Below are 72,089 nucleotides of genomic sequence, written 5' to 3' on the forward strand. Positions count from 1 at the left end.
TCTGGGGGTGCCTTCTACATGCTAGCACACAGGCAGCATTGGGGGGCTGCATGAGGGCAGGGAGAAGAACCTGGCTGGTACCTGTGAGAATCAGAGGCAAGGCCGGAGGATTGGCTGTTTCATGGACCCTTCTATTGTCACCCCCACAGAACATTTGAAGATGTTCCTCACGACTGCCATAGTGGCCACGGAATAGCTCTACAGCAGGTCCACAGGCTGGGAGGACAATCCTGCTTTCATTACTGCCCTGGGTATCAGAACAGTATATAAACCAGTGCTCAGGATGTGCACTGCTGCCCAAGATTTGAGCCTAAAGGCAAGGATAGAAAATCTGGATCTAAATTTTCTACGTAGCTGCAACACAATGTCTAGATTTTCACCCATAAGATTTGTGCATATGCATGTTAGATAGACAACTTCCTAGCTGGGACACAGGAAATGCATGAGCTATTTTGAAAATATGGCCCTATATTTCATCACAGGTGCAGTTCCAGGCTTCCATGTGAAATGGCTTTGGGAAAAGATTGCCCATTCACTTATTACAAATTCTGCCAGGATAACTTTTTGCTGAAGATCTGAGTCCTGAGACAATTTGATAGGCATTTCTGTGACACAAAGAATACTCTCATAAAAACACAAGATGTGCTATTGGTGCAGAATATCCAAACTTTTCAGAATGTGACCATGTAAATGCTGGAGAAAGAAGAGGATGAATCCTGCCTTCCCTCCAGAGTTACAAGTCAGGAAAGTAAGACAAAAATTATATATTTATAAAGCACCATTGGTGTGTCTGTTGCTGTGCAAGCAAACAAAAACAACGTGTTCATTGCTCCCTAGCAATGTGCTGTCTCCTTTAGACACAGTTGAAACAATTCAGAAACATAGAAAGAGATTCTTGGCAACCATAAACTGCTCCTGTACCAGGAGAACTCACCTGTAGTCCTCTGTGCAGCAATTACTTCTCCTCTGTATGCCACTGGAATACTGCATGGAGGTCTGCATCTCCTGTAAACAACACAGGCATTTTGGGATGAAGTGCTTTGGAAAGATCTGTGCTGAGAGTGGAAGAAATGTGTTTTCAGGAGGCATTTAAATATAACATAGCACTCTTCACCATGGAAGGTGAGGAGAAGCAGGGAAGTAATTCAAAAGGAGTGATGAGTCAATGTTAGGAGAGGAAGAGTATCTTGGTAACTGTGTCTTGGATATGTTGAAAATGCAGGAGGGATGGGATGAGAGTAGCCCAGAGGTGTCAGTTATTGTAGTCTAGGTGAGGGATGATGCAGAATTGGGCAAGGGTTTTAGTGACCAGGATGGGGAGCGAAATGAGTGATTGTACAAGCACACATTTGAATATATTTTCATTGCTCTTTATTATTTTGTTAATTTTCATTTTCCTTGTTTGAAAATTTGTCCATTTTCCCTCCAGTTGTAGCTGTTCAGGTTCATTGTTCCAGTGCTGATTCTTTCCTCTGTGGAAGGATAAATTTTAACTGGTTGACTGAAGTCACAGATATGAGCTCACTTTTCCAGTTGGAGCCTAAACTAAACACTTCTGAATACATGATGTTCATGGGAGTTTGGGTCTAAACTGGTTTTCCAGCCCTTTAGGCACAAACATTTGTTCCTCTTAGAACGTCCTTCTAGTTGAATGATTTTAATATCCTATTACTGGAGTCTGGAGCTGACTTTTATGTATCAGTGCTTTTTTTGTGTATCAAATACTACTGCTGTAGACAGTGTGACATGTAGTCTAGTGCAACTTATCAAATATAGGTTGGCTGACAGTCAATTTCCAACGCATAGTGTTTGTCTCACGAGCTGTGACTAAGGCCTATATAGTTTTGATTTCTAGATCTACTGACTGACCCTGTACAGCTGCTGTTTACAGAACTGTCATATTCAGGCACAGGTTGTTAATACAAACCTTCTCACCCAGTAAAGATTATCTTACATGTGATTAGTCAGAGGAAATAAAACATATTGGAAAATACTCCTGTATACTGCAAAACTGTTATCATGTAAACAAAATGATGGAACATGTATATAGTATACACACATATAGATATATTAATATGTGTATTCATATAAGAGAACCTTATAATATACAAACAATCCACATTAGGTGTCACTAATTAAGCAACATAAGATCACACAAACTCAAGCAGTAATCTCTCACTTTAGAAGCACTATTTTATGCAGAAAAACACATTTACCTCAGAATTTTGAATTACATGTGAGAAATAAATCTAGCGTATGATTTTTTTTAAAAGATCCTTTAAATGCTACTCTCTTTACTGAATCTTTTTTATGCAAATCATTTTTAATAGAAGGGTACAGTAAGTACCCTGAACCAACAATTATAGATGACATCATTCTCTTTCATTATCTGGGATAATGAGCAATTTTCATTCCCTGGAAACAAGCAGATTTTACAGGAAGGCTTCAATAAACAGAAAAGTGCATAACAGACACTGAGATTGTATTATGTTTCTCTTAGTTTCAGGGTCTTTTTTTCTGGATGATAAAGTAATAATGTAGACTGCAGATTATTTTGAATAGAAAATGAGACATCTTATAGGTAAGATCTTTAATTGGATTTTGAAAATTACTTTTCAAAAGTGAGACTGTCTTTAGTGTGCTTCTGTTCAGATGTTCTAGCTCACAGAAATGTGGTTGTGTACTAATTCATTTGTACTTTAACAAAAGTATTGTCAAGTAAAACTAGACATTCACAGCAACTCCCCTGATTATGAAATGAAGCACAAAGCCTTATTAAACAGCAAAATTTAACAAAACAAAGCAAAATCAAGAAATTATTAAAATTAGAAACTTAGTTAGAAAACACTTGACAAACATCAGGTAGCAAACAATTTACTGGAGAATGACTCACAGTAGCAGTCACAGTGCAATCTGCTGAAAAGAAGAGAAAAATAACACTAGGTGAAGTAATATTATAGTTGGAACCAAACTGAGAAAGTTAGGAAAAATCTAGGAAAAGCAAGGTAACAGTTGATGCTCCATTCCCGCTGTTACTAGAAGTCATTTTTAAAAAAAGACCAAAAAATGAGTTTGAGTGACCATAGTATATTGTGTTCTTTATTTGCTGCCTCACATGTTTGGCTGTGCTATTCCTGGTGATGTGCTTAATGGATCAGGCCCTGATTCAGCAAGGTATTTGACATGTCTAACTTAAGCACGTGAGCAGGCCCACTGACTTCAAGGGGACTCCTGATGCAGTCAGTTAGGAACATGCATCTGTGTTGAACTGGAGCTTCTTTTATTGCAGTGGATTGTGTTTTCCCAGATCCAGTTTTGCTCTGCAGCCACAACATGGTGCGCAAAGGTATGAGGGGCCTGGCCATGCCTCAGGGCACCTCACCTCTGAGGTATGGACTCAGAATGAGTCAGTCTCCATTCTTGTATTTCAGGAGTGCAGCCATACAAATTATAGCTGCCTGCCACATGGGTATGCTAGGGCAGGGCTTGGAAGGGGCTTTCAGCTGTCTTCCTATGCTAGCGTCCTATGCTAGTGTGCCTATATTGTCCAGGTATAATTTGGACCTTAAATGAGAGTCTGTTTTACAAACGGATCACAAAGTGTTTTACAGCATTAATTAATAGCAGAAGTGGAATAGAATTAAGAGGCATTGTGTATGCAAGGGTAAAAAATTCAGCTGAGGTTTGGAAATAGAGGGAAAGTCAATGAGGCACACAGAGAAACAATGGGCTGCTCCAGATACAGGATCGGTAAGGGGGAAGACTCTTGCACCGACAGCAGTAACACTGCACGAAGAACATGAATGCCAGCACTTAAAAATCTCAAATAAGATGTTACCTGGTTCATGTGCTGAATCATGTGTTTGCACGCACATACACACACACAAAAACACACCTATAAAAACCCCATTTACACACCATTTACACATGTGAAAGGTGTACACATACCTTTGCAGGACATTTGAGGCTTCTCTTCAAACATATAATAAAATCTAAAGTACATTGTAACATACAGGGAAGAATATAGAAGGATCAGTATAAAGGAACACATGGTATCAAAGTGACAGGATTTTGTGAGTTGATTTCTCAGTACGTGGTTACTTATATTTGAGCTATAGTGACACTACAGATCTTCCCCCCCAAAAGTGGTTTTATCCCAATTCTCAAACAGTAATGGACCCTCACGATGAAGCATTAATGCAATACACCAAAAAATGGAAAAAACCTAGTTTATTCAAAATTAAGTCCTCACTGCCACTTAGCTGGAGAACAAAATGGTGCATTCACAACATATTTACCTCACCAACATAATGAGCCTCCTCTTTCCCAAGGTATCAGGCTAGGACAAGTATTCATTCAAGTGAGACTCTTGTATAATGTATAAAATGTTCAGCTCTTCCAGAGAGATGTTAAATGCTTAAATGGACTTTTTTTCCCCACTTTGTAAAATTAGTGGATAATTTAGGGTTTGTGGCACAACTCTAGCACAGGGAGATTAGGCTGTGTATAGACAAAGGAATGAAATTCAAAACAGGAAATCGGCTTATTTGCTGCCATGGTATTTACTAGCAGTTTGTACAGCGCATACTGCTAGTAAATACCATGTACTTAGCACATGTAAGTACAAAGTGGATATTATGAGCCCAGCATTCTGACAGATTCTTTGCAAAGGGGATGTTTGCAATTTCAAACCATTCAGAAGCTCATGAGGTTCAGCTGTTGCAGATGGCAGGATCTGTTCCTCCCACTGCAGTCAGGGAGCTGTCCTCTCCAAAACTAACATCTAAACAGGGCAGAGATGGAAATTTCATGATCAAAAGAAGTACTAATCACTTTATCCATTCTGTTTGGAGAAGATTCTCGCATTTTTAAAGGGGCCTTCAACTAGATATAGCAATAAAATGCAGCAATCAAAACAACGTAAACTTTATTCTCTGCAAACAGAGTAAAGGAAAATCATGACAGGCAGCTGGGATTATGCAATGTGCACAACCTCATCACTGGTCCAAAAAGCCCCAAAAAATCAGGATGTGGATTTGAAACATTTTATAAAACACATTCACTGCCATAACCACATGGCAAGCAGAATTTCACAGCTTTTGTAACTTTTTACAGCCTGTCTTGATTTATACAAAGTGTTATCTCCCCTGCACAAAACTGTAACCCAAGGGAAACTGCTGTCTGCTGCGGCATAAACTGACCTAATTCTTTAAAATGTTCCAAATGGTTGGAGATTAAAATTAAGGACTCTGTAGATGTTAACATCTTCTGTGGCTGCTGAGCTCCAGAAGCTCCATGTGACTCCCAGAACCAAAATGGCTGCTGCCTATTGCCACAGGGTACTACCTTCTCTTGGTATCTGTGACACTTCCCAGGGATGTCCAGGATTGTGAGGCACCTTGCTAGCCCCTACCCTTAGCACCCCAACACCTCCAACATCTGGCAACACAAGCACCGCCTTCCAGGCCTCCCGAGGCCTCACTTTCTTTACAGGAAAGGTTAATGATCAGCACACTCCAGCACCCCATGCATTTTCTGAAGTGCCCAGCAGCCCTTGATCTACAGGACACTTCCAAAGGGCCAGGGACAATCAGGGGGAAGGAAAAGGAAAGACTACCTCACGTATTACCCAGCAGTGATATGAGGTATGCCAGTGATCAGGAGCAGAAGCCCCCAGCTGTCCCTCTGCTGCAGTGTGAAAAGACTGACACAGTGAAGGCTTAAAAAAATCCAGAGTACAGTTAACCTTGGGACGAGCCAGTCACCCCTGGGGCCCACAGCCCCAGGTGAAGTTAGGCGAAAGGCCATTTGCAGGTGTCCCCCACAAACAACTCTCTTACTTTATTTAGTCTCAGGGTAGAATAATGAAGTACAGCTGGGGAAACAATGGATTTTTTTGGTTTGCTGGCAATTCAGAAACATCGAGGGGTTGTGGGGGGGAGGATTGTTTCCAGACAAATCAAAAATGTATTTTAAAAGAATATTTCAACAAATAAAAAAAAATCAGATAAATTCATTTTGGGCCAAATGAAATGACAAATGAAAATTTTAATTTTAGATGTTGCCCATATATACCCTTTATTTTTGTTTTACCATATTTATTTTTTTAAATAAAATTAAAGGAAGTATTTGAAGTATTTTAGTTTTTTTCAGCTGAAACAATTTGGCAGAAACAAAGCGAATTTGCAAAACATTTGTGTTGCCAAATCTGAAAAAAAATATTGCCAAAAATATGTTTTGACCAATAAGTTTCATGCAGGTACATAAGGAAGTCGGTTCCCAGCACCAGCATGGCAGTTCTACCTTGCCCATGCCTTATCATGGGAACAGTTTTTGAGTTCATCTCTACTGCAACTGCCACTCTGCCCAACTAGCCTGGCTTCCACTCCCCCAGACTAGATCTCTTAGGGGGAATCACTGGGGGAGGGAGGAGTGCATCCTTTAGCCCCACAAGGCATTTCTCCTTCCTCAAATTGGCTCTGTTTAGGGAGGAGGGGTGGGGGAAAGGGACGACACATCCTTTGGCCATCAAAGTGGCTCCCACTCCTTGCTGACTGGCTTCAGATGGTACCCACACTAACCCAGACCAAAGACATCCTCTAACTCAGTGGTGGGCAACCTGTGGCCCACGGGCAGCCAATCAGGGTAATCTGATTGTGGGCCGCAAGACATTTTTCTGGTGACTGTCCGCAGACATCTCCCCCCACCCCTCCTCCACAGCTCCCAGTGGCCACAGTTCACTGTTCCCGGACAATGGGAGCTGCAGGAAGTGGCGGGCCGCAGGGAGATATACCAATCTCCTAGAACTGGAAGGGACCTTGAAAGGTCATCGAGTCCAGCCCCCTGCCTTCACTAGCAGGACCAATTTTTGTCCCAGATCCCTAAGTGGCCCCCTCAAGGATTGAACTCACAACCCTGGGTTTAGCAGGCCAATGCTCAAACCACTGAGCTATCCCACATGCTGGCTGTCACTTCCCGCCGCTCCTATTGGCTGGGAACGGCAAATCACAGCCAATGAGAGCTGCAGGGGACCATGCCTGCGGATGGTCAACGTCAGCAAAATGTCTTGTGGCCCGCAATCAGATTACCTTGATGGGCCGCATGCAGCCCACGAGCCACAGGTTGCCCACCACTGCCCTAACTCCTGTGGCAGTTCCCATTTCCCAGACTGGCTGCTGCTATAATAATTAATATCAGATAATTTTCAAATGCAGTTTTAAAGCATTAGGGATAAAATCCCCAGTTATCCTGCTCAGGGGCAGCTCTATGTTTTTTGCCACCCCAAGCACGGCAGTCAGGCAACATTTGGCAGCAGTTCTGCTGGTGATCTGCCAGTCCCGCACCTTCAGCATACCCGCCGCCGAATTGCCGCCAAAGCCGCGGGACCAGCAGACCTCCCACAGAAATACCGCCGAAGTTCTCCCTGACTGCTGCCCTCACGACGACCTTGCTGCGCTGGTGCCTGGAACTGCCCCTGATCCTGCTATTTTAACTCTCAGTGCCTCAGAAGCTCTGGCAATGAGTGAGAAGAGCAGCATTGGGCACGTGAAAGAAGCCTCCTATCTCCTTCCTGCCACAGCTGCAGTCAGAAGAGGCATTGGAGCTGAAAGAGGAGGTGATGATGGCAGGGACTTCCAGCTCTGGAACAGCTTCTTTCCATTGGTCTGTAATAGCCTAATTGGCTACACTTACAAATTTGCAGCGCTGCAGCAGGGTGTGAAAACACACCCTCTCCAGCGCTGCAAATTGCGGCGCTGCAAAGCGCCAGTGTGGTCAAAGCCCCAGCGCTGGGAGCACGGCTCCCAGCGCTGTACGTTATTCCCCACAGGGAGGTGGAGTACGGACAGCGCTGGGAGAGCTCTCTCCCAGCGCTGGCGCTTTGACTACACTTAGCGCTTCAAAGCGCTGCCGCGGCAGCGCTTTGAAGTGTAAGTGTAGCCAAAGCCTATGTCTAGGGCATTTGGCACAATGTGTCTACTTGCTCCTGCTGTTGATGATGGATGGGAGGGTGGTGTCAGGTCTGCAGGAGGAGGGGAAATTTAAGGGATTTTTGTTGACTGCTGAGACATTTACTGCCAATTATCTCTTTTTCTTTTTTTTTGTTCCTACAATTTTTGCATACATCACAGTAAATTAAATACACAGTAGAGCTATTTATATTGTAAGCTCTTTGGGGTGGGGACTCTCGGCTACTCTGTTTGCACAGTGCCTAGGCACCACCCTAATAATCACCATGATATTTGCATTCAGTTACTGTTATTCGCCTCCTGTGAATTTCGTTTGCTGCTTCTCTGGTATTGCACAATAAGCCAATATTTTCCCTTTATAGATCCATCCACTGCATAGGTAGCGTCTGCAGCTATGATATTTTCAGCTTGGCCTTAACTGTCTCAGTTCTAAAAACAGACGCCTTTAGATGTAATCAGGTTCTCTCTGGTTAGCAGGCCAGATACAGGTGTCTGTGTTTTGTTTGTTTAGTTTGGGGGGGCTGTAAGGTGGGGTGACCAAGAAGCGAAGCTGTAAAATGGAGGATGGTGTCACCTGTCAATTCCAGGTGGATTTCCTTGTGCTTAGTCTACTAGAACGGCACATTTCCTGCTTGATATGCACAAACAAAAATATAACAAAACAAAACTGAACTGAAGACTTTGATAGCTGTGCTCAGGGGGAGGAATGGGGAGACAGCTTCCTTCAGTGATATAAAACATCATAAACAAAGTTCGAAAGCTCCTGCAGTAAAATGTTGCTGATATATAGTGATATATAATGATACCCATAAAATTAGTCATGTGTTATTGCACAAAGTGGTGTTCCTTATGAGCAGCCAATTTAGCAAGCTTGATCAAGACCATTAAATATGAAAATAAGGAAAAAACATTTAACATTGTTGAAAAGTAATTAAAAATATATTTCACCATATGCTCCTCTGCCATTATTTCACTTCAGCAAAACAAATGCCTGGAGCATTTATTATCCCCCATCATTTTTTAAAGAGGCCTAATGTTCTCACTTGGCACAGAAGACATGCAGATAAAATGAATCAGACCTGAAATGAATTTGTCTGCAACACATTTGTCTGAATTCAAACAGCTTTCTGTAGTCAATAGATGCAGAAGTATTTCAAAAGGCATATTGCTGAAAATAACCGGTTTTGTAGCTGCTTCTCTACATCTATTTTTTGTCAAAGGGTTGTATGGCCTTACTGGGGTTCTCCTGCAGCCAGTGTTACTAACTTTGTATTTTTAATATGGTCCCAAAGCAGCTTTGGTTTTTAAAAAGAAGATAAATAAAATAAAACATCAAAAAGCTTTCAGAGCCTAACTGAATTCCTAAAACTAGCTTAATCATTGGTGCAATTACACTGATTTCTGTGCGGTTACGCCAAGGATGAATTTTACTGTTGGGTTTTTTAAGACAGATTAAATGTGATTTTTAAAATGTAGAAAGGGCAGGCAAGGAAAGAATCATTCTTTCATAAATGATAGGCCAAAGAGAAAAAGCGCACGGTATCATGCTGGTTGGGTTTTGTTTTGCTTTGTTTTGTTTTTTTAAATACTCCAATCAATTAATGGGGGGGAGCAATGTAATTGTTTGGAAGAACAATAGCTTAATATAACAGTAGCCTAGTGGAAATGTCCCCAGTGTAGCCAAGTATCAACAACACCCATCATTCATGGAAATCATATATAAACACAGCTGGAGAAGGATATTCCTGCTGTGCAGTTGATGACACTGTGGTGTATGCATTGTTGTCATTCAAGTGTGATACAGTTTCCTTTGTCTGTTTTATGTTTAACACTAATTCCTTTGGAACGTGTAATTTGACCCAGCAGACACTGATGACAAAGCTCTGATTCTGAAGCCAGCTCAATGGCACTGACATGGCAGTTCAAATTGTGATACAGATGACCTGAGACTGAAAGCAAACTTAGAACATTCTTGCTTGGCCACTGCAGACTAGGAATAGGCTGGAAATGATGAAAGATCCTCTTCTGCAGTACCCCGCTTCCTTCTGGTCAATACATAGCACAGCAAGGGTGTTACCGGCATAGAGAAACGGAAGTCAGAGTACGAAAAGGGACAGCAGATCATCTATGAAGGCAGAAATCACTGAAGAAGAAAAGTGGGTGGCAATCACAGCAAAGGATTCAGACTCAAGGGTTCTAGGAACCAAGGGCTGGGTGTTAACATCTTGTGTATTCTGAGCAGTTTACATTTCTACGGGCTTTCCTTTACTGCACTGTTAGCACAAGTTATAACCTGAGAGTTCCCCTTAACTGGATTCCCATCCCGCCACACTCAAATCTCTAGCTAGAGTTACGTGATGCTATAAATTTGAGCTAGCTGGCCTGTTGGAAGGGTTGGAATTGAAACATGGGTGCTGCTGATGCATCAGCTAGTAATGCAATGGGGATACAGCTGCAGGCTATAGCACAAACTCAACTGCTAATCCAATCACTCTGTAGATTGAGTGTTTTTTTCACAGTCCAGCTGCTCTCATTCAACCCAAGTGGACAAACTCCAGCTAATTGTTACAGTAAACACAGGTTCTATGTAAACACGTGGGAGCTGGCTGAATGGGTTAAAAAAGTCAGCCTCAGATTTGGAGGGCAGACAAGCTCATACTCTCTTCTCGTACAATGAGAGTGCTGGAGGCTCCAGACCTTCTATCAGTTCATGTTTCTGTTTGTGTCATGCACATTCAATCCACTGGTCAGGACATTTTATGCATTCCTCTCTGTGCCCCGTCTTAGTACTGCCAACTCCAAGAATTCAAAAGTCATGAGTCAGGCCTGACAATCATGAGATTGACTTACAAACATTGAGATTTTTTGGAAAAATAATTCATGGGGGGAAGAAGTGGGGTGGCTTTTTTTACTTGTGGGTTTTGGGCCCCTTTAGGGAATGCTTAGGTCACATTTTCATGCATTTCTTGGCAACCATGAGGTCAAGAAACTTATTTTTCAATGAAAGCTGAGATTCTTATGCAATGTCTTCATTCCAGGAGCTGGAGCTTTTGGAAACAATCCAAATATCACAAGATTGATTACTAAATCATGAGAACTGGCAACATTATGGACAGAGGATTTGTGTTTGTTACAGTGACTCAAGCTTTCGGATCTGAAACTCTTTAATTTAGTCCTGGTGTGTCAGCCAGGAGGACCACCACCATATGAAGTGGGGACTCTGTAGTTAGTGGCTATAAAAGACTTTCACCCTCTGTCAATCAGGCACAGAGGAGTATGTATAATGCAAACTGTCCAGTGCATCTCACTTTAAAAAAAAAGTTTGAACACAAGGATTCCTTGCTCCTTTGAGAAACAAAATCCAAAATGTCAGAATTTGGATAAGTCTCATAACTTTTCTTTGCCTCTGTTTACCCATCTATGAAATGGATAAAATCCGTACAGGATTTTAAGAAGCTTAATTGATGTTTGTATATTACTTTGAAGTCCTCAGATAAAGGTGCTACATTACTACAAACTATAAATTTATTACAGTTGAAGAGCCACAAGTTACCAGTTCAGATATACAAGATACGCGTGTCTTCTATGATTATGTTATATCACAAAGACCCTCTGACCCTAAATGATTCTGTCTGCTTATAGCACTAGGAAAGCGAGGGCAGAAAGCTGCCCCACTCCCTATGGGTATTCCTTATTTTTATTTTTCATCAACACTGATACTGTTTGGCAAGTCCACTCCCAAAATCAGCAGCACAGGATCATCACATGAATGCCTTGCAGGGTAAGATTTATTGTAGGTACAAGCTGAAATAAGCCCTTCTGCTTCTTTGTCTGCTTTATGATGCACTATAAAGCAGCACCATAAAATTCCTTACACCCTTTCCACTGCTGCCATGCACATTATAGATACAAAAGCAAAACATGTTTTAATTACTCAGAATGGTTGAATTTCACCCATTCTGTCCAGGAGAACAATGCACCAAGGTTCCATTTGGAGAACTTAAGTCGTGCATAAGACTTGCACTTACTGATGATCCCAGAAGAGCAAACACATAAATAATCTGGAAATAGGATTATCCATAGATTTAGAAGTAATAAATCCAGTTGCCTTGCTTGATTCATCAATAAATTGGAAAGGAGTAGTGTTTGATAATAAAACAAATTAAGTTATTCTTTGGAAGTAATCCACTTAAAATAATTGTGTGTTTTAGCATCAACCAAAAGTTATCATGGAAAAAGAAACTTTGTTTCTTTCTATTGTTTCTTGCAATAGATTAATTCTCTTTTTTCTAAGCATCTAAGATCCAGCAGATGCCATGTTCTCTGCATCATTGCCCCCAAACATTAGAGACCAGAACCCATTGGTTTCAACACTCTGTCCCCCACATAGATGGATCTTTTGAAAACTCTGCCAGTACACAATCACAAGGTTTCCTGAGCTCAGTTAAGTCCATGTTGATGGGGTCCTTGGTTGTTACTTTTAAAAATGTTCTGAGAAATGGTTTTTGTTAACAGGATTTTGCATAGTCATTTAACAGAAATTCTTCCATTCTTCAGAAAGAGTCAAGGTTCTGGAGCACCGATACCAAATAAAATTGCTCCCAATATACAAAGTTGGAACACATTAACAATTTAACACATTTCAGGAGTACATTTAACAAAAGCCTTTGAGAATAAGAAGGAATCTGCTGCAAGTAATGCATTTTGGCCATAATGTGCTCTTTCCATTCTAGTGAGTCCAAAGATGATATTTACAAATTTATGGGGTGAAGGTTTGAAAACCCCTAAAAATGACTTTTTTATTCTTTTCTAAATCGTCTCTCTGCAAAAAAAGCAGATTCTGCAGTCTTTGAACCTTGAAAACAACAAGCTAAGAGGCTATATAATACTCAGAGTTCAACATGCAAGAGAATCATTTTCCTTTTGATTTTGAAAAGGTGATCATCAATCAGACCAAGAACAGCGAAGTCCCTTTTTCCCATCAAAGATCTGTTTCATCTCCTGCAGAGTGAGAGCCAATACTTGGATTACAGAGATTATCTGGCTGAGACCAAAAATTGCAGTATTCACTCTGCTCAAACAACTTTCTGGAATGGCTGCAAGTTTTCCATAAGTCTACACTGAGAGCCTCATATTCTAATGTGCTTCATTGCAAAGAAGTGTGAGTTATAGTAGCATAGAGTTTAAGCTAAGTCTCTGACTTACTGGTGCTAGTTAACTTATTCAGTAACAAGTTGCTAGAGTGTGTCTAATGCAATTTTTTGGAGTACTGCAATAATCCAGCAAGCCAATCATTTCTGTTGGAAGCTGCTATTAGCCCCTTAAATGGTTAGACTGTTCCACTTTTCTGCACTACGCATCTATAAGCATGAGATACAGAACATTTTAGAGTTCACTTACCTTCACATTTCAATCACAGCAATCAAAATCTGTATTTTCTTCTCTGTGCTCGTCAAGGAAAAAGATCAGAGGGGCCACATTTTGAGTTGGCTAAGGCCCATTTGCATGCACAATTGTGCACCTACAATTGGATGCACAGTAACCATAATTAGATATCAGCCCATAAACCATCTAAATCACATTGCTATAATTGCATGCACAACTGTGGTAATCTTATGTGCAAATGTAGGTGGATAAATTGGGCCTCTTTCTACTGAAAATTTAATCCTATTTTTCTTATCAGAAGTAATTCACCTACATTTTTAATAGCTCATGACAAATATTTTCAACATACTCCAGTGAAATATTTTTGTTTGGAACAAATTCTAATACAGTTAATTGTCCATGTTTGTAAATTATCTAAAAATCTTTAATTATCTATTTAAATTACAGTATTTGAACATTAAGGATCATTTAGAAAAATTTTGTCAATGATACACCATACCTAAAAAGCACTACACCACTTATTCAGATCAATAATACACATTGAAACAATAATTAACCTAAAACCAACTTCTGAAGTGCAGTTTTGTCCAACAAGTTTCACAATGATACTCAGTCTTGAGTTAAACTGCTGTAGTTGATCTTGTAAGTAACCTGAATTCTATTGAGATCAGTTTTGATAGCAGTAATTAGTGACTTACCAGACTGAAGACCAGAGTTAAAGGATAGCTTCTGCTTATGCCTGAAAGGTTAGTTGGAAGGGGGAAACAGCGGTTGTTAGAATAAATGGAGAAGAAACAACAGATCTGGAGACAAAGTAAGTCAAATGTCTTCTAGGAGAGTTTGAAATCATCAATACAGCACTTGAGGGCTAATTTCTGGGGCAGGGGTCATGATCAGAATTCCTCAGCAATTCTAAATAAATTGTTCAGTGGACACTGGGCTGCAAGGTACGCTATAAACAATCTATTCTTGCCTTGAGGATTCTAGAAATCCAGACTTTTTTCAGTTACACTGTCATGTTGTTTGTTGTTTTCAGTGTATTTGGTTATATAAAGTTATCTATTGAGAAGGTAACTTGCATGGCAAAACAAGTGTGCCTCTGACTTACATGCACCCTAATAAAGTGTGTCCCAGATGTCAGTTCTGTTTTCCCTCTGAAATTTTGAAAGGTGTTAAAAATCATCCACCATTAGCACATTATAAAGAGCTGACATTTTTAATTCATCTAGTTTTCTGGGGATTCAGTAGTTCAGGGATTGGCAATGGGAAACTATGAAAGTGGGCAATCAGGACCTGGCATCCATGATGTCAGAAGACATGCTATGCCAGAGTTCCATGTGATGGTGGTGGCATCATTATGGGAAAAAACTGCTGTCCTTCTCCTGCCTTTTCTTTGTTAACCTTGGCACAATTTAAGCTCACCCGGCCTCTTCCTTCTCTAAGGGGGCAGTAGCTTTCATCTCCCAGGATCTTCATGTGCAGTCAACCGGTCACCTGTAACTCCACGTTACAGCCAGATCCAAATTATGGATGTGAGCATGCAAGATGTTGAGCACCTTCAACTGCAGCTTGAAGGTTCTCAGCATTTCTCAGAATTGAGCTCTTTAGGTGAAGTTAAAATATTGTTTATAAGAATACAGAGAGAAGTAACCCACACAAACACAGAAGGCATATCAACTTACTTTCAGCCAGTTACTGTATGCTATTATGAGTGGTGTGATTATTTGCAAAGGTTAAACTGGGCTGCAGGCTTCATCTTTAAACATCTCTCTGTGATTGTACCTAATTACCTGAGGTAACACCTCACTCTTACTGGAAATGACCTCCCGTGACTACTGTGGAACTCTCTTCGAGAAGAGATCAGAATGATTATTAACCTCAGTGCCTTCAGAACAAAATGTAAAACACCTGCTTCTTCTACCTGGCCTTCCCTCAATAACTCAGACAGATTTTTTTTTCTTAAGGCCCTTCAGGCTGAAGAAGGTAGAGAGAAACAAATCTTCTTAAATAAATCTGTAGCATGATCAGATAGCACAGTGACAGCTGCCACTGTAATAGCCTGGTCTCATAGATATTACATGGTACAGTAAAAGTTGTGTTATCCAGCACCTTACCAACCGGAAAGCTCTATAAACCAGCATTTCTGATCTTCAGTAGGTTTGCCAGGTGTCTGGTTTTTTACCGGATTGCCCGGTCAACAAGGGACCTGGCAGCTTCGGTCAGCACCACTGACTGGACCATTAAAAGTCCAGCTGACGTGGGGCTGGCAGGCTCCCTATCTGGCTTCACGTGGCTCCAATATGTCCCTGCTGCTCCTAGAAGGAGGAACGGCCACGGGGGCTCCATGCGCTGCCCCTGCCCCCCCCCCTCCCCACCCCACTGTGCTGGCCCTGCTCCGCAGCTCCCATTGGCCAGGAAGTGGGGCCAATGGGAGCTGTAGGGGTGGTGCCTGCAGGCGGCAGCAGCACGCAGAGCCGCCTCCACCTAAGAGCAGCAGGAACACATTGACATTTGCGGGGAGCCACCCGAAGTGAGTGTCACCCGAATCCAGCACCCCAAAACCCCTCCTGCGCCCAAACTCCCTCCCAGACCCCACACCCTGCACCCCCTCCTGAGCCCCAACCCCCAGCCCTGAGCTCCGCCTGCACCCAAACTCCTCACTCTTACTTAACTGGAATTTTTGACTTACTGGCACGCCCCCATTTCCTCAGCATGCCAGATAACAAAGCTTTCACTGTAGTATGCAGGCTCTTGTTTACTCTGGCCTATAACAGTATTGCCAACCACAAAATGTCAAAAATCCTGAGTCAGGCTCACCAAAAATCATGAGATTATGTCAACATTTGGTGTGGGGTTTTTTAATTCCCCGTGTTGAGCCTTTAGGGTGCATTTTGAAGCTTTCTTCATAGCCATGAGGGCTAGAAACTCACTTTTTCTTTAAGAATGAAGGCTGAAATCATCGCGTATCCACTTGACTCCATGAGCTGGGGCTTTAAGAAAAACAATAAGTATCATGAGACTCGTGACAAAATCATGAGAGTTGGCAACACTGCAATAAAGTCTATGCACGAGATTGTCACCTGCTGTAAAATGGCACAACTCCATTTACATTCAATCTGGCTCAAAGTCTGTTCTTTCCCAGCCCACCCAGCTCCAGACCTGAATACAGAAAGCACATTCTTTGTTGTTACCAGAGGCAGTCATCCTTAGACTCTTGGTTGAAGTTGTATCAAAATGCTAACTGCATGTTTGCCAATACACAATCTTTTAATTTCCTCCTACTTACCATGATTGCATTAGAGGCATTTCAAGGACTTCTTTTTCAAAGGGCATTCCCACTCTGCAGGATCTAGGTAAACTTCCCTTCTTAGGAAGAGACTTTTTAAATGTAAATTGGCTGACTTCTACTCAGATGAGAGGTGTCTGAGTCCCAGACCAGCTGCCCTCTCTGCCTGAGCACACCTTCAGTTTCTATGGAACATTTTAAGGAATATTTTCAGCGATAGCATATTGATTAGAAAATAAAGGAGAAAATTAATGTATTGCATAGACATAGTTAATGAGACAAAGCCTTTCCCCTATTTCATATTGTAGGTGAAATGTGTCAGTGATTTCAGTCAGTCCAATTCCTAAGGTGTCCACAGAAATCACCACCACAAATGGCAGTAACCTGAAACTCCGATAGCAGCTTCAGCAGATAGGTCAAGAACTGATTGAATGGAACAAAGTCTGAACTACCCTGCACACATGCTGCCCCTTACTGGCTAAGGAGAAGACAGTCAGTCTCTGGGGCTGTCAGTTTGTCATCTTTGTAGAGCACTAAAATACACACACAAAAAGCAGAGTGCTTTCATCTCTATATAGTGTCAATTAAAGTATCATCAGACATTAACTAATCATGCACAGCCTTTCTGCTAGCCTACGCTAGACAACGGTACCGAAAAGGAGAAGATAAGGAGCATATTTTTAAAAGCTTTTAAATGACAGTGCTTTATATCTTAATAATATCATTAAAAATGCTTAAAACCTTTTAAAGACCAGTCCATGCCTGTGGGAATATTTTGCCCTGCAATTAAAGGTGAAGGTGCTGTTCTTTAAGAGGCTTTGAAATTTCATGAAGAAATCTCTTCCTTTCCTTGTATCTAATCATGTTTTCATTTCCACTCTTTGGGGCATAGATAGCCCTCAGTCCATGCAGTTTCCAGTACCAACCTACCCATAGTTTGTGAGTGTACAAGGAGCATCACCTATCATTTATTAGAACATTGACAGAGAATCAGAATGATTTATTGTGAAATTTTAGCTTCATTTCAGAAGTGGACGGAAAGATTTGGGGGGGGTTATTTGTTTATTTTGTTTTTCTGATCCCTTCGGGATTATGCATTGGGCTAATGCTTCTGTTGAAAATACAGCACCAAAATAGTTAAGAAAGGAGGAGTCCTGCTTATTATTAAACAAAGAAACTCTTGCTAACAGTGTGGGGAACTTCAAAAGGTTCACATATTCCATTCACATTTAGTTCATCCTTAGCCATACTTTTAGCTTCTGAACCGCTTTACATTGGAAATCTTAGGAGTTCTGTCTCATGAAATTTCTGGTGTTGTTCCTGAAATACTAAGGTCTTGTCTACACGTGGAGTTGTTCTCCACGGGCAGAAAAGCCCAAAGAAGAAAATTAGCAGAATGAGCACTAGCAATGCAAGCAACCTCTTTTGGTCCCACAAAACTACATGAATATGGCTACTCATGGCCTGGCCCCCGACGCTTCTTCAGGCAGTGAGACCAATATGAAGATAAATTACCTCTAAATCCCCTATTCCACACCTTACTGCCCTGCTCCTATTTGGCACCTCAAAAAAATCTTTAATTAGGTCCTGACAGTGAGAACAGCCTATATCATGGTATGTTATTAATTCCAATTCAACCCAAAAGCAGGAAATGCAGAAATATGCAAAACTCTCCCTAAATTTTGGAGACTACACCATGGAAGAAAACAGATATGGAGCTATGGCCTTTAATTAAAGAACGTTAAAAACAGAAAAGTTAAGCAGATGCCATAAATAGGTGCATCTTGCCCTGCTGGTCACTAGATTCACGTTCTGACACTCAGGAGGGAGCAAATTCCAAAGATGAATACCTTCAAAATTGGAATAAAAAATAAAACCAGACTAGGAACCCACAACTGGACTCACCCCTGCATTTCTCCAGATTTTGGCAGGATGTAATGCCACTGAAAATGATTGAGTCACACTGCTGCAAAACTATCAGTGAAGCAGTGGTGAATCAGGCCACACATTTTTCAATCAGATTTGCCATCTGTATTTAGTGCTCTGAATCCTATCCTGTTTTAAAACAACTAGGGATGCATCTGTAAAAAGAAATATATCATAATTAGTTTAGCAACAGTGAAAAGCAAGTATCTTAAAAAATAAAATAGAGGTTCCAAGTCGTCAAACCTGACACTTCCAGTCAAATTAATCAATCCCAGGACCCAGTGGTCTCCATCAACTGGCACACTTTTGCAAACCTAAACTGGTTACCATTCCTCTTCCACTGAGGTCAAGTTGGTTTTCATTGTATAAAATGAAGGGAGTTTCAATTTCTTGCCTGTGCCATTGGGTCACCCACAGGAGTGAGTTTCCCAGTGCCCCATTGGTCATTCAACTCCCTATCCTGAAAAAAAACCAAAAACAAACAGACTTTGCATACCTAATGGAAATTATTTTGCAGTTAGGTCCAAATGTTCCAATATTAGAGAATGTCTTGTGCATGCAAAAAAGTGAGTGCACTTATACTCTAATTTGTGTGCCTATTTCTTTATCAGTCTCTGCTATTTGAAAATATAGCCTATGTACATACATATATCTTCATTTATATTTTTAAAATAATGCTCAGGATCTAGGGATTTCCAGGTAACACACTTTGATAGGATTGTCATATGAATGATGATCTCTCAAAGATGCACTAAAAATGTTAGCAGGGCTTTCTAAATAAGACAGCTCAAATCAGTTGATAAGTTAAACTTTGGTCAGGGTACTCCCCCACAACCATGTACTGAATGGTCTTGTGTACATTATGAGTATAAAATGAAAAAGGCCTTCTTTGGACAAAGGCATCTGGAGATAAAATCTTCCTCAATCTCTCCCATGAGTACTCTGCTTAATTGCTGATGTCTAGATGGCTTTGATTTCACTGCATTGAAATGTCCTGTCTATTGTTGTTGTAATGGGGCTTTGCTGCAGATCAAAGATATGGTGGACTCTGGCAATCCCGGAGAGGCCCAGAAACAAAAGAAGAACCTACCAGTTCAAACATATGTCTGCTGTGGGATGATGACTGTGCTGCAGCAGGAGACAGATTTCTCTCTATCAAAGGAGAAGACAAATGACTTTCTGACACCCTGTCTGTTGATGGGAATGACACATCACTACATTACACATCCCATTTCCTCATACACCACACTCACAATCACAGCTCATTATCAGTGACCCACAGTTAATGCTCTCTATGGTCTGCCTATAAGAAAGGCTGGATAGTCTGCTTCAACCTTTCTTTTCCTACGGAAAACTTTTTTGACAGTATCCATATATTTTGTCAAGGTAGGTATTTTCTCAATGCTGAAAGACCTTGCCTGTAACAGGAAAAAATTCTACCCTGTAATAGAAATCTCTTCCCTGGACAAGGAGTAAATCTATTACCTCTAACTTTTTCTCATCTTTGCTATTTTTCTCACTTTGAGGGCCAGAAGAAGAAATATAGGCAGAGCTTGTGGGTGATTGGCTGTGAAGAAAACACAAAGTGCTACCCTAATGAGGAAGATGGACTGAATTAGTCTGTACCCAGCATAGTGGAGAATGCGACGAAGGAGCAAAAGTCTGTCTCCATGTTGGCTGCCAGACACAATGATTTTAAAATTGAATTTTAGGTTTATTTTAAAAAACCCTAGAGAAACATATTGCATTTCATTTAGCACAATTCTTCAAAGTCCTAGAGGCACTAGGAGCAATAAATAGGGAATTCTGTGCTATAGGATAGGATCATTTCAGAATAGCTTGGAATATATTTGACCATGCTTTGCAAATGAGGATCCATTTTCAAAAGCTGTGCATCCAACACTCAGTATTTCTTCCTGGGCATTATCTGCCCTCAACTTGTCAACGCAAAGGCAGTGCTGCAGTTCGCACTCCTCTGAATGCTATTAATGGTGTTCCTGTTTAATTACAGTTGGTGCCTCTGACATACTTCTGAGCAAGTCTTGCTTCACAAACTACTGAGCTGGAGTGGCTAGAGCACAGCTGCAGAGTGCATTGACTGACCTTTAAAATGAACAGGATATTTTTAAAAATAGGAATATGGGGAAGGGAAGAGGATAGAAATTGGGAGGAGGAGAAAAGGGAGGGGAGACTGACAGGTAGTTTATATTACAACAGATAACTTCCCCAATCGGCGGGAGGGTGTTGTACTTTCTTCGTAAGCATTCTACTTTCAGAAAGTGCTTGGTGGGAAAGTGCAGTATATGTGGAGGAAGGACTAGAGCCTGAATGTTACCTTGTCTTGGCTCTCTCGTTTCTTATGCTTGAACACAGAACAAGTGCGAACAGGAAAAGGAAAGAACAGTGGAGAAATGGGGAGTAGGTGAGGAGAGACTAAAGAAAAAAATATTAAAAACCCAGCAATAACCCCATGAAGCCATCAGAAAGTTTCACATCTGCCTTAGTGTTCAGACCCCTGATAGCTTTCCCCACCCCTATTTGGGTCCCTTTATACCAGGGTGACCAGATGTCCCAATTTTATTGGGACAGTCCCAAATTTGGGGTCTTTTTTCTTATATAGGCTCCTATTACCTCCCACCCCCATCCCGATTTTTCACATTTGCTGTCTGGTCGCCCTATTTTATATTCTAAAGCATCCCCTGTATGGATGCTTCAATTGATGAGCTAGATTCTTCCCTCAGTCACAAACTTCCAACCACATTCGTTCAGAAACTAAATGGTAAGGATAGGTTTGGGTTCTAATTTGAACAATCCTCCCTCATCCCCCCCTTGATATTCAAATAGATCCAGATTTGTGGTTCCAGCTTTGCTCCTTTCTAGTTACTACTTCACTGCAATGGATGGGAGGGAGATTCTCACCATTCTATTTAGGTAACAGATCTGAGGAACTGTCCCAGATGAAGGTGTCTGTAAAGGAGGTTTTGGAACAAATAGGTAAATTAAATAGTAATAAGTCACCAGGACAAGATCGTGTTCACCCAAGAGTTCTGAAGGAACTAAAATGTGAAATTGCAGGACTATTGACTGTGGTAAGTAATCTCCGCTTAAATCAGTCTGTGTACCCACATGACTGGACGATCGCTAATGTAACACTGATTTTTAAAAAAGGCTTCAGAGGCAATCCTGACAGTTACAGGCCAGTAAACCTAACTTCAGAATCAGGCAAACTAGTTGAAACTATAGTAAAGAACAGAATTATCAGACACATAGATAAATACAATATGTTAGGGAAGAGTTTATAAAGGGAAATCATGCCTCACCAATCTATTAGAATTCTTTGAGGGGGTCAACAAGCATGTTGACAAAAGTGAGCCAGTGGATATAATGTACTTGGACTTTCAGGAAGCCTTGGACAAAGTCCTTCACCAAAGGATCTTAAGCAAAGTAAGCTGCCATGGGATAAGAGGGATGGACCTCTCATGGATCAATAACTGGTTTTAAAGACAGGAAACAAAGGGTAGGAATAAATGGTCAGTTTTCAGAATGGAGAGAGGTAAATAGTGATGTCCCTCAGGGGTCTGTACTGGGACCAGTGCTGTTCAACATTATCATAAATGACCTGGAAAAAGGGGGAAACAGTGACATGGCAAAATCTGCAGATGATACAAAATTATTCAAGGTAGTTAAGTCCAAAGCAGACTGCGAAGAGTAACAAAGAGATTTCACAAAACTGGGTGACTGGGCAACAAAATGGAAGATTAAGTTCAATGTTAATAAATGCAAAGTAATGCACATTGGAAAACATAATCCCAACTATACATACAAAATGATGGGGGTCTAAATTAGCTGTTACCACTCAAAAAAGAGACCTTGGAGTCATTATGGCTAGTTCTCTGAAAACATCTTCTCAATGTGCAGCAGCAGTCAAAAAAGCTAACAGATATCATGAATGGTATGGAGAAAGTGAATAAGGAAGTGTTATTTACCCCTTTACATAACACAAGAACCAGAAGACACCTAATAAAATTAATAGACCTCATATTTAAAACAAGCAGAAGGAAGTCCTTCTTCACACAATGCATAGTCAACCTGTGGAATTCATTGCCAGGAGATGTTGTGAAGGCCAAAAGTATAAACTGGGTTCAAAAAAGAATTAGATAAATTAATGGAGGAGAGGTCCATCAATGTCTGTTAGCCAAGATGGTCAGGGATGCAACCCCATGCTCTCAGTGTCCCTAATCCTTTGACTGTCAGATGCTGGGACTGGACGACCGGGGATGGATCACTGGATAAATGCCCTGTGTATTCATTCCCTCTGAAGCATCTGGCACCATCCACTGTTAGAAGACAGGATACTGGGCTGATGGACCATTGGGCTGACACAATATGGCCATTCTTATGTTCTTACAACACTCAGTGGGCTAAAGTCAGTGGTGATGCAAATAGGGGAGTAATTTTATACCAGGTGTAAACTGGCTAGAAAATAGATGCAGAATGGCAAAATAATATAGTTTTCTCCTATTTGGCTATTGAGGGTGTTGAAAGTGAGTGTTCATTACACTAATTTAGTATTCTGAGGGATCAAATTCAGCTGCTGGGGTAAGTGGAGCAACTCCCATTGGTTCTAGTGGGAGTTACACCTGTTTACAGCAGGGTTGTGTTTTTCCCCCAATTGTGTTGGAGATAGATGTGGCTTGGGAGGAAAATATAGGGGATCTGCTTTATTTTACTTTACTGTTAGTGTCCTTTACTGCTTCTAGTTTCTTGGGACCTGATCCTGTTTCCATTTAAGTCAATTGCAGTTTTGCCATTGACCTTGCTAAGAGTAGGTTTGGTCTTTGATGTGTAAGGTATATTTATTTTCCTCAACTACTGATACCGCTAATTAATATTCCACTATTATGCACTTACACCAATTGTTTGAGCAAATCATACAAGGCATGAACCTTGGGAAGGAAGAATGGCCTCATAGTTAAGTTACTGGACTGGGACTTGGTAGATCTGAATCTGTTCCAGCTTTGCCATAGACTTTCTGTTTGACCTGTGGCAAGTCATTTTAGGTTTGAATGACATCTTGCAATCCCAGCTCAAATAAGGAACTGGGCATAGCTGCACTGGCCCAGGAATGGAGCAGGGACTCTGAGGGTCACATTTTGCACCCTGTGTCCCCCTTGTTTCATGCGGGAAGTAACCCACACCAAGCCTTTTCCTTTCTGCACTGGCTCAGATTTCCCACCCACTCCACACCCAGAGGAACATCAGGTGTGTAGTTGGCTGGAAGCATCTGCCCTTCACCCTACCCTCAAGGGATTTGGTGATGCAGGTACTCTGCACCGAGAGATAAGGGGACTTCTTCTATCCCCCTTACTTCCTTGCCTTAGCACACTGCTGGGCTCATGAATGAGCCCCAATTCCTTTATCCCTCAGTCATCACCTATAAAATAGGGACAATAACATCAGAGGGGTGTTGTGAGGATCAATTTGAGGTGCTTAGATACAATGATAATGAGCCCCACAAAAAATGATTATGTATGTTATTATTTTATTACAGCGCTAAATTTGGCTCTCAAATTTCTACAGTAGTTGCCCTTACTATGTTTGGCTGAGTCTTTGCTCAGATTTTGATCTTTACCAGCTGTCAGATCTTTAAGAGTTTTAACTTTTTCATACTAGTTGTTTTACTTATTTGCTCGAAGGAAACATTTCCTAGTTCAATGGAAAATGTGATATAGTTTTGTTAGAATCACCAAGAGTAGCATGGTGAGGAGAATGATATAAATGTCTCTGGACATTCAAATGTCGGCCTGGACATTTCTGTGCTAGCTGTGCAACTTGTTGATGCTGCTGGGCTTTCTGCATCTGACTCAGATGTATGTATTTTAAAGGTACTTTTTCATCACTGCTTTTGTATTGTCGGTCAAAGGCACTCACTGACACATTCCCTTTCATTCCAGATGAAAATGTGCCTGGAGCATTTGATGCACCAATAGAATTTCTTCTCTCTCTCTCTCTTTTTTTTCCCCTTGACTTATTATTTTTCTGAGAAAAATAGACAACTTGATAAACTGGGTTACGTGAGGACAACTTGGATGCCAATATCTAGAGAAAGAAATAAGACTACTGTACGAGAAAGAGAACTGAGTCGTTGTCTAATGCCAAGCAGTGCCACCTTGAAAGCACAGAGGATCCACCTCAATATTTGCTCTGCATATTTCTCTCCTTCCATGCTCTCTTTTCTACATGCTATTTGCATTTTCTCCCAACTTTTTTGCTCTCTTTCCAAATGTCATCTTCATTTTTTCTCCACAATGCCACCCCAGGCCCATTGCTTCTCACCTTTGAAAAGGGGGGCATTGTGCTGGTAGCACATAACCAAGGACATCCTGGGCACATATCTCCAGCATGCAACACCATCTCCGAACTAAAATGTCTCCTGTATCTCGCTGGCTCTAGAAGCATTGAGGAGGTAACATTCTTGGTCTTCCAGGGAGACAGAGTTAATAGGTATCATCAGTCAGTCTTGCGCCTACTTTAAAGCATCTTAAGGCGTCATAATAATATCTGCTCTGGACCCATCCAGCAAGCCACTTAAATAACTTTAAGAATAAGGAACACAGACTGACCAGAATGAACTGAAGTGTGACTAGCTAATATTCAAAACCACTGTCTCAAGGTTCTTGGTATTATAATGAGCTCCCCCAATTAGCTGAGTTGCAGGTGGATGTGGTTTGAGAGAGAGCTGCTGCCCAGGGAAATGAGGATTGAAACAAGGTGCTCTGTTGTTGGGTACTGCTGCCTGTCACAGTTCGAGGGGAGGCAGGCGCTGCTGGGTGAGAAGTTAGGCTGCACTGTTGGATTTTTAGACAATATGGGGTCGCCTCTACCCTTTGGATATCCCTTATGCTAGTCTTCTGGCTCATAAGCCAGCACTGGTCATAAGCAGAGGCAGCAAGGGGAACCACAAAGGAGCCATGTTAACATTTAGAATGTAGGGTTTGAGCCAGGGCTCAGAGTAGTCACGCTTTATTCAAATTAGAAAAATCTGGAACTGGTATGAGTTCAGAGGCCTGGATCCCATGGCAGTGAGCACGATGCTCAATAGTGCAAAAATTTATTTCCCGAAACTGGGATTTTGGATAGTCCCATGGAGTAAAGAACATGAGTTTGGTTTATATCTCTAACCCAGATTAATGATTTGCGATACTGGCTGAGTGCAGTTTTTCCCGAATCCAATATATTTCAAATCTGATTTTCTTTTTGGATAAAATGGGTTTTAAATCCCCCGGTGTCTTCTTAATATCAGAGTATATATTGCCTCCACTGGAATCAGATAATTGTTTAGTCATATTTAGCCCCTAGAGTTTTCTAATCTTGTTTGGATAGCATACTGAGTTTGTTAATAGGAAACTGCATTTTTATAACTGGGCCTGCCCTGGATTTTTTGAAAGCCTTAAGATTTCTAGGGAGAGAAGAACTAGACTCTGCTCCAGCTGCAACCACAGAACCATTGGAGGCAATCCTTATTCTGAAGACAAAGCACTGTAAGTGGAGTCTTTCTGCAAGGGCGCTGGAACAATTTATACAGTGAGGGTGCTGAGAGACATTGAACCAAACTGTAAACCCTGTGTATAATGGAAAGCACTTCAAGCTAGGGGATGCGGCAGCAACCCCAGGTCCAGCACCTATGTCTTTCTGTGTTATCTTTGTGGCTCACTAACTGATACAATAATTCCATCTAACTTAATTGATCGAGATCCATAACATCCTTTGGGTGTAAAGGGACTATATGACTTTTATTCTGTATTTTTATATTAGGGTTACCCCATCTGTTTTTAGCAAGAAGTTATATTTTAAACTTACATTGGGCCATGCTGCAGGCTGAGCAGGGTTGAAAGCTGCCCAACAACAGCTGAGGACACCCAAAGTGTAGGCTCTATACTACTTTCTTCTCTTCCCCAAGAATAAGAGGTGCGTCAGGAGTAGGAGGAAGTAGGAGCAGGGCATACTATACTCTGGTGATCCCTGCCCAGTATAATTGCCCCACATGGCCATTAAAAACTGGGGTAGTAGTTCAAAGTAGGCCTGCCCCTAGATCCTTGCCGCTTGGGTACTGTTTCTGCCATTGGATCCTTGAGAAGAAGCATCATAAATATGAAGAGAGACTTAAAATGAAACCATTGATAGTAGAATTATTTTTTTCTTGTTTGATAACTGCAAGAAGCATCATGTTTTATGGCTATAATAAGAATTATTAGTCAAATGAGTGGGATTCAAGATATGTCACTGTCAAAAGTCATGTTACTCATTCCTCCAAAAAGGCAGCGAGGCCTGTAGTCCACAGGTATTAAAGACCCAGCTCCAGTCTCTAGTTAAAATTAATGGGCTGGATTCACCAGCATGCTCCGGCTGCTTTGCATTGTCCCACCAATGCAAAAAAGCCATAAACCCGGTTTAACTGACCAGTTAAACCAGGTTTATGGTTGTCTTGCCTCACTGGAGCAACACAAAGCAGCCAGGGTGTACCAGTAAATCTAGCCCCATGTCTCTCCTTTTCACTTCTAAGAGTCAAGATAGTTTTGTATCAAAATAACAGCTCATATTTCAATATATAATTGAAAATTCCTTATTTAAATCTGCAAAGTATAGAAATAGAAAGTAAGAGATTTAAGTGATGTATTTAACATACTGTGCTAGTATTAATAATAATGTATAAAGCCTGTAAAGATAAGTCTAAGTATAACAATAAAATATGCAAACTAGTACTGAAGTACTGCTAGAAAGGCATTAAATACAGTGGCGGTACTATCCTTAAGTTTCCAAGGAGTGTAGGGTTTCAGCCCTATCATTCATCTTATCACAACATGTCCTAATAATGAAAAGGATATATTACATGCTGAGTAAATGACAGAAGGCCATTGCCTCAACCGTTTTCTATACTCCATGTATATAAGTGGAAGCATCAAAATTATTGGATCTGAGACTTTCATATTCCAAAATGTGAGGGACTGGTTGCTATCAAGGGAAATACTGAACAACTTTCCAAAAACAAGATGTGTAAGTATCTGCAGCCCAAGGACTGTAATAACTTACATGCTAAGTAATACAGATGTTCAAAACAACTTACTCTGATATTCAATAAGCAGCACATACTTTCTATAGCAAACCCTGCATCACAGGATCCCTGTATCAGGGGGTAGCCGTGTTAGTCTGTATCCACAAAAACAACAAGGAGTCTGGTGGCACCTTAAAGACTAACAGATTTATTTGGGCATAAGCTTTCGTGGGTAAAAAACCTCACTTCTTCAGATGCACCTGAAGTGAGGTGTTTTACCTACAAAAGCTTATGCCCAAATAAATCTGTTAGTCTTTAGGATCCCTGTGTCACTTTACCATACAAAACACATACATCAAAATTTCAGGAAATGTTCTGAGGTAAAAGTATGCGCTCTGGACAATGATATGTTTTCCTAGGTTTTAATGAACATAAGAACATAAGAACGGCCATACCGGGTCAGACCAAAGGTCCATTTAGCCCAGTATCTGTCTACCGACAGTGGCCAATGCCAGGTGCCCCAGAGGGAGTGAACCTAACAGGCAATGATCAAGTGATCTCTCTCCTGCCATCCATCTCCATCCTCTGATGAACAGAGGCTAAGGACACCATTCTTACCCATCCTAGCTAATAGCCATTTATGGTCTTAGCCACCATGAATTTATCCAGTTCCCTCTTAAACATTGTTATAGTCCTAGCCTTCACAACCTCCTCAGGCAAGGAGTTCCACTGTGCGCTGCGTGAAGAAGAACTTCCTTTTATTTGTTTTAAACCTGCTGCCTATTAATTTCATTTGGTTGACTGTGCGCTGCGTGAAGAAGAACTTCCTTTTATTTGTTTTAAACCTGCTGCCTATTAATTTCATTTGGTGACCCCTAGTTCTTGTATTATGGGAATAAGTAAATAACTTTTCCTTATCCACTTTCTCAACATCAGTCATGATTTTATATACCTCTATCATATCCCTCTTTAGTCTCCTCTTTGCCAAGCTGAAGAGTCCTAGCCTCTTTAATCTTTCCTCGTATGGGACCCTCTCCAAACCCCTAATCATTTTAGTTGCCCTTTTCTAAACCTTTTCTAGTGCTAGAATATCTTTTTTGAGGTGAGGAGACCACATCTGTACACAGTATTCGAGATGTGGGCATACCATGGATTTATATAAGGGCAATAATATATTCTCAGTCTTATTCTCTATCCCCTTTTTAATGATTCCTAACATCCTGTTTGCTTTTTTGACCGCCGCTGCACACTGCGTGGACATCTTCAGAGAACTATCCCCGATGACTCCAAAATCTTTTTCCTGACTCGTTGTAGCTAAATTAGCCCCCATCATATTGTATGTATCATTGGGGTTATTTTTTCCAATGTGCATTACTTTACATTTATCCACATTAAATTTCATTTGCCATTTTGTTTCCCAATCACTTAGTTTTGTGAGATCTTTTTTAAGTTCTTCACAATCTGCTTTGGTCATAACTATCTTGAGTAGTTTAGTATCATCTGCAAACTTTGCCACCTCACTGTTTACCCCTTTCTCCAGATCATTTATGAATAAATTGAATAAGATTGGTCCTAGGACTGACCCTTGGGGAACACCACTAGTTACCCCTCTCCAGTCTGAGAATTTACCATTAATTCCTACCCTTTGTTCCCTGTCTTTTAACCAGTTCTCAATCCATGAAAGGACCTTCCCTTTTATCCCATGACAGCTTAATTTACGTAAGAGCCTTTGGTGAGGGACCTTGTCAAAGGCTTTTTGGAAATCTAAGTACACTATGTCCACCGGATCCCCCTTGTCCACATGTTTGTTGACCCCTTCAAAGAACTCTGATAGATTAGTAAGACACGATTTCCCTTTACAGAAACCATGTTGACTATTGCTCAACAGTTTATGTTTTCCTATGTGTCTGACAATTTTATTCTTAACTATTGTTTTGACTAATTTGCCCGGTACCGATGTTAGACTTACTGGTCTGTAAATGCCGGGATCACCCCTAGAGCCCTTTTTAAATATTGGCATTACATTAGCTAACTTCCAGTCATTGGGTACCAAAGCCGATTTAAAGGACAGGTTACAAACCTTAGTTAATAGTTCCGCAACTTCACATTTGAGTTCTTTCAGAACTCTTGGTTGAATGCCATCTGGTCCCGTTGACTTGTTAATGTTGAGTTTATCAATTAATTCCAAAACCTCCTCTAGTGACACTTCAATCTGTGACAGTTCCTCAGATTTGTCACCTATAAAAGCCAGCTCAGGTTTGGGAATCTCCCTAACATCCTCAGCCATGAAGACTGAAGCAAAGAATCCATTTAGTTTCTCCACAATGACTTTATCATCTTTAAGCGCTCCTTTTGTATTTCGATCGTCAAGGGGCCCCACTGGTTGTTTAGCAGGCTTCCTGCTTCTGATGTACTTAAAAAACATTTTGTTATTACCTATGGAGTTTTTGGCTAGCCGTTCTTCAAACTCCTCTTTGGCTTTTCTTATTACACTCTTGCACTTAAGTTGGTAGTGTTTGTGCTCCTTTCTATTTGCCTCACTAGGATTTGACTTCCACTTTTTAAAGGATGTCTTTTTATCTCTCACTGCTTCTTTTACATGGTTGTTAAGCCATGGTGGATCTTTTTTAGTTCTTTTAGTTGGGCCTCTATTATGGTGTCTTTAAAAAGGGTCCATGCAACTTGCAGGGATTTCACTTTAGTCACTGTACCTTTTAACTTTTGTTTAACTAACCCCCTCATTTTTGTATAGTTCCCCCTTGTGAAATTAAATGCCACAGTGTTGGACTGTTGAGGTGCTCTTCCCACCACAGGGATGTTGAATGCTATTGTATTATGGTCACTATTGCCAAGCGGTCCTGCTATAGTTACCTCTTGGACCAGCTCCTGTGCTCCACTCAGGATTAAATCTAGAGTTGCCTTTCCCCTTGTGGGTTCCCGTACCAGCTGGTCCATGAAGCAGTCATTTAAAGTATCGAGAAATTTTATCTCTGCATTTCGTCCTGAAGTGAAATGTTCCCAGTCAATATGGGGATAATTGAAATCCCCCACTATTATTGGGTTCTTAATTTTGATAGCCTCTCTAATTTCCCTTAGCATTTCATCATCACTATTACTGTCCTGGTCAGGTGGTCGAGAATAGATCCCTAATGTTATATTTTTATTAGAGCATGACATTTCTATCCATAGAGATTCTGTGGAACATGTGGATTCGCTTAAGATTTTTACTTCATTTGAATCTACACTTTCTTTCACATATAGTGCCACTCCTCCCCCTGCACGACCTGTTCTGTCCTTCCGATATATTTTGTACCCCGGAATGATTGTGTCCCATTGATTGCTCTCAGTCCACCAGGTTTCTGTGATGCCTATTATATCAATATCCTCCTTTATCACAAGGCACTCTAGTTCACCCATCTTATTATTTAGACTTCTAGCATTTGTGTACAAGCACTTTAAAAACTTGTCCCTGTTTATTTGTCTGCCTTTTTCTGATGTGCCAGATTCTTTTTTATGTGACTGTTTATCATCTGATCTGGCCCTTACATTATCCTCTTCCGTCCTCTGCTCCTGACTATAACCTGGAGATTCTCTATCATCAGACTCTCCCCTAAGAGAAGTCTGTGTCCGATCCACATGCTCCTCTGCAGCAGTCGGCTTTCCCCATCTCCTAGTTTTAAAACTGCTGTACGACCTTTTTAATGTTTAGTGCCAGCAGTCTGGTTCCACTTTGGTTTAGGTGGAGCCCATCTCTCCTGTATAGGCTCCTCCCATTCCAGAAATTTCCCCAGTTCCTAATGAACGTGAACCCCTCCTCTTTACACCATCATCTCATCCACGCGTTGAGACGCTGAAGCTCTGCCTGCCTACCTGGCCCGGCGCGTGGAACTGGGAGCATTTCTGAGAATGCCACCATAGAGGTCCTGGATTTCAGTCTCTTCCCTAGCAGCCTAAATTTAGCTTCTTGAAATGCTTATTGAAGGACCAATCTCCGTTTCTTACAACCTGACACACCACTGGGACCCAACAGTAGTGGAAGTTCGAGATATAAAAGGAATAAACTCTTCAAGTTTATTTTGAATAAAGGACATTTTAGGTAAAGGTAAGTGAAGTGAAAGATCTCCTTTTTGTTGTTGTTTTCAGTGTTAACAATTTACTTCCTATACAGAAATGAGACAAAGAGCCAGTAACATTATTAGAAAGAACAACAACAACAAAAACTATATACATTTCAGGCACTGAAAATAACTACAGTTCAACCAACTGTGGAGATGGTAAAATAATGAAAAAATGTGTTCACTAATAATTTCTCCATCAAATGAAAATGAAAATAATTATCGAATACACTAATCACAACCAGTATTCAACCGGCTCGAGGCACATGTCGGCCCATCCCCTCTCAACAAACAGGGCCTGACTCTCCCCTCATTAACACCTGTGCAAATATGAGTAACTCAGTAGACTTCAAGGGATTTACTTCAAGGGATTTACACCAATGTAAGGAAAGTAGATCACACCCATAGAATGTGAAGCATACACACACATAGATGCACAGATGGAGTATTCCATAGTAAGGGCCTGTTTCTAGAAACACTACCAAAAGCTGTAACAATGCCTACAGGATATCAGCAGCTGGCTCAAACTCAGCCTGGGAAAGGCCAAAGTGATGCCAGTCAGAATGGGGAAATGTTTCAAAAAACTAGAGGACAATGGAGACAAAGGAGATTTTTCTTCTATTCCTCAAAGTGCCACAAAATGCTGGAGTCATTACTAAGCCTAGCTAATCAGGTTTAATTACTGGCAGAAAATATTTTCTCTCACCTCCAGCATGCTAGAAAACTTCATTGCTTCCTCTGAGACAAGAATCTGGCCTCAGTGAGTCATGCACACATCATATCCAGACTGGATATAGGAGGCTGAAGGTAAAAGGACTGTAGAGGCTCCAACTTGTACAAAAGCTCCTGCCCACCTCCTGAACACGAAAGGCTTGCAGGAGCAGATCACCCCTGGGATACAATCCCTCCACTGTCTCCCTGCCCCCTTCTTAATTGGGTGGCTACAATTGGGTGGAACATGCTTCCAGAAGAGACTTGACTCACCACCAATAGGGTATTCACCAAGACCACCTCCTCTTCGATAAAGTTTCCACACCATAACCAGAAGGATGTGGGAGAAGGAAAGGAAAATATATGTATATCCCAAGCAGTTTCTCAAAACCAGAAAGAGGAGAAAAGCATAAGACTCCTTGAAGTCTGCCAGGGACCTTGCCATACAAATCTAATTTACGTGGGAAGCACCTGGCTACCACAGTGATGGGACCTAAAGAAAACCAAGAAAACCCAGACCTAGATGGGCAAAGAGCTGAAGGTCCCTTTTTGTTCACTATCTTTGTGCCTGATTCCAACAGGAACAGAGAGTAGAACTTTTCTGAAAGAGAATGGTGAGTCATAGATCTCTGGGATTCTAATGTTTGTACGTCTGGCATGCCAAAGCAGGGATGAGTATTTGCCATACTGCATGGTTTGTAAAACTCAAAATAAAGAAGCAGACGAGGCTAGTGTGGTCCCTGTGGTAACCTAAGCTTCTATGAAAAGATTCAAATGTGTAATACCAGTGCAATCAGAAGGCTCTGGGTACCTAAAAATATTCCTATAATAGTTAATTTGAGAGAGCTACATGGACAAAATATTAAGAAAATGAAGAACCTATATTCAAAAGGGCTGCATAGCAATATAGGCAACACAAAATGCTGAGGAAGCAGGTTGAGTTGCCTAGAGATGAAATAATTATTTTGTGTTGTTTTAAAAAATATTCTCCTACTCTAAGGGGTTTTATTGTTAGCCAGGTTGGAGGTGAGTTCCCCTCCCCCCACACACACACCTTTATCAGAGAGTAGATGAGTGGTGCCTAGCACAATCCTCTAATATCAGACCGCAAAAAGCTTTAATACACATCTACCTTGATATAACTCTGTTCCCGGGAGCCAAAAAATCTTACCACGTTATAGGTGAAACCGTGTTATATCGAACTTGCGTTGATCCACCAGAGTGCACAGCCCCGTCCCCCCAGAGCACTGCTTTACCGTGTTATAGCCGAATTTGTGTTATATCGGGTCGTGTTATATCGGGGTAGAGGTGTATTGTTTTGGGCCATATAGATACCCAAGTTCCCTTGTAAAGGGACATACTTCTTATAGAATCACAGACACTGGAGACAGAAAAGAGTGATTAGGTCATCAGGTGTGTCCTTCCTTATATATTCACTAGTGTTGGGCTAATCTAGTTTTCAGTGAAGGAAAGGGAGCTTCCAACATGTCACCAGGGAGATTAAGCTGCACCTTAGTAGATCTCACTAGAAGTTTGTCCTGATATCCAGGTGTAGCGGGGTGGTCACCTGCTCCTGCCCGGAGGGCTTGAAATCAGCCCTGGGAGAGGGCTGAGGCGGCGAGAGGGCTGTTGCTAGGGAAAACAGCAAGCCTTGTCTGATTGGGGAGCCAGCCACAGATGCGGCCACACCCCAATCAGGGCCCAGCTGGCCCTTATAAGAGGGCAGTGGGCCAGGCACACAGAGTCTCTCTCTGCCTGTAGAGAGAGAAAGGCCTGGCTGCTGGGGACCTGAGCAGGGTACCTAAAGTGGAGCAGGGCTGGAGGAAGGCTAGAGAAGCTGGGGAGCTCCAGCCTGGAAAACCCCCAGGCTGCAGATCTTGTTAAGGGCCGAAAAGGTACTGGGGTTGCAACGGGGCAGTCCAAGGGTAGGCAGAGGTAGCAGGTCCAAACCCTTCTTGCCAATGATGAGTGGCAATTATTCTGCAGTCTGCCCCAGTGAGCGGGGGCTAGATGGTGACTGGCAGTAGCCAAAGACTGAGGCGAGGTGGGGATAGGGGGTTGAGGGTTCCCCGGAGAGGGGAGACCTGGAGAGACCGCGGGGTACTGCAGGTGGCAGAACCCCAGCAGAAGGGGCAACGGGGTCTGGGAGGGACACGGGGGCCAGCGGCAAGACAAGATACTGGCCTGCAGAGGGGGCTCCTGGGTCAAAGAACTAATTCCCAGGACGACCGACAGGAGGCGTCGCAGGGGTGAGTCATTGCCCTGTTACACCAGGACATCACCAGAAGCTTATCCTGAGACCTAAATTTAGAACGGTTGTAATAAACCTACACTTCAAAAAATGCCTTTACACTGGCCGTTAATTTACCAGTTGCATGGGGAATTTTTTAAATTCAAATGAACAATTCCTTTTACTATATATGCTGATTTTGCTTCTGTCATAAATAAACAGATCAGGGTTAAGGTCTCTTTTCCCTGGAAAGGGTTAACAAGCTCAGTAACCTGAGAAACACCTGACCAGAGGACCAATCAAGGGACAGGGGAATTTCAAATCTCTGTGGAGGGAAGCCTTTGTCTGTGTTCCCTGTTTTGCTCAGAGAACTCTTTTTGGATCTAAGAGAGGACAGTCATGTCTCCAAGTTCTCCTGGAGTAGTTTCTACTAATTAATAGTGAGTATTAATTAGAAAGGCAAATTAGTCTTATGATTTGATTTCTATATTTGCAATTGTGTGTTTGCTAAAGGAAATGCTTTATTCCTGTTTGCTAATATTGCTTTTACTGAGAAAGGGGGAGGGGGAATTCTCTCCAGAGATTGATAAGGTTATACCCTATGAGTGTCTAGCTTGGGCTCATAGAGATTCTGTATTTTCTTTTTATTCTTTAATAAATTCTTTCTTTTCTTTGGACTTGGTTAATTCCTTCTCTTGTGGAAATTCAGGGGAAGGGGAGGGGGGAAGAGACAGTCCTCCTGGGTTTGATTCAAGCAGTTTGAATCAGGTATCTCTTTCCAGGACTAGGGAAGGAGAGGGGGGAAGTGAGTCCCTCTTTGTGTTGAGTCAAGGATTTGACTCGGTGTATATCTCTCCGGAGCAGGCTGGAGAGAAGGAAGAGGGGGAGGAGGGGAACTGGCTGTTTCTCTCTCTCTCTGGTGAGATTCAAGGGGTTTGAATCTGGGTTCCCCAGGGGAAGCTTGGGGGACAGGCAGTGTGTCAGACACTTTAACCTGACTGGTGGCAGCGAAGGAGACCTACCCTAGGATTTTAGGGTGGGGGAATACATGCTGGTCCTCAACTTGAAACCCCCCAGTTTCAAGTGAGGGTGCAGACCATGACAGCTTCATGTTTACAAAAAGGACTGTGGTTAGTAAACCTATGAGATTAGAATTATTCACCCTTTAGCTTAGTCTTCATTAATACAATAATCAACAGAGCAAAGTGATATTGGAATGCAATTTTGAGGTGAAAAATCATGAAGCTTTAATGTTTCACGTCTTTTTGTCTATCTGAATTTCACGTCTGAATTTCAGATATAGCTGCATTTCAGAAATATGAATCCAGCTCAGCAAATAATTTAAGCAAGTGATTCAGTGTGAGCTCATGTCCCACTGAAGTTAAGTCCCAGTGGAACTTAAGTATGTGCTTAAAGTTAAGCACATGTGCTAACCACTTTGCTGAATTTGGGCATAGATAAATTATGTGTTGTTAATGAATCTGGTAGTTCAGAATTTGCATTTTCATAGTCACAAATACTTAGCTTACTCAAAAATTGCCAGATTTCTCATCAGCTCATCTCTCAAAATAAGTGAGGCCATAGTAGACTATAATCATAAACACTAAAAGTGTTCCCACATATTTTTATGACACACACAACTTAATTTTTGAAAGATGAACCCCCATTATTTTTAATTTCTCACAATTTGTAAATGTATCTGCACCTTAAAAGAAGAGTGTAGTATGTGGTCCTTGTCCCAATAATCCACATCAATCTACAGGGGGTTACACCTTGAGACTATTCAATAATTCTGTAGCATGGGGTGCACTGCTTATTATTATTTTGTCTAGTCTAGTTTTCAGTGAAAGAAATGGAGCTTCCAGCACTTCACTTCACATCAGAAGCACATTGCACCAGTGCTCAGGAGTCTGCCCTAACTTCCAGTAAGACCTTGGGAAGAATTCAAGGTATTAACCTATAACATCATAAATGGTTCAGGACTTAATGACCTGAGGTATCACCTCTTTCCCTGGGCCATAGTGTTGCAGCTGTAATGAGCAGAAGTGCTCAAACAGGAGCTCCCTCAGTATAAAAAGGAGGGTGCTGTTGGCAGAGTGTTCAGTGTGAGGAGCCTTCAGCTCTGAAACTTGCTCTCCATCCGTGGTCAGACAGAACTGGGATTTGTCAGCCTTCCTGGCACACTGCCCATCTTTATTCCCTAAGCTTTTGGGGATGGGGTGGGTTTCTGGTTGAGGTGGTGGAGGTTGGGTTTAGTTGACTAACCTCATACTCACTGGTGGATATTTATCTTATTGTATGTCCAGGTGATATGGTCAGGTCTTTGTATTGCATTCTAATAATGTAATTTCATTTAGGAGCTGGATGGCCCAGAGTCTAGGCTGGACACCTATGAAGGTTTTATAAAAAAACCTAAAAGTTAAATAAATAAAATGTTGGAAAGTGGAGCCGCAGAATATGCTTGCCCAGAGAAAACAATGATGCTACACAAAGGGAAGAAACCAGGAAACTCAAGTGACTACCCAACATATTTGAATGCTGAGATGCCTTTCTGTTGAAATAAACACAATCTGAAAATTAAAGCTTTCACTGTATTTTGAGTGCTATATATTTCCTATGTGTCTAAAGCCTTATTAGCAGCATCAGTGTTTGTCCAGAAGCAATATATATAAAAATTTATTTATATAAATGTATCTTTAAAATATGTTAAAAGCCCAGATAGACTGTTCTTCCTGGCTGAATGATGATCATGTGGGATTTACAATTTAATTGTAAGGACAAGCAGACATGCAGCCGACAAGTGACAGAGACAAGAGTCCTTCTGCCAGCAGGGGAGAACTGCTGTAATGAGGAAAACTCTCAGCTTGATCTAATTTAGAGCCAAGCAGAGCTTCAGGAGTGTGGGAGAATTAATCTTTTTATTTATCTAGAGAGAAGGAAGAGAATTAAGGGCAATAGGAATTACATTAAAATGGGCAGATTTGTATTTCCTCTTAAGAAATGTTGGAACAGAGTTTCTAACAGCTAAAGTTCATAAGGGCAAGTGCCAGATTTTTAAACATCTGTACAGCCATTCTATTTATTCTTTTTTGGTGGAGGATGGGAAAATGAGACGGGGTCTGCCAATAATGTGATCATTGTTAGAGACCCATAGATGAAATACAAATCAATGGGAAATGTAGGCATTTCTCATAGACAAGGAAAAGAAATGAGTTTTCCTGACTTAGTAACCAGTTAAGCAAAGAACCTAAGTACATCATCTAAGTACATAATCAAGTGTCTGCAGTATCAGGGCCTTTGAGTTGAAGAACAGGAGAAATTAGATATACGATGTATCACCATAGTCATGGATTAATCTCATTTGTATATATCAAAAGTTCTTAGAGAAAATGCTCATGAACAAAGCTGCAAGTTTGTCATGGAAGTCACAGATTCTGTGACTTTCCGGGACCTCTGTGACTTCTGCAGTGAACAGTGCAGCTGGCCTGGAGGCCTCTTGAGCAGCTCAGGAAGCCCCTGGGCCAGTCACACTGTCTCAGGCAACTGCATCCCACTCCCCCAGCAACAGCAGGAGTTTGGGTGTGGGAGGGGGCTCAGGGCTGGGGGTTCGGGTGTGGGAAGGGGTAAGGGCTCTGGTTGCCACTTACCTTTGGGGGGCTCCCCGGAAGCAGGGACATGTCCCTCTCTCCCTCAGCTCCTAGCTCCATGCGCTGCCTCCGCCCACTGGCACTGCCCCCGCAGATATCATTGGCCACCAGTTCCCAGCCAATGGGAGCTGTGGAGCCGTTGCAGGGTCAGTGCGCGGAGCTAGGAACTGAGGGAGAGATGTGTCCCTGCTTCCGGGGAACCGCAAGGAGCCAGGTAGAGAGCCTGCCAGCCCCGCCAATCGCCCCCCATCCAGCACCAACAGGAGGCTTGGGACACAGGCCGCTGCCTACCTACCCCCCCCCCCCCAGCACCAGTAGGGGTCCCGGGCTGCTTCCCCACCGTGCACCCGCGGCACACCTGGGCCACCTCCCCGAGAACACGTGGCACCCCCCAGGCCACCCCCCACAAGCACCCGCAGTACCCCCACCCCCGTCCCAAGTTTTAGTCAGGGGTATATAGTACAAGCCATGGACAGGCCACGGGCTGTAAATTTTTGTTTATTGCCCATGACCTGTCCATGACTTACTAAAAATACCCAGGACTAAAACGTAGTCTTACTCATGAATCACCATAAAAAACCAAAACCACCTTGTCTCCACCTGCGTCTTCAACTTGTTCAGCTTTTTATTATAATAATAAATAATAATTAATTAATAATCTACAGGGATGGCTCGGTAAGCCCAGTCACATAGCTGGATCTGATTTGCACATAGACCTTTTTCTAAGTTTGTTTACTTTTCATGGACAAGTGCTTTTATCTATTCATGTCAATTCTGTCTTTTTCCATGAGCTTCAATCCCTTTTCATCTTGGCATCTTGACAATGTACTAGCAAAATTACTTACTGCATGCCAATTAAAAACCATTTTGATAATTTGAGTCATTTTTAATTTCTTGTACACAACATGGAAATAAATTCCAGGAGAAAAAAAAGAACAAAAAATTGAGCATGAATAGGGTATAGGTCAGTCAAGAATAAAGCCCTTGTTGTCTACACTCGATGTCTATTTGTCATCTGAAATGAAAGTAGCTAATGTACTACCAGCTTTGTATGGATGCATTTTCTATTGTATTTGAAAAGCTTTTTCATAAAATCTATTCCAGTATAATGTTAACAGTATAATATACTATGTTTTAGATTAAGATTATTCTACAACCTATATGAATTAGCTGCTATTAAAGTGTTACAACGCTGGACAGTTTTGACAAATAGAAGTCATTCTTGGCAATAATTAGATTTCACTGAGTAAAATGCAATCATTAATTGAAAATGACAAATATAGTTAAATGTTCTACTTGCAGAATATCTGTGAACACACTGTCCACAGATGAGTAAATCCAGCCCTATTCCGCAATCCCCCAGTTCAGAAAAAGCATTTCAATAAATGCTAATTTTAAGCATGTGCTTAAGTCCCATTGACATCAATGAGACCACTCCTGTGGTAAGGGCTAAGCAAAGTGCCTTGTGGCCTTTAAACACATATGGCTTTTAAAAGCCTTTGGACACTTGTTTGCTCATAAAGGCCTTGACTGGATTGAACTTGTTATGTCCATGTTTCTGTTCTATAAAAAATTAATATTATTTTATTTATTATGCTTAGAGGCCCAGTCAGGACCAAAAGGAATTAAAGCTCTATAACACAGCAGAACTAAATAGTCAGTGTGGAGGCAGACATTGTACAGATGGAGATGTGTATGTTTAAGAATAACCAGGAATTCACTTCTAACCAATCTTCTAATACATCCTTGTATGTACCCTTTACTTGTTAATCTGATTTTTATTTAGTTCAAAAAATGGGCTTTGCATACTAATTCAGATTAATCAGGTCTGACTGCATGTAATTAAAAATTAGTAAGACAAAGGCAGATCCTAAATCAATCCTCAAAGAATATCTTCCTTCAACTACAAAAGATTAGACTTTATGCATCAGTTGTTACAAAGGAGAAAAACAGTTATTAGAGACGCGCATGAGAACATTTTATCATTAAAAATGAAGCACGTGTGCCTAACAAAATTAAATGATCCAGACTATAAAACACATTTACAGAGCTCAAGAATTATGACACCGTATAGTAGAATCCTTAGCCATCAGCAGTGAAACAATGTTAGACCCCTGTCCTGCACTAAGCTCCAAACAGAAGAACCCCTGCACAGCAGTGAGCTCACACAACATTTGAATATGAACACCAGGAGTCATATAGTTTATGTAGAAGTGTACTAGACCTGGACCAACAATGGGAAAAATATGCATATGGTTTATTCCAAAATGCATCATGAAATTCATGTACATAGAGAGCAAGAGAGTTATTCAGCCTGCTTTTAAGATGGATGAATAATGGGGGAAAAGAAACCTGAATAATTTGAAAAATATTGTGAAATTATTTGAGAAATATTATTCCACCAACTACAATGGGAAAGAGTTCCAGAAATCAAAACCTCTGGCCAGAACCCTGGGAAGCAACTAAACGAGCAAGACAAATATGTGGCTGCATCATTTGTGACTCAGGCCGTATCTTCATTTTTTGTGTGTGTGAGCAAAATAAGGGAAAATTAAACTCTGCATCCAGCAAATGCTGTGTCCTTTTTGTGCTGCTCAGGTGTGCTCACAGGAGAGTTAAAACTGCCTTAAAGAGGCATCTGGGGATTCTGCAACTAGAGCCTACAGCTGCACTGGGACCACACAAGTTCCACAAGACCTGCTGTCATAATAGCAGGAGTGGGTAAAATGTTTGTTGCAGGCAGGATTGGATGGGCCAAAAAATAATAGTCTGTGGTGATTTGCAGGAAAACACTAAATCTCTCATCAGTTTGTCATCAATAGAATTTTGGCAATGTAAAGAAAGTTTTTCTGTTTTAAAAAAATAAAGGTTTTAATACTTAAATTTAAGCAAGAAATAGAAAGCGATTTGATGTCTATTTTAACAAGAGTTAAAGTATTTTTGACATGGTTTAAGCAAAATTATTAGTAGTAAAATTGTGTCTGAATACCATATATATATATAGATGACCAACCATTTGTTTTTAAATTTTTTTGTTTTTTAAGTAGCATGGGGAATCAGTCTCTCTTGCGGGATTTGGAATCTAAGGTTTTTGTGGTTGGGAGCAGGATAAAAATGCAAGAAACAATGTCAGAGTGAGTAGGAGTGGGTATTGCAGGAGAGGACGGAAACATAACTTAAAAAATTGTCCTGCGCAGGGCTCTATCTGCAACCTCCTACATAACTGGCAGCATGGAGCTGTTAGAGACAGTGCAGCCCCAAAAGGGGATGGTGTTGTCTGGGATGGGAACCCAGCCATGACAGCCAGTAGAAAGGGCCACTTCACCCCTAAGAAAACCAATGGGAATAATGTAGCCTGCCTTCCTTGAAGGCAAATCATCACTGGCATGCAGGGAACCTCACTGGTAAAGGCGGGGGGCGGGGGGAGTTTTCACCTTCCTGTGCTCAGCATCAATGACCCAGACCCAGAATATCCAACTGCACAATAACCCCTGGCATCCTGGGCCTCAGCCAGGGCCGGCTCCAGACCCCAGCGTGCCAAGCGCGCGCGTGGGGCGGCATTTTGCCGGGAGGGCGGCAGGCGGGTCCGGCGGACCTTCCGCAGTCATGCCTGCGGGAGGTCCACCGGAGCCCCGGGAGCAGCAGACCTCCCCCGCAGGCATGACTGCAGACGGTTCGCTAGTCCCACGGCTCCAGTGGACCTCCCGCAGGCATGACTGCGGAAGCTCCACCGGAGCCGCGGGACCAGCGAACCCTCCGCAGCTGCGGGAGGTCCACTGGAGCCGCAGGACCAGCAGACCCTCTGCAGTCATGCCTGCGGGAGGTCCACTGGAGCCGCGGGACCAGCAGACCCTCTGCAGTCATGCCTGCGGGAGGTCCGCTGGTCCCGCGCCTCCGGTGCACCTCCCGCAGGCATGACTGCTTGGGGCGGCCAAATTCCTAGAGCCACCCCTGGCCTCGGCATACACTCAGGAGAGAGGGGTGCCTACTGAATCACCCTATGCCCTGGCCCACAGAATGTAGGCTTGTTTTTTCTTACAAGCTTCCTCCATGCTTGTTTTAGTAATATACTTTCTGATGCCAAACCTGAAAAGTTGTGATGAAATTGAATGCAGTCTATTCTATTCTATTCCTTGGGTGAAATCCTGGCTGTATTAAAGTTAATGACAAAACACCCATTGACTATAATGGGGCCAGAATTTCACCCCTTATTTTTTAACCAAAACTGTATTATACTTAAGAACTATATATCTAAGAGTAGATACGATTTATGTATGCGCTATTATATACACCACTGAGAACAGTTGGATTATATTTATGCGCCAAATCGTTATACTATGACACACAGCTACCACTGTAAAGATGTTAAATATAGAAGTTAGATTCCTCTGAGGGCATGTAAGATATCCTGTGGGAATGCTTCACAATACAAGCATGCTTTCTATTTTTGGAAATAATTAAATTGTGGTGTAAGGAATTATTAGACTATGTGGTGATGTAAACCCCAAAAGCAAAATAGTTGACATTCCAATATAATGCTCTTAGTGGTGTGTCAGACATCATTTCTTTCAGCTCTGTTGAAAATGAAAATTAGATTCAATGGAGACTAAAAAGGTATGCGTTGTTATGCATGGGCTAACATATTTAGCTGGATTAGGAAATAAATACTGTTTACATGTAGCTGTTTAAAAGTATAAATCCTTCTTGCTGCACTGATTTGCAAAAATCACTCCATACTTATACATATCTCATGCTTATCCGCTAAATCAACATTGATAAAAACAAAATTCTGAATGTAAGAGAGCATACAATGTGAAATTCTCTTTGTCGCTTGCATTAATACAGTCCAGTGAAGTACAAAAATATAAGAAAAAATAAGTTGCTGTTCTGACAATAATCACTGGGAAGATACATGTATCACAGATTATATATCTCCTTTTAAATAAATGCATTATGCAGCTTCTAACGGCTACAGTTCATTCTCAAGGTGGTGTAAAAACTGAGCAACCTGAAGCGTATTTATACAGATTAAGTGGTTTTTAATACTCCAAAGAGCACTTACTCTGCATGAACGTGCTTCATGTTGCTATGTATCTCTAAAACCTGAAAAAGGAGCCTGAGTGATTCTGAAAGTCTGGAATATTTTGGTAAATCAATCAAAGGGAAAAATGAAAAAAAAATGTTAATTGGCCCTGGCAAGCCAGTCATGCAATTGGCAATGCAGAGGCTTTCCAGAGTGAGTTTCTTATTTTCCAGCTATGTCCTTTGTGCTTCTAAAACTCCCAAATTGTAGTCATAAAGCAAGTATTTATGCTAATATGGACTCAAAGATGAAATAATATGATGGAAATGTTTCCTTGAGAAAATGTTCAATAATTACAACAACTAATGTTTATAAAAGTGGTGTCCCAGAAACTGAAGTATTAGCCAGCTGTCTTACCTTAAGGGTTCAGATGTGGCATTTTCAAGTTTTATGTGTTTATCTCTTTTTTCATATGAATCATCTATAAGAGAGAACAGATGTATAGTATTCAGGAAAAAGGTCCTTCAGAATATGTAACCATCCACTGACACATCAGTGAGCTGAACCAATAATGTAATCTGAGTGAGGACTACATATTATTGGTAAAAAGATTTCTATGATGATTTTTTTTAAATTCACCCCCAGTTCTTATACCAACTACACTTTATTCTGTGTTGATCAACAAAGGGGGAGCTGCCATCAGTTGATTTTGCACATGATCTGATGAGTCATATTGACTAATGTTGGAGAATTAGATTCAGTAGTGTGTGTTATTGCAGATGCATTTCATGATGGCTCTTGTGATATTTGGGAGGGTGGGCATCATGCTGCAGTAGTGTAGGAGATAAAAAGAAGAGACAGTGGGATATATAATCAACAGTAGATCAGGCACAGGGAGTCCATTCTCTGTTTGGTGGTAATAATCTTTAAGAGGAGAGGAGGAAGTGAAGCAGAGTGGTAAAGTATTGCACCAGGTGCTGAAGGCAGGATGGAATAAATGCAAATTGTCTCTCGTATGATCCATTCTGCTACTGAAGAAATATTTGGAAGACTAGCAAAATTCAGCAAAGTCCATCTTACAAAACCCCATATACATTGCAAAAGTGAACAAAATAATGCAAAACACAAGCAATATTTTTTTTCATCTGTGCAAACTGGGGCGGTCAATTAATTGCAGTAAATGCATGTGATTAACCCACAACAAATTGACTAGATTTAAAAAGAAATAGTCACAATTACTCACAGTTTTAATCACATTGTTAAACAATAATAGAATACCAATTTAAATATATTATATATATTTTGGATGATTTCTACATTTTCAAATCTACTGATGTCAATTACAACACAGAATACAAAGTGTACAGTGCTCACTTTGTTATTTTGATTACAAATATTTGCACTGTAAAAAAGATAAAAGAAAGAGTATTTTTCAATTCACAAATCCACTCAGTCCTACTTCTTGTTCAGCCAATCACTAAAGCAAACAAGTTTATTTACATTTACGGGAAATAATGCTGCCCAGTTCTTATTTACGTTTGCATTGCACTGTTGTAGCTGGTGTTGCCAGATATTGTAGCCAAATATGCTAAACATTCACATGTCCCTTCATGCTTTGACTTGTAGGCTCTAAAGTTTTACATTGTTTTGTTTTTGAGTGCACTTATGTAAATAATAATAATAATAATAAATCTACATTTGTAAATTGCACTTTCACGATAAAAAGATTGCACTACTGTACTTGTATGAGGTGAATAAGCTTGCAATTAATTGTGATGATTTTTTTAATGGTTTGGCAGCCCTAGTGCAAACTAAAGATGCCTAGAAACTTATGGAACAAGTAGCAAATATTCAGTACAAACTACTTTTCTAACAATTGGGTCCCAGAGTTGTATCTTCAGGAAGCAGTGCCCAAGGCTTTAGGAGCATCTGAAATGAAAAAAGATACACCTGTCAGCTGGTGTAGCACAGGAGGCAAACTAAATGGTGAGGAAGATTGGGAGGATAATAGCAAAGAAAATGTTGAAGATGCAGGAAGAGATGGAAGTTGACAAAAATAATGAGTTGTCAGGATTTTTGTTAGCTTTGGTTTATTGAACTGGTTCACTTTTAATAGACCACTTAGTTGTAAGGAATGAAAATACTGTCAGGATGTCGTGTCTGCCCCAGACATAGGCTCTTGCACCTAGGGTGACCAGATATCCCGATTTTATAGGGACAGTCCCAATTTTTGGGTCTTTTTCTTATATAGCCTCCTATTACTCCCCACCCCCGTTCCGATTTTTCACACTTGCTGTCTGGTCACCCTACTTGCACCACTGCCAAGCCTGGCAGACATGTTTAAACATGGTTTACAATTTGCACAGCACCTAGTACAATGAAGCTCTGACCTATCTGGAGCTTCTGGGTGCTACTGTCATACAAACATGAAGAAGAATGGTCAGTAGGAATCCAACTTTCCACTATTCTTGTTTATCATTTCGTAACTTTTTTTTTTTGCAATCTTATAGTAGTGTTCTATGCTGGCTTCAGACGTATCAATAAAGTACCTTTGCCATGATGTCTTTGAACTAAAAACAACTACAAAAATAGAGAAGAGTAAACAGAGAACAGGTAAGGTGCAACTCAAGTGACTAGACTCTAGATCAAATTCTTCCCTCAGATGCATTTGTGTGGGACTCCCTCTCTCTGTGCATACATCCACGTGCAGTATTGGCTCTTTGTATGCATAAGACAGTGTGTTTTCTACATTGTTTTGTCAGCATAGCAAGTCATGGGCAATAAAATCAGTGCAATGTGCAAAATGTGGCACATAGTACATTGCTCATTCTTGGTGGCATGCATCACATTTGTCACTTTACTGAAGCCATAAATCTGGAGGGTTTGTTGTCAGTTCTATTTTTAAATACTAGGAAGGCACTCAGATGTTATGGTAATGGGGGCCATGTAAGTATATTGATGGGGCAGAGTAGACAAACAAAGGTACAAACTCTTCACCAATTTCATTATACATCAGATATCTGACTGTTGGTTCAAATTTCCATGGTGAGATGAAGCTTTTCCTGACATTGTCAAATGCTTTCACACTATTGTTGCTTGGTGGCTTTGATACAAATCTGGGGCACCAGAGAGAAGCGGCTTCTGCTGGATGTTCAGTTCCCAATAAAACTCTTGGCTTCTAAAAAGACAACCACAGCAAGTCAACTGCCAATATATTGCATTTAGCTTGCACACTGCAATATAGTTTCCACCATATTTTGCTGCATTTTCTAATGCTTCTTTCAAAGGCAGTTGTACCATCTGGTAAGCAATTTGCAGGTATGCCATCTTGCCTTGAACAGGTAGTATCTGTATTTTTAGGCATGGGATAAGGGAATTTTTGACACTCACTAGATTGCCTGCTGTGAATGTAGATGCACACATACTGCCAGTCTTCTCCTGTCCACTGTCTCATCTACTACAGTGCTAGAGGTAGTCTGCTACCTGCTGTTCATAGGTTTCTGCTATATTACCACAAAGTTATTTTTCAAGTGGATATTCTCATGTGACTACTCCTGCTGCCACTTCTACACTCACAACATATTCCATTGCCATTTTTCATGGGTACAGTGCTAGCTGCTTCTCCGACCACTTCTTTCATCTGAATACACCTCCCTTCTAAGGGGGCAGAATCATGTAGACCAGGTTCTGGGCTACAGTATCCTGTGGATCAGCTGTGCTTATCCCAAGAAGTCTGATTGTATTTGGGTACCTGCAGTTCTTTCTTTTCTGGAGCTTGTGACCAACCAGGACTCCAGCGAAAACAACCTTCTAAAAACAATAATAATAAATTGTAACATACGAGAAAAGGTTTTTTAAAACAACAAAAGGCCTACATATGTGTCTGTCTTACCTAGTGTCTTACTATTCTCCTCATGGGAACACGAGCAGATTTAATTTCCCCCAGGATGCCAACCTCTGGAGTCTGGGTTCACCTTCACTCTCCAGCTTTCTGAGAGTGTCTTTAGATCCAGCCCCAAATCTTTGTTGTCTCAGTTCACACATTTGGACCAACTGCCCAAGGCCAATTTTGTGAGCTCAGCAGAGTGTTGGAGGTGAAACTTCAAAGCAGATTGCTCTTGCATTGTGTCTCAAGTATTTGAGAAGAAAAGTATATCAGAATCCACCCCTGTCCTTCCTTGGTGTCAGAGTAGCAACTGTGTTAGTCTGTATCCGCAAAAAGAACAGGAGTACTTGTGGCACCTTAGAGACTAACAAATTTATTTGAGCATAAGCTTTCGTGGGCTACAGCCAACGTCATCAGATGCATGCAGTGGAAAACACAGTAGGAAGATAAATAGATATAGATAGATATATACATGTTTTCTGTGTATATCAGGGCCGGCTCAGCAAGCAGATGCTTGGGGCAGCCAAGAGGAAGGGGCAGCACGTCAGGCTCTTCGGCAGCAATTCGGTGGCGGGTCCCTCAGTCCCTCTCAGAGAGAAGGACCTGCTGCCGAATTGCCACCGAAGAAGAAAGCGGTGCGGTGGAGCTGCCGCCGATCACAATCGGGGCCTTTTTTTTTTTTCCCGGCTGCTTTTTTTTTCCGTCGCAAAAACCATGGAGCCGGTCCTGGTGTATATATAATTTTTCCTACTATATATTCCACTGCATGCATCCGATGAAGTGGGCTGTAGCCCATGAAAGCTTATGCTCAAATAAATTTGTTAGTCTTTAAGGTGCCACAAGTACTCCTGTTCTTCCTGGGTGTATTTCCTGAGAGTCCTGCTGTTGAACTAGCTCAGTGTATGCACGCAGTAAATAACAAAATAAATCCATCAAGACTGAATATTTATAAATCATTACAGGCAGCCTCAAATCCATTAAACTGTTGTCTTGTGTGCGAAGACAATTGGCACCAGTAATACTTCTGTTTTGTTCACAAGCTGCCCACCTGTGGTACCCATCTTTCTATATTTGCCTATCTGACCTCTACTCTGTCATTACACTACCCAACTGGAGACTGTCTTCTCTAGTCTTTGAAGTTTTAACCCTTATTCCAGTTTATTTTCTTATGAGTTGGCTCTAGAATTTGGCTGTCCCTTGAACTTTAGGTAACGTCTGTCGGTACAGTTTCATTACTTCCATCCTACTTTTCCTTCAAAACTCAGGCTTGGGGGAGAAACGATCCTTATTTCTATTAACTGTGACAAGGTCTCTCCTCTCTGTGGCACTTACATCACATCCTTTTTTCAAGAATTGTCATATAATCCTCAGTGGTTTTTTTAAAATTAGTACTGGTTCCAGTGCACCACTCTCACCAACCCTGGTGCTTGGGGGTCCTTTGAGTGCCTTTGTAGCCACCACATTACTATTTCTAAACATGGATTTCTGACTCAAGGGAAACAAGTGATGGAGCTTGCCTTACCCCAGAAGAATAAACTGAGTTTTTCTCTGGGCGCACAGTAATGCTAGGATTCATGACAGTATCTCCCTATGGCCCTGCCTCTTACTCTTTTATTATGTCCTCTCTTACTCTACAGAGCTAAAACCTGGGAATCTTATTGTTTGACCCAAAGTCAAGGTTTTTTCCCTGCTCCTTCTCTGCCCTTTTAATATTATTTTTGCTAATGTTTTCTTGTCATCAGTTGAGCACACTGGGTGAGGTTTTCACCTTCTTTTGTTGTAAAAGCAATCCTAGACACTAATTTACCAATTATTTCAAAAATTAATTGCTGTTTCCTTTGTATTCGATCTTCCATTCAGAAGGAAACTGGCTTTGATAAAGTATAGAGAGAACACTGTAACGTGAAGATGAACATTGTAATATGGTAAATACAGTATTTGTCCATATTTTATGTATGAGGGAGGAGGGAGATTTTCAAAGGCACAAAGCAGCACCCAACTTCCATTGCCTTTGACCATCTCCCTCTAAATTTGTAAAGCAATGTACAAGGGTTTCAACCATGCAACACCCACTGAGATTAATTGAAGCAGTGGTACTAAATCCCTGAGAGCCACTTTGAAAATTTCCCACTGGGGCTACATCTCCATTCCGAGCAAGAGGTGTGATTCCCCTCTCGCACACACATGCTCGTGCTAGCCGGATGAGAGCTAGCATGAGTATAAATAGTACTGTAGCCATGGTAGCAAGGGCAGAGGCTGCATGGCAAACCCACCTGAACCCCGTGGTTACGTACTCGGTATGGCTAAGCCATGCTGTCACTGCCAGTGCTACAACATCTATGCTGCAATTTAGACTCAAGTGCAAGTATGTGTACACAAGCTGGGAATTACACCCCTAGCTCGGGATGTAGGCACAGCCCGAAAAGTCACAAATTTGAGTGCTGGTTACAGGTTGCTTACTAAAAGAGGGAAAGAGTTGGTTTGATCAAAATGGCATCAGGATTTCAATGACGTGTGTTTATCGTAGGAAAGAAAAATGTGACACCACCAGTCCTCACTCAAAATTTGATTCAGTATTTAACCAGGTTGTAACACTGACAAGGCAAATGGTTCACCTATGCTCACAGTTGTGTTGATTAGTAATCTCACAGTATTCTTTTTGTTCCCTAAATGGGCGAGGGAGTAAACACTTCTGGCATAAATACTCATGCATCCAGCTCTGAAATTTGATTGCTATAAACACTCAGACCCAGTAAAACTTGATGGCACAATTTATTCATAGACAATAAATACAAATGGTTGGAGGAATACATTTTAATATCTGAGTAAGTGCTTGCAAAGCATTCTTTGCAATATTCACCCAGCTATATGTAGAACAAACTTTTTCTTAAAATTATTTTACCATATGTGCTTGCCTGAATATACATCAAACCCACATGTGAGACTAGACAAAAACCCAAGAAAACGATGCCAGTCATATTCTTGGCACCCATTGACTTGATGCTGCTGCCAAATATGGTGTAAATTTCCTTTGAACATGTTGCAAGTCTTTCCTTACCCACAGACACACAAGAGGAGGAGGCAGAAGCCAGTGACAGATTGGTGACCAGACAAAACCAACAGGTGGCCATTAAACAACCAGCAGCTTTCAGAGTGTCAGAGACCACATGCAAGAAGCAAAGAGCCCAGGGTTCTGGCTTTCTCAAATATCTCTGCCAGGGAGAAAAAAGAAGAAGCCGGCAGAAATCTCCTTCAGTCAGTGTACCCCAGATGATGAAGTAGAATCCTGGAGTAATAGAATGGGGAGGATAGTAGCATGTCCTTTAGGGATGGAATACAAGACACAGCTGTGGGGAAAGAGGGTGAGGGATGGTAAGAGGAGGAGAAAGAAAGAAGAGAATGCAGCAGAGGGAGAATCAGCCACACCTTTGGCACCATGATGGAAACAATTAACACCACCCTCATCATGACTGCTGCTCTCGGAGTCCCATTGCAACAAAAGGCCTCACCAACCCAGCAGCACCTTATTCCTGTCCCTTGCAAAAACAAAACAGGCAGGTTCCATCAAATGATTTACGCTTTCTGCCCTGTACCCCTAGTGCTCTCTCCCTACCCTCTCATACAAGCCAAGGCTGGGATCTCTACGGGAGATCAGTGCCCAGCTCCCACAGAATGTCAATACGCCCTTGGACTCCTTTGAAAATCCCACCCTAACACACTCCTTCCTTGTGGGCTCCCAGATGAGCACTATGGTACTTGCCAAGTATGTTATGGTGTTGCTCATTTTAATTTTGTCCTTGGATTTAAAGTTGGGTGGTGGGTTCTGGGGATGTTGGATTTTCTAAATATGTTCAGTTCTTGCCAGTTGTTAACTTCTTTGTAAAAAAAAAATGCCCTTGTGATTTCTTGATAAACCAATACTAGCAAGGTATGAAGTATAATCATTACTTCTGGATATATAGTGGTTGGTGGTAAGATGGTAGGGTCTGTGGGTGGTTGACTAAATATACATACCAATAGGTACCACTGGCAAATGCAAAATATTATCCTTGAATACACAAAAGTCTGAATCTCATCTCATTGCAATTTTAACCCAGGTGACAATGGTGATTCACAAATACTAATGCAATACAGGTATAGTTGTATTATACTAACTGGAAGTGGTTTGGTTCTAGCTGGGAGGTAGACAGTTCATTCTGCCTCTTTCTCATCCCCCACCCTATTTGTAAATGAGTGGCACAAGGCAGTCCTTCTTTGGTTTGCTCTCTGAGCTCTTGAATCCCTCACTGAACCCTGCCACTCTGCACAGCAGTGATGCCAGGTTACCAGACCAGAACAACTTTGGGCCCTCTAATTATGGAGTCAATTTTATCTATTGCTTTCGCTGAGAAAATGGAGACCACAGGGAGCAATAATCTGCTCTGAGATGTAATGAAGGTCATTGTCATCAAGATTATATATTTATTTATCTAAATTTATAGGAAGGGGGAAAAGAAGCACCTATCCTAAACTGTAGGCATCCTGACAGCTATTTAAACCACAACCACGCCCACAGATAAAATTACCATCAACCTTTACCACATATAGCATCAATTAATTAGACCCTACTGCAAAGGAAATTAGAAAAATACCCCACATATTACCCCATTAGTCTCTCAGAAATCACATTTCACCCCCAATCTACACCTGCTGAAGTAATGGACACACTAATTGTACTATGGAATAGCTGCCTAGTTTTCCCAGACTGCACTGGGAAAACTCAGATAGGCAGCCAGATAGTTGTGGACTGACAAACGCAGATTACACACAATAGGACTAATCTGCAGTGAGAACACATTGAATCATCTTTGTTATAACTTGGTCACATGGCTGTGTGAAAACCAAGTTACCCCAAATGTCACTCTGGCTGTAGCATAGATGGAACTATATCCAGTTGAAAAGATAGATTTATCCTTATCAATTTTAGTAAAAGGTAGTACTCGTGAAAGATACCAATGATGGCATTGGAAGCTAAAGTCCTCTGTTTATCCACAGACCAAGTACAGCACAGGAAGTAGTTGTGTAAGTTTCCACCTACTGGCATCACTGAGCCTCAGACTGTTTTAGAGGGGCCAGCACAAGGATGAGAAGAAACGAGTCTGATTGTAATATTCAGGGAATGGGAACAATATATGGGATGCTTGATATTTTACCTTAAAAATTTACACAACATAATCTAGAGAGGATGTTGGTGTTAATAATAGTTTCAAGTACAGTTAGAATCAAGCTGTAGTCCCCTTATTTACTGATATTGATTTGATTTAAATCTTGGAAAACATCTCAACATTGAAAAGAATGTGTAATAGTGACAGGTGCGAGCACAGACATAATTGAGAATTTGGTCCTTTAAGAAGAGGAAACCCTGGAAAATATAATCTCCAGGAGGGATTGTTTGGGGTCATATGACTCTGTGGAGGTGTCAAGTGATTGGTCAAGTCTGTATAAGAAGGAGCTTGTGACCTAGTGGAGAGGATAGGGACTGGAAGTATGATTTAAATTTGGGATCTGCATTGTAATAAGCAGGAAGGTTGATGGAATGGTGTCAGGAAAAGGCTGGGTGTACTAGGGAATGGATGGAGATAGAATTTAAGAAGAGGGCTATTGACTCATGGAAAGATCCTAGACAGGATAGTGTAGAGGAGTATGTAAACAGAATTTATTCCCATACTTATTTAGGGCTCTAGACTTGGACTTTCAGTGAGGGTGGGAGGATGTTCTCTTTCCATGGCCTTGTGCCCAAAGGGCCTGCTGAGCCCAGGAGGAGACTGGATGAGGAGCTGTATCCCAGTGAAGGAGAAGACACTGTGTGATCCTGTGAGAATGCACACTGAGCAAACCATGAAAAAACTATGTAGTCTGAGAAAGGTGGGAAGATAAGCTTGTTTCCACTAGACTTATTTTGTTAACTCTAGAAGGGGTAGACTTTTGTAACATGGTGTCACAGGAGGATTAGCCCTTCAAGGCAAGTTGGGGTCAGCCTTGCCTGTGACTGAGCAGTTGTTCATTAGTCTTGCCCATGAGCTAACAACTTAGTGTTAACTAGTGAGCCCAGCTGGGTGTGGTGGAGCTTAATTAGAATGACTGACCCCAGCTGTAGATGATCAGAGAGAGAACTGCTTAAACAGAGCTGAACTCAGTCAAAGGAGGAGACCCAGGAGAGAGGAGCAAAGGGAGTTCCTCCTTTAGGAAGGGCCTGGGGAAATCAAGCTGGAAGACCCACAGGGAGTAAGACAGACAGACTTCTGTTGAGGAGCTCTGAGCTAGGGTCTACAGGGAGTGGGGCGATCCCTGAGGGAAGGTGACAGAATATCTGGGGAGGGGAGACAATGGGGGTGGGGAACCTGCTAGGAGGAAGTAGTGTGGGGAAAAAATTTGCACAGCCCAGAGTAGTGGCCAAGAGGCAGAGAACTGCAGTGTAATCCAAGAAGGCAGAAGAATTAGTATTTGGAAATTTGTTTGGACTTTCAGCTAGACCTTTAGTTAGTCTGAAAGGGGATTGAACTTTTAAGGCTTGGACAGAGATGACAGAGACAGGCTGTCATGTCATGGGGCCAAGGAAGTGGTCACCAGATGGGGGGAGAGGGTAGAAGTGAAGACCACTGCAATGCTAAAAGCTGATGCCAGAGGGTGGTTCTTTAGTAAAAGCAACTGCCCACACCTGGGAAATGGGCCAAGTTGCCTTAGTGATTCAACAGTGCTGACAGCCAGAGAGCCACTGAGGGATGCAGGGAGTTGAAGAGGGGACTCCGAGGCATGGAGCAAGAGGTACCAAAGTGATCTCCTCACAGACGGCAAGAATTCAAGTAAGTAAAACTCACTTTACCAGCTTTATCTAACATAAATGATATTGTCAGTTTTGAAGTAAGACAAAACCATCCAGTGACCATACAAAACCATACAAAATGTTGTATGTGAATTTACAACGCTAATTATGCTTTTAATGGCATAGTCTCTCTTTCAGCTCCCCTGTGTGCAGCCTTTAGGGTAATGTAGCATGTTCCTTCTGATGTGGCCATCCCACAGAACTGATAACTGTGAAAATGGGGTACGTGGCCATGACTAGGTGCTGGTCTGCCCCACCTTAACTCTTTGGAGTTGTGTCTCTTTTCCTTATGTAGGATGCACAAGAGACAAGGAAAACCGGGTACATCATTAGTCTAAATTCTCCGTCAGAGCTTACTGTAGAACAGCCTCCCCAGCAGATGAGCCATCGTGTTTGCTAGGGTGTCTTTGAAAGATTTGATTCTGGAAATGCTTGTCAATCTCTCCCTTACTAATATGGATATTGGGACCCGTAGCCTAATGCTAAATCTCCCAGAATTAAACCCATCTTCAAATCCTAAAACTATCTTTATCTTATGGTGGGTCTTCAGGACTCTAGCCTCTTCCTCCATGGAAACTGTCTGCTTGGCACAGACCTGCCAGATTGGCTCCTAGCCACTGGCTTGCTGATTTTGGTTTGGGAGCAGCTAGTCTTTATGTACTGATGAGTGTGCTTGAATGTTTCATAATTCTGTCATGTTCTGATCAGCTGGATGTCCATCCCAGGCAGTCATGCCCATTTAGAGATTGGCCATGCCTCCCTCTGCTGTATCCTCCATTGTTCTCCTAATGGTTGGATTCTTCTGCCTGGCAGATGCATGTCCAAAATTCACTTCAAATGAGAATGCTTTCAAGTTAATTTGCCAGCCTGGGATTTCCAGATAATTTCTGTCCTCAGTCCAAATGCCCTGAAGATTCCCTTTTTGTAGAGTGTAGGCATGGGTGGCTTGTCTGCTTTTTTGGCAGCTCAATCTGTTTTGTTTCCTCCTGGAGTTGCGTTCAAACAACTCCTTAGGATTTTCCTTTACGGGGTCTTTGAAATGTTGACAAGCATTGTTCCAGTCTTACAATTTACAATTTGGCACTTCAAGAATCATTTTAGTAGTCTCTTTACCATGCAATAATCATTTATAATACACAATGCAGTGGAGAGCACCCTTAAACTCCAATTCAATGAAGGGAAACTGAAAGCTGTTAATGTCCTTCAGGATCCGGCCTCTAGAGCCTGACTCTCTCCTGCCCTTGCACCTTTAGGATATGTCTATGCTGCAGTCAGGTGTGTGAATCCAGGACATATAGGCATATGCAAGCTAGCTTTATTCTATGAGTGAAGATATGGCAGTGTGGACTTCAGCATGGCCTGTACAAGCCCTCCTAGCTACTCACTCAGACAGCTAGCCTGCACTCAAGTCCATGCTGCCACAGCGTCATTGCTAGGTTAAAGCTAGCTCGGGTCTGCCTACATGTGCTGTAACCTCACCCCCGCCCCCATTTAACTCCTGTAGCAGTGTGGAAATACCCATAGTCTTTTTTTTTGCCTGTGCAAATTTCACACAACTGGAGAATTTCACTTGGTAATATTTTATGCCCAATTTCCACAGACATCAATGATTTTTCAAGGTGAAAGGCAGTGAAGAACAGATCCATACAACAGTGGATTTGGAATTTTTTTCATCTAGACAAGGCCCAAGATGAAAGCTTGAAGTGTTTCCACCTACCCTATATTTATTGTACCAACTGCATCATTTTCATTTTAAACTACAGGGCTCTGATCCTCAGCTGATGTAATTCTGCATAGTTCCATTGATTTGAAATGGAGCTACGCCGCTTTGTATCAGCTGAGCTTCTGGCTTCAGTGGTCTAATTTAAATACAAAACACCAGTAAATAAAATACACGCCCGTCACGGTCTCCTAGTGGTTTGTAGCAAAGTCTAACCAACCTCTACCCAAAATATTCTTTAAACTATGAAAAATATATGTACATATAATATAGCAAACTCACAGCATAATTCAATGGTTACAGTATCTTTCACAGATTTGGATAATAAAAGCATTTTATCCATATGAAATGTTTCTGCACTTGGAAAAGTTCAGACCCATAATTATCCTCTCGTGCAGCTTCGCTGGAGATAGCAATGCTGGAAATTATAAGGTAGATGGGGCATAAGCGTGTTTATCATAATGCTCTGAGCTTGTGTCTTGCCTGTGCTACAACTTCCATCTTTGCTACCATCACGGAATGGTATAAGAGGGAAATTTGGGGGCTGTGATTTCTCCCGCTCTCCTTTCCTCCCTCCCCGGGGCATATGTTAGGGGTGTGGAATATTTAGTAAAACTCCTGAGCTTTAATCCATTTCCTGGATTAAACGCAAGATTAGAAGACGAGTGGCTTTGAAAGGTGACAAATTGGGACCAGGTGACACTTAATAGACTAAACATCAAGACAACAATTCTGAATGTGTTCACACCCAAGTATTGATGTATCAGAAGCCGGACTATTGATTTTTTTTCCCCTTTATTTGTTCCAGCCATCTGATTTCCTTATCCAGGCTTTCTTATAATGAATTGAATTTTTAGGGGCTCCCATACAACAAAAGCTCCATAAATTAATGTAGAAATACACTAACTGTATACCTGACAATATGGGCCCAGACCTAGTAAACCCATGCTAATAGAACTTAGGATAAATTTTATTCTTACAAACAAGAGATTTCTTAAATTAGATTATTTCTTTGTATGCAGTTCCTCATTAGAATTACTTTAGGGCCAACTGCTTGCTTTAGGAGGATAGTTTAGTCTCCATGTCTACTAAACCACATTCTGCTCTGTTACACTGATATAAATCTACTCCATGGAACACCTCCAAAAAATAGTTCTCCTCTTTCTCCTCCTTAGTACCTCTACATTTTTTCCCATCAGCTCTGGAATGATCACTGGAAGGAAAAAGCTTGAAAAGCATTGAACAAGGCATTGAGGCAAGGCTCCATGCCTCTGAACTGAAGGAGGCAAGGACTGCAGGGGAGTTTTGTGGGAGGAGCTATTGACAGCATTGTCAGTACTCCTGTAGCTCTGCTTCTGGCACCAGTAGGTGACTAGCTATCCCAGAACATTTGTTTGACTGGCCAACTTTGAAATATACATACTTTTATTAGTTTTAAATAGTTTGGGGTGGGGAGTACAATTACTCTGGCATATTGAGTTATGAATGCTGATAAACTGACAAGCCGTATTGAGCTTGAGCGTAGTTATACTCGGCACTTATTGTGTAGTATTGCTTTTTCATTCAGAGATCTCCAGGTGTTTTACAAAGGACCTCCATATATATTCTACAGAAGGGTAAATTGAGGCAGGTAGATGTGAAGTGACTTGCCTAAGGTTGCAGGGGGAACAGACCCAGGAATTGAACAGTCTCCTGATAGTCCACAGCACTATTCTCTGGACCTTGGTGCCTATTTGGATGACACATTGACAGGACCAGGTCTGGGGTGGTGGGAAGGTTGGCTCAAGCACTCCTGTTTAGTGTATGATCAGGTTTTAAGAGCATCCCCCATTCTGCATCTGAAAAACTTTAATGCTATGATGTTTCTCACCACTAGGGTGACCAGATGTCCCGATTTTATAGGGACAGTCCTGATTTTTTGGGTTTATTCTTTTTTTTTTTCCCTTATATAGGCTACTATTATCCTCCACCCCCTCTGTCCTGATTTTTCACACTTGCTGTCTGGTCACCCTACTCACCACATACAGATGCAGATGGATGGATTTTTGCTCACACAAAAGAGCAATGGGTATGAGCTCCTTTAAGTGCCTCCGTGGACCTGTCATTCATGAGATGTAGGGGAGATTATATGTTTATTTTTAATGTTGCTCTTTTAAAACTTCTAATTTAAAAGGGGGCAAAGAAGGTGAACAGAAACTTGAATCAAAATGGAATTGGGCAGAAAGCAGTGCAGAGACTGAAAACTAACAGCGTGTTTAAAATTGAGATCCTGGGATGTTGAGAGCCCTTTGCAGTTAATCAAGAGCCCAAAGAATATTCTTCAGTCTATGATCCCTAACTCCATTTGTAATGTATTGTCCTAAGCCTCAATCTGAAAAATCATTTTAAGAAGAAATACTGGAGTAGCTTTTCTTGTCACTGCTAGTATATTTAGTACAAGAAATTGGGTCAGTGTACTTCTTATTTTCTTTCCATTCTATTAACTCGCCAGTATCCTGGCAAAGTTCCAAGCTTTCTGGGTCCCAGTCCTGATTTCATAGAAATTAAGCAAAAAACAAACAAAAAAAACACCACACCAATGGAATAAATGGACTGTGGATGGCTCAGCTGACATAGCCACAGGCAGGAGATGACTGGTGCTACAGCATATTACCACAGAGCTAGCCAGACCATAGATTTTTGTTGTTTTATATTTCTCACTGGCAACCAAGTCAATCAGTTGTTGCAATCAGTGCTAATGCTGCAGGGTAAAAACAAAACAACAAAGCTGGAACGGCAGAAGCACTGGCTGGTGCTGTGAATACACACAGAGCAGCAGTGTAGGTATAGACTGCCAGTGCCTAGATCAACTAATCAATCCCTGATACTTTTTTCATTTTATTTTGTGAGTACCAGATTGTGGCGAGTAAAATTAGTCATTTGCGGAGGGCAATGCCCCATGAAATAGATTAGCTCATGAAAGGGAGACTCTGCAGAACAGTACTGTGTGTGCAAGAGAAATAAATAACAAGACTGATGGCTCTTGAAACACTGTAGTTCTTTGAAGATTTTGGAATCTTCTTTTTTCCACAGTTCTCTTGGCATATGATTATATAACCATACAATCTTACTATGGAGGAGGGGGGAAACATACACCTACTCATGGCATAAAGATATTATGCATAAATGGGTTTGAAAAATTAAGAAGTAATTGGCTTCAGCTGAATTAAAACAAATGCACTTTGGCATCCCATAATACTTCAGGGCAATGTGTGAGAATTACAGCTTTTTAAATCTTTCTTCTCCCCAAATGACTCTTAATTTTCCAGAGAAACGGAGCTGAGAAGATGTCAGATTTAATAGTATTAATAAATTAGCGATGGGCAACGCTCAAAAGGTCTGGAAGTTCAGTTTGGGTAAATTTCACCACATGTGGATGCCGTGGTCTGCACATCATGTTGTAAACCATAATGCTGTTGCATGTTCCCAGAGTGCAAGAGGAGCCTCAAATACTGCCAGCAGTGCTGATCAATCCAGACTGGGAGTGACGGGATGTAGGGGTGTGACCATAGCCAGGTTCCTCTTCTCCATTTTTGCACATAGTAAGCACCAGACTTCAAGCTGTAGCTTTCTAGGTAGGCATAAGGCTTCCAGCTACTGCCAGTAGAATGTTTGAAGGGGGAGGTGCATGTCACATTCCAGGTGCAACCCAGACCAGTGAGGAGTTGTCACCACCTGCCCTGCAACCCTAAGCTCCCAACCTGGGCCTCTCACAAACAGCCTTCCGGCATGCAAGTCACACCATGAGTGTCTGTGTATAGCTGCAGCCCTGGTCCTGCAGCTCACACCCCAGCAACCTCTCAGGAACACACCAGTCTCCCACTCAGGCTTCCACCAGCCTTGCTTGCTACTTGCAGGGTGACCCCAATCCTGACTTTTCCCCAAAACATGTTTTTCTCTGCCCAGTGCTTTCCTGGACTGTTCAGATACTGAAGGTCTGTTGCCCCTGTAAAGGGTCAATATTCAACATTTTGCTGCTTTAACTGCAGTTACCAAGCAGTTCATTTTAGACACAACACTAGAGTAGTTTAGAGTAAAAATAAAACAAGTTTATTTAGCTACAAGAGGTTTTAAATGAGAGCAAGCATAAGGTATTAAAGTCAGAAATGGTTACAAAACCAATAAAGAGAAAACACTTCCTAGTAGCTAAAACTTAACAAGCTAGACTCAAGGTAAAATCCTTACCAGGTGTTCCCAGCAACATGGCTGACTAAATCCTCAAATCAGGACCCGTCCTGGTTCCTTTGTCTTAGGTGAAGGAGAAAGAGATCGCTTGGGGGTTTTCTGCCCCTCTTTTATAGTCCAGTTAACCTTTGAAGTGGATTCTTTTGATTGTTACCCCTCAAAGCAACATTTACTGAAACAGTAATGAAGGTGACATGGACTCTGGTGGTGAAGGAGGCTCCATGTTTGTTTTTCTCATGTGTGTTTGCTGAAATGCAAATTTGCTTTGTCTCCTGACATCTCTTCTTCCTCCTATCCTGTTTACTACTTGTATGTAAATTGAGGGAAACACACATTTCTTCTTTCAGGATACTTCTGCCTGGGCAGGGCTATCTGGTTTTGAACATGTGCTAAGAACATCACACAGGGGGATTTCATAACTTCACATATAATGTTGCTACATACATTTCACCATGATATTATTGACCTGGGAGTGAGTTCTCAAATGATATCTCACAAGGCCTATTTTGTACAACAACGATTACACTAGGGTGTGAATAAAGGGGTGTTTTCAGTCACAGTGCACCACATAATTATGCACAACCTCAGCCTTAACTGAGCCCTAATTAACTAAACCTCTGAACACTTCTAAGAGGTAGGTAAGTAACCTTGTTTTGCCTTTGGCACAACGGCCCAGATCCTCAAAGGCATGTAGGTGCCCAAATCCTGTACATTTCAATGGGAGGTAGGTGCCTAAATTCCTTTGAGGATGTGGGCTAGAGTAACTTGTCCAAGATCTCTCAGCAAGTCAGTGGCACAGCTGGGAATAAAACCTAGAATTCTTGACAGCTGGTCCTGTGCTCTAACCACTAGACAACACTTCCTCCCAAGGGAGAAAAGACTTGTATTCTTACAGTTAATAAACCCTAGACTTGTACAATCTTGTCAGATCCTCAAACAATAAACTTGGAGCTTTACAAAATGGAGAAAAATAAATCCTATTGAAACATGCATAGCATACGGAAACGAAACTGCAGGGAAGCCCGAGGGAACTGAGAGAACATTTCCCATTGTTATTAGAGTAAAAGGTGAATGTAGCTTTCTTATGTATAGGCTTTTACTTACCACGGTGCTGTCTCAGAGTCATTCTGTTCAAAGGTGTAAAGCACATCACAATGGCTAATGAACATATCCTCTAAAGAGACAGGGAAGTGTCGTTATCCCTATTTTACAGGTGGGGATCTGAGTTAGAGAGATTCCAGGCCATAGACCAATAATTATATTGAATAGTACTTTACTCCAGGATTAGTTCTGTATTTGATGGGATTATTCTTGGAGTAAAGTACTATTCAGTGTGAATAAAGGTATCCGAATCTGCTCCTAAATGGCTCACCTAAGGTCAGGCTCTGGCAAGGCTTGGAGAAAAACTCAGTCTTTCTGAGATCTCTCATCAGGAAAGAATTACAATCAGGAACTCAATGGCAGTAATCAAACAGAAGTGATTATAGGGAGGGCAGAACACATGGAAAAGTAAGAGAAAATTGGACAGGACTTGGAACAAGTAAGAGATAAAGAGGTGTTATTGAATAAAACCTGTAGATAGAATTCCTGACCTATTTATGCCAATTTGATTAAGAAGGGGAGAAAGCTGACAACTGATTATGGAAGGGTAATTGTTGACACCAGTGAGCCTCTCAAGTAGGGCATGCTCAAAGGAACATTGCTCTGTTTTTTAAAATCAGGCTTTTTCTGTGAGCCATATTAAGAATGATTCTACCACACTGATTAAGGGTACATCTACACTCCAGTTTAAAAACCCATGGCTGGCCTGTGCCAGCTGACTTGGGCTCACGGGGCTCAGGCTAAGAGTTGTTTAATGGCGGTGTAGACATATGGCCGGGTTTTGGTGAGGTAGGAGGGTCCCAGAGCTTGGGCTCCAACCTGAGCCTAAACATCTACACCACAATTATACAGCCCTGGAAGGCTGAGTCAGCTGGCCCAGGTCAGCCATGCATGTCTAATTGCAGTGTAGACACACCCTAAGTGTTAAGACCCAGATTCGCTGCATTTAGCGCAGCATCTATGGAATAAAGATCACAATATTCAGTAGTAGATGGTAGATGACTCACCTCCCTAGCACATGAAAACTTTGTGCTATCACTCACCCCATCCATGTTTGTACCTGCAGTCCAAGGTAGAGGTCAATAAAATGGCAGTGTAACACAGAATACTCACAGGCTGATTGGCTACACAATGGCTGACTTTTGAATTAATAGAAATCAGGTTTTTCTGAATTACCAGACCCATTAGCCTTTATGAGCAGAGTGCCTTCTTTTCTGGAATGTAGAGAAGAAGTAGAAGGAAAGGTTATATTTACTAAATAGTTTACCAGAAATTTTTTGGTTGGATTTTTTTTATCATCTTAACAGAACTCTCCCAATTCACTCATACAGAAATCTGGGGATCTTGGATCATCATGCAAGCTGTGTCTAGTAGAAATTAAGCTACTAAAATAAGCTATGAGTAAAACTTTAACGTGCAAATTATTGTATGCTGAACATTGATTTGAACATCTCACTGTTTGACACAGCTCTCTGTAAAGAAATCAACACAGTACTGAACACTGTTGCCTGAAATTTTAATATCTGGCTGTAATGTGTAATATGTCACTTTAATTCCAAATAGAGCTTATATTTAATAGCCATACTTCATTTTATTTTTCACAAAATAAAAAAGAAGCTACAAGTGTTCAAATGAAACCGCTCTTTACATTCTGTCAGTTACAGCTATAATTAGGAACTTCTAAAAGTACTTATCCAGAGGTGACTGTGTTTCATGGGTGAGTGAAGTGTTTTCTATAATAGCCTTCACTTTCTATATAATAGAGCCATACAAAATATTCGCAGTGGAACTGAAAACACTCCAGATTTCTCCCTTTTTGAGGCTGTGAAGTTTCCACACCAGCATGTTTATGCATAATGTTTCACATTCATGAAAACTTCAGCAATAATGGGCACAATCTGTTTTCCATTGCCTGTGCACCTGCAGAAATTTCCATACAGCTTTTATGATGCATTTTTGAGTTGCAGGTTGGATTGGCAGGAACTGATCACATGATTTAATTAATATAGGTCCTTTCTCTGCAAACAGGCTTGTGCTTCACTTTAAACATGTGACCAGTCCTATGGACTTCAATGGTACTTGTGCATAAAGGGAAGCATGTTCATAGATAATTGTAGGAGCAGGACCATATTCTATTCAGATTTTTATACCATAATATTAGTTCTTGTGCCCTCATTAAATGAGCATTTCTTAGCTTTTGCAGCATTGTTTCTTTAGCATTGTTTTCTTAGCTAGTTTCCAATCTGGCAGCTCTGAAGCATATGAGAACTGTTACCTAAAACTTTATCTATTTACAGTTTAAGTAAAAATTAGAGCTAATGTCACTGCAATGAGAGTGCTACCAGAGATGGGTCATACACCTTTGACTTCAGTGGGACCAGGAGTTCACCCTAATGTCCCCATATCGTACCGCAGTGGACATAGACCCTGATAGTACTTTCAGTGATGCCAAGAAAGGCTTTATGCTGCCATGGAAAGTAGGAGTGTAACGAGATATTGACCCTTCTTTCAGGTATCTGAGCACTTAAATGGAGATAGCTAAACCCTTCCAAATGTGTTTGGCTCATCTCCTGTGCCAATCCCATTGCCATGACGTTATCTATGGCTGAAATTCCACTGATTTTAATTTCCACTGAATTTCACCCTCTGTACAACAACTTATCAGAACAACTTATCGGGTAAGTACCCCCTGGCTTGTTAAATCACACAATAAAGAGTCACGTAGCACAAGCTGCCAGCTCTTCTTGGGTAACCTTAGTTTGAGTTAACCTGTGCAACACTACATTTATTGGCTGAGATTGTCAAAGGACTATTTACATCTAATTCAGAGAGCGATATTAATGGAACTCTAAGGCTCAGACTTAAATCCACAGAAGTCAGGACATTTAGAGTTATGGCCCCAAAGTAACTTGTCCCTTTTGCAGTTATGTACTCTAACAAAATATAGGTCTCTTGTTACCTGGGCACTCTTATTAGTTGGCAATGATTGATTCTACAAATGTAAGCTAACTATGGGGGAGAGCATACAAAATATCACATACCGTAATTTTACCACAGTTATTTGTCTTTGGGGGTTCTTGGTAGAAATGTGAGACAAATCTGAAAGGGACACTGTCAACCTGAAAAGCTAAAATTTATAGTAAATGCCAAGCAGCTTTCTTCAAAACTTAGAGCAGATGATGGATCTATAAAGTTTCCTCTTTTAAAAAAAAATCCATTATTTGGATCATCACCCCTGTTTTGGACCAAAGCAAGTTAACAATATCATTTGAAGTAAAGTGGTCTTTGCAGGTGTCATTCATTACATTTTACATCTTAGATCAAAGTCTGTGCCTTTTCTTTTTGATTGTTTCAGTGTGAGTTGTTTCTCCCTCAGAGGCATTATGAATAAGTGTTGCTGGCATACAGGAAGAAAGCACTTTAGCAAGGCAGTAAAGTTGCATTTCACATGGCTAAAAGCATTGTCCACCCTTTCTGAATCATAAAGCACAACAATCCCAATTGCATGGCATGTAGCTTCTTTATGAACAGGATTTAATTCTCTATGAAAGCTCCATAACTTGTTTTACTTATCAGACCCCTTATCATTAATTATAGCAGCTTGGAGCAGACACAGTGTCTGCCTTTACTTTTATGTTCATTTCGAAACTGCTTCAGAAAAGTTAAAAATGTCACAAGTTCCCCTATAATGACCTCACAGCTTTACATGTGACAAGGCACAATAACTCACAACAGTAAATTAAACTGCAACAAAGCTCCTCAAATTGCTCTAAAGCAGAAATATCAAAATGTTAGCATGTTTTTCAGCCCATCATTCCCACTTAGAAATATGGGAAGTTCAGGTACCATCCTATATTTGTGTTGCTTCTAAGTTCTAGGACACATTCTTTCTGTTTTTCAAAAAGGGTATAGGGCAACCTCTAAACACCTGATTGTAATGGAGACAGGGAACTTCAACTGTTTCCTACTGAATTCTGGGTGGGATGGAGGGTGGGGGAATTGAGTGACTTCCTGAACAAAAATGTTAGGATAAGCCTCAATATGGGAGCTTCCTAGTTCTCTCAAGCTGTCCAATGGAGGTACTGGGTGTTCAAAATTAGATGGAGAAGGCCTTAGCAAAAAGTAGTTATCCCGTTTTGTGCCAGTAATTGCTAGTACATTAATGGCCAGCAATGCATTTTCTGCTAGTAAACCACAGTAATCATGGCACGAAGTAATTGACCTAAATATGGTTTCCCGAATTAAATCATGTGGAAGTTTACAGATCAAGATTCATACTGGGTTTGCTTAACCACTACAATAAAAGGTGCTAAAAACAAATGCAGACCATGGGCCAAATCCTCAAGTCTTTACTTACTTTTCTTTCAGGACTTACTCAGGTATATCATGCAGCAACATCAGTGATTTTAGCCTTTTGTAAACTACATAACTCAGAAATCCGGCCACATGTGGTGCAGTGGCTGGCATCCAACCAGGATGTAGCAGGGCACACAACAGTGTGATAGGGAATGTGGGCTAAGGACAATGCATCCTTACTGTACTGAAGTGATAAGAGATTTCTTATGTCCAATCAGAGCAGCAGACAGAACCTTGGTTCTTAAGGTCACATTGGAAAGACCCTTCACAAGGTATTCTGCATGATACTCAATCCATCTGCCTGTGATCAAGCTTTTTTCTGCCATCTTGCTGCACCGGCATCATGGTGAGCATGAATGTTCTGGCCAATGCCCTTAAGAGCATCAACAATGCAGAGAAACATGGAAAAGTCAAGTTCTCTAAAGTAATCCTGCAGTTTTTTAATTGTGATGATGAAGCATGGTTACATTGGTGAATTTGAGATCATTGATGATCACAGAGCTGGGAAAATTGTTGTTAATCTCACAGCCAGACTGAACAAGTGTAGTGTGATCAGTCCCAGATTTGATGTTCAGTTGAAGGACCTCGAAAAGTGGCAGAACAACCTTTTGCCTTCAGGTCAGTTTGGGTACATAGTGCTGACAACTTCTGCTGGCATCACGGAGCATGAGGAAGCAAGGCGAAAACACACAGGAGGCGAAATCCTAGGATTCTTTTTCTAAAACTTGTAAAACAGGCATACTAATAAATTGTTCAAATGGAAAAAAAATAAAGACCTGAGTTAGGAATTTGCATATCACAGGGATGGACAAGCCTATAAAAACCTACATATCCAGACAGATAACCCTGCTGGGATTTCAACCTGTAGTTTCAGGGAATCCAGGTACCCCTAATGTCATGAAAATAAATATGGAAATCTTCCAAAAATCAAAGCAGATCCCTTTTCTTTTTTACAGAATCACTGGAACCCACCCAAGAGGGAGGAAATGGCATTTGTTGGAGAGCAAGTTTCATTAAAATGCATAGCACTGATGCTGTTTCAGTAGACGCAGACTGGATCTATTACTAGGAAATACTTACTATTGCCAACTGTGTGGTAGAGAAATTGCATTCTGATTTTAAAAATCCTTCCCTATTGATCTATCTCTATCACTACACATGCTTTCAGATGTTCCCAATCTATAAACGGCATTAAATGCCCACTTCTTATTATTGTTATAGGAGTTCTATGCCTAACGTCCTGTGTGCCATTCCGAAAACATACCCCCTGAATTGCCTGTGTTGTCATAATGAAGTAGACTGAACCGCTTTGAATTTTTGCATTTGTAAATATGCTGTGGATGTGATGGTTGCAGCACAAGGAGCAGTTCTGTCAAATGTTTATTTTCAAAGCCGGACAGTCACAGTGGCCTCATTCTGGCAACTCTTGGCTGTTATGCTATGACATTCTAAAAACAGAAGTATTTTAACATATGGATTTCTACTGTGTGGGAAAGCTGTCCCTTGCATATCAAGACTCTTCCAATTAAACTAAATCACTCGTATGCTCCATTTAAACTTCATATAAACTCTACTTATGGGTTTCTTCATTATCCTCACACTGATGTTGCATAATGGACAAATGGCAGGTAACGACAGGCGTGTCACCAGTACTTTAACCACTTGGAGCCGTTTCTACACATGAATGGTGGACAGAAGGAAACTTCTTTCAGAATTCTAACACGAGAGGAAACTAAACCTGCTGTCATCCAGTACATACATTTTAAAAATAAATAAATAAATAAAAAGTGGGCCATGTCAGGAGTTAAAGTAAAAACAAGTGTGTACTCTTCATCCCCTAAAAAATCGTGCCTGCCTAGAGCATTATTAATTTACATCTTTTTTTTTTAAAAAGGAATTCATCAAGTTTGTAGCTGGATTCCTGTATCTTTGCTTCAGTTGGGGAAAAGCTGGGTACATAGATGACTATTGATGAGCAAGATGTTTGATTCTCTACTGTTCATCTCTGTTCAAACTATTGCAGGAGACAGGATATAAAATGTAAGTCATATTAAACACCTACAGTACGTCTTCAATTTAAAAAAAAATGTTGCTTATAGAAAATTTCACTAGGGACCAGACTTTGACACCCTTATTCATCATGAGTAGCACTTCACTGCACAAGTAGTTCCACTGACTTCAATGGGACTGTGCATGGTATCAACTTCAGAGTTTAGCCCTATAAGGTTAGCACAGTACTCGGTTGCAAAACTTTACACCTCTGGAATATGTTTTTTGGGTGGAAGTCATTCAAAGTAAACAAACAACTGCATGAAAATGCAATGGTATGGACTTCCGAGTGACTATGCCTGTTTTACAACCTGAATGTTTATTGACATCTACAAATGGAGTAAAGGTGCCAACTTTTTCTTCTTTGTGAATCTACAATATGGAATTCTCTGTGACTGTTTCCCCTGAGAAATGAGGAGTTGTGTGCTCTGCAAAATCTAGTGGTTGAATATCTTTTTGCTTTTGCAAGACAATAAAGGCATTTAAAATGAGAGTTGAACACAGGAGCTGTCAGTGAGATTAGTTTAGTGTAGATCAATCTGTCTGCATTATCTCTATGCATAAATTCCTAGCACCACTTTTAAAGGAAAAAGGTAAAGAACTAATATACTTAAGCTTTCCCCTCCTCCACCTTGTAGTTGCAAAATCAGAGCTATTTTCTAAAAGATGAACCAGGGAGCATGGGGGAAGTAGGAGGCTAATGGAAGGACCATATGAGCAGTAGAGGGTCTCAAATGTGACAAAGCTGATCACTGTGTTGAAGGAGTCCATTTCTTAAAGGAAGAGATGCTATTCTGAAGTGTTTTGGTGTCTCAAAGGGCAACTGTTCTAGTCTTATTTTGAGGGAGTTGCTTCTCACAAGTAGGGGAAGGTGCTGTCTCCAGCCGGGGTGAAGTTGATCTGTGTAGGAAAAAGTACTCCCAGTTGCCTTCTCTCCTGGCTGTCCCCCAGGCACCCTGCTGTCTCCAGGTGGGGAAGATGAATGTTCAGACACTGCTAATGAGAGGGAGAGGGTGCGTGTGTACACAGTTAGATTACAGAGATTGGCCTCCAGTCATTAGCTTCTTCACAAACCCACGGCTGCACAGCTCAGTGGCCCACATTATCTCGTATGTAGCTTGTCTGTTTGGTGTGTTGTTTTTTTTTCCCCACTCAGATGGGGCAATGTCATGCTGAAAAATAAACTGCTTTATTCTACTGTATGCCTGTATCTGAGATCCCCTCATTAGCAATTGTAAGCGCCAGTCAGTCAAAGTTTTCCCAAATGCTTCTAAGCATCAGTTAAGTCGCATAATATTAATATCACATACCGGTATGTCTTCTGCATCTCTATGGGATGTTTTGTAAAGAGAAAATGTTATTAAAGGAAATGCTGTAGCTTTTCTTGCATTTGTTCTGATACCATTTGGCAAGAGTCAGAACTGCTTCTTGTTTAATAATCAAATATATCTATCTAGAATCAGATGTTCCAAATGGGGGAAATAAAATGGGGACTGGATGGCTCAGGGGATTTGTAATAGTATATGGAGCCTTTAACTTCTAAATCATTGGTTCCAAACCACCTCTGTTTGGCCCTATGTGGTATGGCTGCCTCTGTGAACAGGGTTGGCACTTTGACTCCACTCTCAACGCCTGAAAAAACCACCATCAGTATTAGTGCCGATTAGTTGTCTTGTTGGCACCCTCATTCCAAAGCCCTGACCTGTAAAGGATCACTGAAGTTCTATGCAGATCTTGGGAGAATCATAGGCTTTCTTGGTTTAACATATTTTGTGTGGCAACAAATAGATAGGGGGAAAGGCAGTCTAGCCCTTCACTAAGACAGATCAATTCCACTAAATAATCAGAAGCCAGCTACCTCAAACTGCATGAGCAGAAAATGGAGGCCCATGTGAGCTTCTCCCTGAACACTCACTCCTACCAGGACACATGGTAATGCACTCAGCCACTGAAACACAGATCCTCAGCTAGTTTAAACTGCAGTTAGAGAACAAACTCTGACTCACTGACCAAGTGGTCCAAGAATAAGTGAATCTTGTTTAGCAATTGCTAAGAACTGACTTCCATCAACTAATCCTTTCATGGATGTTGTACTGTACATCTCATTCACAAGGCCTAAATTCACTTTTTAAAAATCTCAGAGTTAGGTAAGAAAGTTGATTTTTCAAGTTTCACCACAAAGATTTTATTTTACAACATGTACCAAGAAGGGTGCAAATCTAGACACAATTGGATTAGCAATCATCAAAAATGGGTTGAATGAGGGGGGAGCTACCCACTACATTTTCAAATCAAATCTACAAAGAAATTTCATGTGCTCAAGGGCAATTCTAGTCATGCAAATCTAGGTAACTGAAACCCATGACTAATAAAAATTAGATTGGCTCAGAATTAATCATATGCAGCAGGAATGATTTGATTCATCCTGATTAGTTGCTAAAATGCCTCTAGAAGGTTGGATTAGCAGAAGAAATAGCCTTCTATCTCAAGGCTTGGAGGACAATATCCTACATAGGCAAATTGACAATAGAATACATTAGTATTGTTTGCTTTCTGGAGTGAAGGAGAAGGAATCAGAAATATGAAAATGTGACTGTTGAACTGTTTCTGTTGTTGTTTCTCACCACACACACCCACACCCACACACCCTATTACACTTATGCAATTAAAATGGTAGTGGATGGTTGTTGATATTGTGGCCTATTCAGAAAACAGGAGACCAAGGCTTCTGACTAAGCATCATCCATTCTTCCTTCCATCCCAATGCCCGTATTCCGCGCACACTTTTTAAGATGATCAGGAGTTGTACGCTCTGCCACTGATTCCCCATATCTGTTATGCACTTAGTGACAGTGGACCAGGAGAGTGGAATGAGCGTAATTTACAAACATAAAAATACTGCAACATATTGCCCTCTCCTTCTTATTTCCATAATGTTGTTGGCTCATGCACAACAGCAGCAATGATACATTTCATATTTTACTAGGTTAATTAAATTTAGACACATTATATGGTGTCTGTTTCCACAGCTATGAACCAGATCCTCAGCCCTCTGGCTAGCTGCATTGTGCTACTCAGACTGTGTAAGGCAGCCAGTAATCTGCTCCAACAGAACAATGGAGGATTCTCCAGTGGTGAATTTCCCAGGCAATGTAAAGCAGATATAGTGGACTCTATGCTGCCCATTCAGGGTAGGGGGCATGTCAGGGCTAGGCAGGGGATTCAGGGGTATGTGGCCAAAGTACTTTGCACCCTGGTGATCCTGACTAGTGAAATAATCCCAGTCCTTCCAGTATAATTTAGGCAAGAATGATCTCAGCTTTGGGCAGAAATATTGCTTAGATACCTTTCCTACCCCCTCCCCCATTGAATCCTATGTCAAGTACAGACGGGTTTTTAAAAAAAAAATCAGTTCAATGAGGCTCTTTAAGTACTGCCAAAGTGTAAGAACAAAACAGACTCACAAGCTATCTCTCTAAGTATGTCTCCATTGCAGTGTAACCCAAGGGTTAGTGGGACTTGAGTCAGCTGACCTGTGTTAGGGAACCTATATTGTATTTTAATCCTTTGTTACGGCTTTTCTAACCGATGCTTGAACCTAGCACTCTGGCATCCACATTGCAGTGAGCAGTCCAGAGTCAAAGTAACTATATCCCAGACTCCCTAGTGCGCCCCACCCTGAAATGCGGCTGCTCTATCCCTAGAACTGTGATGCACTGTGGGAAAACTTTACTGCCCCTCCTCCCCTCCCGCCCAAGGAAGCAGTTTGTGTTTCAAAAGGCTTGATCTGTTTGCTCTCCATTGCAAACCCAGGAGATTCGCTGACAGTGTGCTTACAGATTGGTGATCAGAGGACAATGGGTTAACATTGACCTGAGTTGCTGCCACCTGCAAAAGTGGGGTGGCTTCCATTCTCAATAGAATGGATTGCAGATTTCTGGGATAGAAAGAACTAAGGAAGGTGTCCCATGGAATTGCGGGATACTTCCGGCTGACTCCCAGGACCACAGTCAAGCAGGGCTGCTTGAACAAAACAGACTCACACAAAGCAAAAGCAATAGGACTCAGACCCTGGGTCCTGGCTTAACTTGAGCTCAGACCCTCCAGCACTGCAGGGTCCAGGGACCCTGGGTCCAAGCCCTGGGTTAGCGCAATGGCAGTGTAGACACAGGGGTGGGGGAGGGGAAGCTTGAGCCCAGGCTCAAGTATGGGCTTACATTGCAGTATAGACATACCCTCAGGAGCAGGTCTGAGTCACCCAGGTCTAGGTGGATCTAGGGATCCATCTCCATATTTCTGTGACAATGTTTCTTTAAGACTTTCTTCATTGGATGGTTTATATCAGGGATCGGCAACCTTTGGCACGCGATCCATCAGGGAAATCCACTGGCGGGCCGGGATGGTTTGTTTACCTGCAGCATCTGCAGGTTCAGCTGATCGCAGCTCCCAATGGCCACGGTTCACCATTCCAGGCCAATGGGAGCTGCGGGAAGCAGTGGCCAGCACATCCCTCAGCCTGTGCCACTTCCCGCAGCCCCCATTGGCCTGG

The 72,089-nt window shown here is 41.4% G+C and overlaps 1 long non-coding RNA gene and 1 pseudogene across 1 annotated transcript; one reads left to right on the forward strand and one right to left on the reverse strand.

Moving 5' to 3' along the window:
* Positions 1-18,553: 18,553 nt before the first annotated feature.
* LOC123363024 lies at positions 18,554-32,986 on the reverse strand. Its single transcript, XR_006576681.1, has 3 exons — positions 32,716-32,986; positions 19,655-19,716; positions 18,554-18,719 (listed from the first exon to the last, which is right to left on the reverse strand). It is a non-coding gene; the product is annotated as an uncharacterized LOC123363024 (long non-coding RNA).
* A 32,848-nt stretch (positions 32,987-65,834) lies between these two features.
* On the forward strand, positions 65,835-66,213 carry LOC123365206 (annotated as a pseudogene).
* Positions 66,214-72,089: the final 5,876 nt, after the last annotated feature.

Source organism: Mauremys mutica, chromosome 2, assembly GCF_020497125.1.
Source record: "Mauremys mutica isolate MM-2020 ecotype Southern chromosome 2, ASM2049712v1, whole genome shotgun sequence".
Classification (NCBI taxonomy): domain Eukaryota; kingdom Metazoa; phylum Chordata; order Testudines; family Geoemydidae; genus Mauremys; species Mauremys mutica.